The sequence below is a fragment of the Enoplosus armatus genome, chromosome 9 (assembly GCF_043641665.1).
Source record: "Enoplosus armatus isolate fEnoArm2 chromosome 9, fEnoArm2.hap1, whole genome shotgun sequence".
In the NCBI taxonomy this organism is placed as follows: domain Eukaryota; kingdom Metazoa; phylum Chordata; class Actinopteri; order Centrarchiformes; family Enoplosidae; genus Enoplosus; species Enoplosus armatus.
The window spans coordinates 19,482,737-19,554,825 of NC_092188.1; the positions used below are offsets into that span (position 1 = coordinate 19,482,737).

The window sequence follows — 72,089 nt, forward strand, 5'->3', positions numbered from 1 at the left end:
AACACTATTAACTTGTTGATGCAGCAGCAATAATCCAATCATATATATAACAATCTGAAAAGGGCCATGATGAGTACTTTTACTTTTGATACTTCAAGTACATTTTAATGTTGATACTTTTACTTAGGTCAAATGTTGGTTACAGGACTTTCACTTGTAATGGAACACTTTGTCATTACAGCATTGCTACTTCAGTAAAGGCTCTGAATACTTCTTCCACCACTGTAGGATTATTGATGATGGTATTGCCAGAAGAGAAAGGTGCTGGTGATATTGAGTGAGTGTGTACATGTGTTTCTATACTTTAAGTGGGAGGTAACATTTGTATACATCTGCTGTATTTGTGTGTGGGAGCCCCCCACCCCTCCACACACCCACACATACTGTTCCCACACTACTGCTGCACAGTGTGCAAATGTCAATAAAATCCATAGCAGGTTAATCTCCCACCAATGGAAACATGAACACTTTATCCAAAGCCGCATATGTTTCACACCCAGGGTCGATTTACTGTATGTCAGGGGCGATATTAGCATTCATATTAGCCGCTCTGCCCATGTATGATATTCGTCATTGCCAGCCCTTTAGCACACCAACACAGTTCAGGGATGCTTATCTCATGAGCCATAAATTAGGGGATGAATTCCCTCCGAAACATCGAAGGCGAAGGATGGAGGATGGAGTCATTGTGCTTGTGTGGTGTTTTGACACTGTAATGACACATGTTTTACAATCACCCCCTTCCCCTTTTCATTCGGAGGAGTGGACCTGTCCGCTCCTGCTGGAGAGAAATGGGCCTCTCGGACATTACTACCTCCTCCCAGGGGACACATAAATGAGCGAGTGGCAATAGGGGGAGACTATAGGAAGAAGGAGAAGAAGAAGGTAGAACTGGAGTATGTCCAAACACTGGAGGAGGGAGGGAGTTATATATATATATATATATATATGTGTGTGTGTGTGTGTGTGTGTGTGTGTGTGTGTGCATGTTTGGGGGAGTTGATGGGAAGATGCAGAAAGGGAGAAGAGAAAGAGAATGAGTGTTTGTTTTTAATTGCAACCGGGGCTGCTGCACAAGCACAAAGGTGCATCATTACTTACCTGACAGAGCGCCACAATCACAGGCCCTCCCTAATAAATACTCGTTACTAAAAACCAGAATATAAATAAAGTGAAGGTCACATCTGAGGGAGGTGTGATCTAGTCCAGAGGTAGGTGTCTTACCCATCAACCCAACCTCCCTCTCTCCCTTTCTCATACTCTGCCTCTCTTTCTTGCTCTTTCTCTCTCGCGCTCATTACAGGAGAAGCCATGCAGCGCTGGTTAGGAGAACGTGTGATGAGCCTTGGGAGATATATCCACTGGGAGGGAGAAAGGTAGAGAGAGACTGAAGGGGAAGGGGAATAGATAAAAAAATGCTGACTTGTCTTCAAAGGAGGCAAAAATAATTGAAATGGGGTGTGTGTGTGTGTGTGTGTGTGTGTGTGTGTGTGTGTGTGTGCAGGAGGGGTGGGGTGGGGTGCAGGGGGGGAGATTGAGTGGCTCCATGTTCGAGTTGGTCATTAATTGAGGAGGAATGTGAAACACTGTGTGGTCCTCCGCCGACACCCTCGCTGACACACAAGGGGAGATTGATAGAGGAAACGGTGTGATAAAGATATGAGCAAAGGAACGAGGGAGAGAGGAAGTGAACGGCCAAAACATAATAAAGTGGAGGGAACATTGTTGGGCCAGCTGAAACACGGAGGAGGGAGAAAGAGAGAGGGAGTTCAAAGTGTGCCTAGACTGAGTCCTGTCCTCGCCGTGTCCTTCCTCGAGCCCCGAGTCACGCATCGCTCATCTTGTCACATTGAACTCCAGATGCTCCTACCCTGGAGAACGCTCCGGCCGTGGCCATTTTTCTTCATTCTCGCTAACAATTTGGTAATGAAATATTGATTTTTAGTTAGATTCATATTGATGCCATTAGCTTTGCATTGATAAATCACGTTTGGCTGCTTGTCTAGCGTGGCAGAGCAAGAGCCAGGGTGGAGAGATTACAATCAAAGCCACTGATGTGTTAATTTGATGGATATTTCCCCTCCACTCACCCCACACACACACACCCCTCCTTCTTCCTTTCTTTATGTTCCACTGCGTTTCATAACATTGTGTTTTTTTTTTTTTTATTACAAAGCACCCCGTGAGGATATTTATGTCCATGTCCATTTCTTCTGAAATAGCCTTTCAGCCGGCCTGCCTGTGGCAACACTGCACAGTCTTAAAGTCATTTCATCTCTTATAGACAAGACAGGGATATGAGGGACTGTTTCACACCCGTTGAGTCAAATGAGGGAAACAGGAAAGGGCATGACTATTTCTACGCTTTGACACCAAAAAAGCAGCAACAGAGATTCACAATTTATGGGAGGCCCTTTTGCATGTGATAACCGTAATCTCAGAGGGGGAAGAGATATGGATTTTATTCACTTTTTCAATATTTATTGTCAAAAATATTGGCAATATATGTGAAAGCAGGGGAAAGCGGCACTCAGGGTGCATTTTTTAAGCAGAGGCTCGTTTAAATGCCTCAAAATGTTACCGCTCTCTTAAGCGCCTCACATGCTAGGTTGGGAGGATATAACATTTGAGAAACATTAGAATCATTTTCCAGATTAGGGCGGTTTTTTAAATGAGTCTCCTGCCGCAGCTTTCGCCTTCCAACTGCAATATGTGTCTGCACACAGTCATCTTAATGAAAGGAAATGATGGCATTCACTTTAATGACGTGGAGTTCAAGGACTGCTTATTGTTCCAGAGAAAAGCCATCTTTTTTCACGGTAATATGAGTCTTTCTTTTCTTTTTCTTTTTTTTTTTTTTCACAGTGCAATTTCATTTTGAGAAACAGACACCGAAGGTTAAACGCGCTATATGGGTTGTCAAAATATAAGAGAGAATCCAGGATGTGAAACAGATATATTGATAACGTCCCCCTCGTGCAGTTATCATTGTTTTGATAATGCTTCATCTCCACTTTTTTTTATCTTTCTGGGTGATTATGCAAAACAGAATACAGTCCTAATTATCACAGACACATGAGCCACTCTGTTTCACTCTAGTTATAAAGCGATGGCACCGCAGATGATCAACACAACTTCTCCCTGTAACATCCAGCACACATTTCTCTGCAGCTTTTTAAAGAAATGAACCAATGACAATCCAATTTACAGTGTGTTTACTGTGTGTGTCACAAAACAGCTCCCCGTTTACATTTATTCTCTAATTTAGTGCTCTGCGTGGAGTGAACCTCCCACATGCTACTTCTCCAAATATTTTGGTCCAAATGTGATTTTGTTTGATAGAATGACAATAACTGGCATTAAAGGGAGGCAGATGATTCCCAGACGTCTGGGGTGCTCTGACATTTACTCGAAACACAATTAAACCCCGGAGTTATGGCTTCTTTAGGGTTCCACGCTTTGCCTTTGATCCCACAGTGCCCCTGTCTCCTGTCGTGGATTATAGGGCCAAACGGGCTATTTAGGGAAAGGCCAGTCAGGTCCAAATGGGGCTGGTGGAGGAACACAGGCTCCGCTGGCCTCGGGGAGAGCTTCGATATGGCTGCCTCAAATCTACCAGTTGAACTGGCTGCCCTCCAGTTTGGCTCCAACCCGGTTGATACTCAGTGTCATTCTTTGAAATAATGTTGAAAATAACACAATGAACCAGCCGCAATTGATCTAATGATGACCTACGAGGAGACATTTTCTGTTTTGGAACTCAACCTAAAGTTGGAGCTCTGTGTTCTCCGTTATGATAGTTGCTGTAATTCAGCCCGGGCCTGATTCCCATCACTCCAAACTTCCATCAAGTCCAAGATGCTGTCTGTGCTCCTCATTGATTTGGCTTAGAGTCCCCACCTCTCTGGAGAAATACCCCCAGCTCAGGAGGATTTACTATTGATCCCCACTTCCTGCAGGGTGATATACCTTCATCCACACACACATTTGGTCTCGAGCTCACTGACAAGGTGTGCGGCGCAGATATACAGAGAATATTATGACAAAGTGGATAGACTGCAAGAGAAAAGTTTTTCCCTGAGAGGCTACTCCGGGAGAGCTGACCCCTCATTCAACTAAGAGTGAAACACCTCAATTTAGATTCTGTACGCGCTGATCGATGAGTCTTTATGTTGCACTGCCCTTTACAGTAGTGTACTACCAAGCTCTTTATTACTTTAATGCCTTTCCAGTGATGTCATCCTGAGGTCATGCTCAGAAACAGGGGCCGTCAGTGGCGTTTTGATTGGCAGAGGCACCGTTGAGGCTCAGCCAATGGCGGCCCGGTGTGGCAGCCGGTTGTCATGAGAATGGGTAGGCAGGGGAGGGGCTTCGTTAGCGCCTCAGCCATGCAATGGAATCGATATCTACCCCCCGAGGCATCGCTGTGTTCCCGCGGCCAGCCAGCAGAGAGAGGAAGACAGCAATGCTCACACTCACTCCACAGCTCCAACACTACAGCTCACAGCCGCTAAATGAACGGGAGAGGGGGGGTGGTGGGGGGCTGAGGTGGGGGGGGGGGGGGGGGGGGGGGGGGTCTGAGGAGAGAAGACAGAGCAGTCAAACATTTCAGGGCCCGCCATTCCAGAGTAATGAAGCATAGCAAGAGAATATACCTCTGCAACATTTGATAAAGATGGGCTGACACACCAGTCCAAATAGGTTCCTCTGTACGCCGGCACATGTCTATCCATCACCGCTCTGCATTACAGACAGGAAGAAAGGAAGGGAAGGGGGGGAGGGCAGTAAAGGGGAGGGGTGCAAATAGACACCAAAAAGAGAGTAGAAATTGACTGACAGAGAGAGAACAGGTGGGGAGGCAAGGGTGGATGGAGAGAGAGGTAGGGTGAGAGGGAAGGGAGAGAGAGGGAGTCAGTGTATCCTTGGCAGCTGGTAGATCCTATCAAGGCCGATTGGTTGGTGAATGAGGCTCGGGAGGCCCGTGTCCTTGTACCCACCGGTTTGTTTTCCACTCGCTCCCTCAATCCGCTCCTGCAGCGAGAGACAATAAAGAAGCAAATGAGTAAACGTTGCACATTTTACGTCCTCATCATCCCTGCACTCTGTCTCTCCATCTGTTACTCCCTTACCAGCACCGTAAAAAAACAAAAAGAAGAGAGGAGACTAGAAAGAAGAAAAGAGAGAGAGAGAGAAAGACAGCGGTTATGTTGTGTGCCTGCAGTCGTGTGTTGATAAAAGTTTTAGTCAGGTTAACCTTTGACCTCTGCTATTAGGTCTCACTGCTGACAGGGTGAAACAATCTCCTGTTTGAGCTGTAGCCTATTTCTAATACAGGGGAACGACATGATATGTCTAATAGAATACCAAGTACTGTTTGTAACAGTGTTTTTTATGCTATGCTGTGTTCAGGCAGCCTGTGCAGACATTGTCTAAGAGTCTACCGCTATGCTAGCAGCTCTGTGAGGCTGTAGTTCCAGCTAAATACTAATGTCAACATGCTCACAAGGACAATACTAACATGCTGATGTTTAGAAGGTTAGGGTTAGGGTTAGTTTAGTGAGTTAGCATGCTAACATGTGCTAACCAGTGCTTAACACAAAGCACAGCTGAGGCTGATGTCATTCATTTTCCAGGTATTTGGTTATAAACGTAAGTATTGGACATATTAACCTGAGGGTGGCGCAAGACGAAAAGTTGCCAAAATTATCCAAATTCATCCTGTGGGATGAGTGTCTGCATCAGATTTCATGACAATCCATTCAGTATTTGTTGAGATATTTTACTTGACATGCACAACTTGTTGGCGCTAGAGGAAAACTAAGGGGATCACAAATCCAGTGGTGCACATCCTCTGGGGAACATAAAATGTTTTTCATGGGGATTCTTGTTGAGATATTTCAGTCTGAACCAAAGTGGGTTGCCAACCACAAAAAAATACAAACAATGGCAAAAAAATGCTGAACTACTGCTACATTACTGCCTACATTACTTAGATGGCCGTGACCTGTGGCCTTTACAAGTTGGCAACCAGAAAGAGTTAAAACATTTGCTAAAACACTGATAGAATGTGTTTCCGTCCGCATGAGTCAATGTTTTAACAATTCCACCGTTGTGTCACGGTGGCCTGTAATTGACACAAATAATAAACTCATATTCTCACAGTGGAGACGATCAAGTTGAGCAGTTAAAGTATGAATCCAACTAACCTGCCTAAAGAGGACATTCTGGATCTTAAAATAATATCACTGCCCTGTAATTTTTATTTTTGGCGTCAGAATGAGCCTTTGTAGAACTTTTAAGCTGAAATGTGCTGCAGCTCCTGTCACATACTTGTAGCGCTGTCTTCCATCATTGCACACTTGTAAATATAGAGTTTTGAAAGCCAGAAATCTCAACACCTGGCCGAGTAATTGTCGACTCAGTTGATATTGATCAACAGCCATAACAAGCCCCTGCTGAGGAATCATGGTTATTTTGTGCCATTGGACAGTAAAAACTTTTTCTTTTTGCTCCTTTCAGCGAATTCATTCTTTTTAGAGGAACTGTGCTACTTCGAACAGCAAGACAGATAGAGAGAAGAGAGACAAATACAACAAATAAGCCTTGCCATAACATAACACAACATGGTTGCGCGTCATCCCCAGGAGGTTGTATACGGAGGCCCGCTGCCTGCTGGCCGGCCAGGTACGCCGCTTTGCTCTCAAGTCTTGGGGTGATTAATGAAATCTTAACGGCAGGCCCGACACAAATATTCATCACCTGGCTGCCCCTATTGTAATGCATGTGGAGAAGCCAGAGCGTGACAGAGGAGAGGGGAGACGAGAGCCGGCCCAGAGACAAAACACAACATGGGGCACAGGGATTATTACCAGGCCCACGGAAACAACGTTTTTTGTTCTCCTCAACAAAATGGAGGAATGTGATTTATGGACAGCCAGCATCTGTTTGGAGCAAGGGGAGACACAGATTCATGTCTGCTATTATGGGCTGTCCATGTTAGCGGGGTGAGGATTTGAAGGGGGGGTTGTTGGTTTGGTTGGTAGGGGGGTGGTTGCAGCCGTTAAGAGCAAGACCTTCTGGGAAAGAACGCAGTGTCAATTCCTTGTCGGACTGTGAATCTGTGACATTGCAGCGTGTGGGTGAGGTGTTGTATTACATTGTATATCACAAACAGATGTAGGCCTTCGAGCCGCCCGGGGGTGGTTTTTTGGAAAGAGTCAAGTGTTTGGTGGGTGGGACTGACGGCGAGACACACACATACACACACAAAAAAAGTTTGATACACCAACTGATAATGTGTTACCGCACAGAGCACGAGGGAGGATGAAATCTATTGTATCATCATTCCTTGCAATAAATACGGCTTTGTGCGCAAGACTGATATGATCATTTTGATTTATGACATGCACACAAGACTTCCAGGAATCCCTGAGACTGTGTGCGCACGGGGTTGTGTGTGTGTGGATTTTAGTGTCTTTGAGAGGAGCGGAGGCAGAGGGGACAAAGAGACATACATAAATACAGAGAGAGGGAATGAAATAGCCAAGCAGCGGAAGTGAGACAGAGTGCAGTAGACAGTGAGGGAGATTGTGTGTCGGTGTGTGCAGTGTAGCATTGACTCCTGCATGCTCCCCGTGATAGATAGTGTCAGGTTAGGCTGCTCAGTGGCAGGTCTCACACTGTCAATGCTATGGCTGTGGGGAGAGCAGGGGGCCTGAAATGTTTTAACACCCATCGCTGATCCCTGTCAACATACACACTAACACACATGACATCAGACGACGCCGGCTGTGTATATGTGCACCTGAGTATGTGTTTTCATGTGTACACGACCCCGGCACGCTCTTGTGTGTCTGCGCGTGTGTGTAACAGTGCGCACACTTCGCATTCTTTTGGGGCATAGCATCATCTTGTCTCTCCTCTCTGAAAAAAAAAAAAAAAACTTAACATCTCCGAATCACAGCCTCAGAAAACAATTATACCAGCCCAGTTTTTTTTTGTTTTGTAAGGGTCTTTTTTTTTTTTCCTCCAGGCAGAAACAGAGAGAAAAAAGGCCCTCATTGTTCCATTGTTCACATTGTGTCATTCTTTGCCTTGGAACAGCAATTGTTTGCTGCACAGTTAGAAACACAATGGTGTTCACATAAAAATGAGCCACTTAGCTCTCACACTAAATTGCAAATTGCATAGCACTGCAGAGGAGAGTCAAGCTCTCCAAATTCGCTTATTCACATTTTCCGCTCCTTACCAGCCCTATAAAACCCGCCGCTTCTGCTGAGGTGGACAGAAACGGTGACAGCCGGAGCGTATACCCTGTATCTGTATCCTGTGTTTTGATAGAGTAAGAAAAGAGATATTCAATTATATGGAGAGAATTGTATTATCATTTGCCATAATCGTTTGGAATCGAAATCAATAGCCTGTTGCGAATAATATCTAACAACAAAAAATAGGGATTAACCATGAATACAGGCATTTGCAGCACAGTTCGTGAAGTGTTAGGGGGAGGTGTGTTCAGTTTGACATGTATGCCTCCAGTGGGAAATCCCTTCTGTTTCCGTGAGAGTCCTATATGCTCACTTTTACTGTAAATCCAACACAGCAAGTGTATGTTTCCCCCTGCTTGCATAGCAAAAGGTGGCACGTTGCACCTCTGCAGCTTTAAATCTGAAAAGTGGCCGTGAGGTGCTCCTAGAGACGAGTGACTGGAAAGTATTGTGTCATCTGTAAAGAAGGAAAAAAAAATGGTGCACAGGAGTGGGTGATTTTTCCAGGCGCTGTTAAAAAATAGTTTTGCATGGGTGCCTTTGCTCTCCTGTTAGTAAAACACGTCTCGGAGCCCTCCTGCTGCCGTGACCAAGAATGAAGTACTCTCTTGGGCCAGACAAAATCAATTCCTCACTCGGGCAAATTTCCTCCTTCCCTGCTTTTTTTTTTTCAGTGCGGCTATTTGTTTTTAATGCTGGCATAGACTTATGGCTTGGGGAAGGCAGTTATGCCAAACAGCATAAACTACACCTCCTGACAAACATTCAGAACGCCATTGAACTTTCATTCATTTCTGGTGGTGTCAGCCTCAACTTTCCAAGGCTTTGTTATGAAGAAGTAGTGTTGTGAATTCTGCAGTTCCTCAAATGCGATACACACCTTTTTTTCCCCTTTTTTTTTTTCCTAAGAACGCACATCTGTCTATGTCTCCCCAAAGTCTGCATTTATCATTGAGATCAGTTTATTTGAATGATCCCCTGGATGAATTACCTAAACCGGTACATGCACAGCATTTACAAGAGACAGAGGGTTTTTTTCCTGTGGGAAATCAAAGTCACTGACTCAGTACCCAACATCCCCATTGAATCAAGTGTCATCCTATGTTCACCGCCTAACACCTTTCCATAAGTACAACACTGACTTTTCAATCATTAATTGATGTTGCTCACTCAGTCATGATGTACATGTTGTAGAAGGTTTTTTTTACGAGAACTGATTCATAAAAGTGTCTTTTAAATACAAAAAAATCCATGTACTTCTGCTTTTCTCACTCCTCTCTGTAATTCTAGAGATTGATTCAAGAACTGCACGTGATTAGAAAATGATTTAAATTTCTTGTCATCAAGTTGTATTCCAGTCATTCCTATTCTAAATGATCGGAAATGCCAATTTATAAGCTATAGATTTGAATTATGGACTAACACATTGGCACAAGAGGAAGGCCATTGTACGCTGCACAATTCCCTTTTTGATAACATAAAAATCCCCTTGTGAGCAATCATCTTTGTGTACTTGGCTGGAGTCAGTTTCACACGGTTTCCAGCTCCTCCTCCTCTCTTTCTGCATCGACCCGGGGTGATTTCCATGAGAATCAACGTGGCGATTAATCACAGTGTTCCTCCACTCCCCGATGTCATTCAGGGCCTTTTAAAGACATCAGCGCTCTGTGATGTTTATGGGAGGAGAGAGATATGAGCTTGGCAGCCCAACCCAAAGACCCTTGTGCAATCTCCCTCTGGGACGCTCATACAGTCAACTACTACTGTCCTGGATCGTCCCAAAGACAGTCAAACTTCCTCCTCCAGCGACGAAAACAATCAAAGCCAGACCTGACCGACAGCTGTGCTCAATTTCTGATTGATCCTGTTTATGAAATGTGTTCAAGACAGTCCCACGCACATACTTTCTGTTGCGTATTTGTAACTTGTTTTTTTTCAAAATGTGGTTCATTCACTGCCAAAATAGTGAAACTTTTTTTTCTCTGAAAATAAGCGTACTGATGTGATTCTGACAGTTTGAAAGGATTATTTAGACCATTTAGTTCACCAGTAATTTTACTAATAAGACTCATCTGTGGGGGAAAGATGTGTACTGTATTTATAACCATTTTCAAAAACACAAAAGCGTTTTACACACTTCAGTCCACACACTCACCGCTGCACTCTAACATACCTTTAACCTAAGTTTAGTTGGTGCGTAGTTAGTAAGGCATTTTAAAGATTTATAATCACTTAATAAAACAGTTTTCACCCTTTACTGCATATTATAGCCCTGAGGCAACAGACAGTTTTCTGACTCTCACACCCTCCCCTTTTACATGTTGTAATATCTGATGACGTGTTTGTGATGAATCAAATGATGAGCTGTAGTGGGTAAAAACTTCAGCTCATCCTTTGATTCACCAGAAACATCATTTTGGATTTTGGGGTGGGAACAGCCTTTCAGAAAGCAGAGAGGCGTGATTTGTATAAATTATATATATATATATACACAACTTGTTGGGAATACAACCATATGCATGAATCATTAAAGAAGCATAATGATGGTTTAAAGACGTGTTTTATTTTACTATATATATTTACAGTTTATATACTCTGTTTTTCTATTTTACATACACCCACATGGCACATTGTTGCCCTGCATCAGGAAAAATAAATAAATAAATAAATATGTACATTTTTGACTGATACATTATCAGGAGACCCCAATCCTCCAAGGGTAGGGTAACCCTAACCGTAACCTAACACTGAACTTAAAGTTATAATATGCTAAAAAATATTTGATGTGGTGACAGTGTAGTTAATCATACATTATTAACTGAAAGTAACTGATGATGTTTATAGTGTGAGAAAAGTTTCTCTCCTGCTGCTGGGCAAAAAAAACAACTAATGATAAATATTGTTATTTTCTCTTTATTTAATGAAGTAACAACATGGATGCCTCCACAGGAAGTGTGGGCAGAAATGAGGACAACAAAAGCAAGTGGAGGGAAATTCCCCTACATGAACTGAGCTAAAAGGTTAAGAACCCCGAGCTCTAACAGGTCCCTGATAATGAAAGGGAAAGCACAGGCTTCAAGTGACGTCTGAGTGAAGGTGGTGGGTGGAGGGGTGAGCTCGGTTAAAAGAGTCTAGTGAAGTCAAAAGACATGTTAATAAACAGTTATGGAGAGCCCCGGGGGTGGGGGTGCGATTGGGGGTCGTGAGGATGGAAGGAAGCAAGAAGGGTGAAGGGGTTGGGGAAGGCAAGAGGAGGAGCGAGGGGGTGCTGGATGGGGTGGGGGGTCAGGATCATGGTAGTCAAACCGCTGTTTCCTCCTGGGGAGAAGAAAGGAGTTAATGACACCCTAGAGCTTCCCACCCCCACCCGCCGCTCCTCCCTCTCCTTTATGGAGGGTGAGCGACACACACAGCCCTCTCGGAGGTGAGGAGGCCAGGGAGACAGCCATGCCGTCCCACCGCCCCGCTAGCGGGAGGCTCTAACAAAAAGGAAGGAGGAGGAGGAGGAGGCGCGATAACTGTGATTATTATTACTAAATATAATATAAAACAGTCAGTGCGGGGGCACGGGGAAAGGGATCCACCCATCCGCCCACATGCTCACTATTGAAAACTCTGTTAAAGATGCGGGGACAGGTTTAAAGACAGCGCCTTTTCAATGCCAGGGGAAAAGGGAGGGGTTAATGAGGGGCTTGGTGAAGGAGCTTATGGCAGGGTGAGGGGTGAGGGAGCGGGGAGAGGAGCGAGGGGTAGTTGGGAAGGGATGCCTGGCTGCCGTGTCAGAGGAGGAGACGGCGGAAGCAGACCTGGAGACAAAGCTGAGACAAGGCAGACAGTGAGCGTGTCTTCTCCCCCCCACAAATGAGGGACAATCAGTAACAAATATGTCACTGTGTTTTGAGCTGTAATTGTAGCTTCCTCTTTTGGCCAGGAAGTATAATATTTGAAAAGGTGAGACGCATCATTTTGTCAGAATGGGACGCAGGACTGTCTGAGGACTCACACGTGATGGAGAGACTAACAAATAGCTTCCCCATGCTGTGCCATTTTGAAAATACCAGAATGTAGTCGATGTGGGATGATGTTTTTTTTCTTTTATACTGTTTTCTTGTCTGTGATTTATCATGAACTGATACATCATTTCCCCAAGTTTCGTGGAAAGTGGAACAGTGGTGACAAACCAGTGAATAAACAAATAAACTGACACAAAGCCTTTCTTTGATACACGGATAAGAGAAGGAGTTAACCTGATTTTCTAGTCTCTCTCTGTGATGAAACGACAGCAAGCAGGGGCGTCCTGGCAGCTGCAGGAGAGGTGTTGACCGGCGGAAAGTCAACTTGAGACAACACCAGTGCAAGTCAAGGTCACAGGAAATCAGGGGAAAGACAGCAGTTAAGTGCTGATGTGCTGTGGCAGCAGCCCTGAGCAAAGGGGCACTAAGTATGGGACGGTCCAGGCTGGAGTCCCAGGGCTATAAATCCCTCCTTTCCCTGTCCAAAATTCATTAATGGCCACACAAAGTGGCCAGTGAAACCAGATGGAGGGAGAAATGAGGGGGAGAATAGGTGTGTGCGTGTGTTGGTGTTGGGTGGGTGGGTGGGGGGGGGGTTAGCATCTATTCTTGGGACGCACTGGGTCCTGGGATAGGGGGATAACTGGTTCTACTCCAGTGTAGTGTGAAATTATAAAGTGTTACCTGCTTTAATTTTCCAAATACAAATTAAATCCTCAGTAAGCTGACTTTAAATCAATAGTTTCATTTAAGGGGCCGCGTGATTTAACAAAAATGAAAACTAGCTGGTCTGGTCAATGGAGCCGGGTCATAAATCACAGGGCTTTGGGAGGCAAAAAGCCGATTTGACTTGTATATGGAGCGGTCGGTGGCCAGGGGGGAGCGCAGCGGGGAAATGAACTCACGCTTTATTAGGACTCATATTGACCTGACTCTCCTCCACCAGCACCACCTCCACCACTCTCACAGCGTCATGCTGTATACACCCCCCTATTGAAAACCGAGACGTGTTCGACTGGAAAGGCTTTATTCCTAAAGTCATGTGCGACCCTGAGTGAATTTTCTGTTCATGCCTCCTCAATTCTGGCGACTTTCTGGTTCAAGAGGAAAAATAAAAAATAAGAGATAAAACAATCCAAACTTTTAAAAAAAGGGGGGGGAAAGGTAAACTTGAATCGAATCTGGAAACAACAGAAACAACAAATGTATTGTCAAAATGCAAGAACAAAAAAAAAACATGTCTCACCGGTGAGGTTTTTATTTGTACATCAGTTGTGCATGCCAACATCAAACATTTAATGTCAGCATTCTTCAGAGACACAGACGAAAGGAAGAGAGATGCAAGGCTCACATTGTCATCACACAATCAAACAGTCATCCGCTTCTCCAAACAGCTTGCAGCTCAGCTCAGCTGGCACCAGACACTCACATTACAATAAACATCTCTCCTAATGTTGTGCTTACACCACGCCATGCTTACACAGACACAATGCACACAGACATAAAAAAATAATACTCTGTTTAATAGGTCGGCCTGACAGCTGGAAAATGAAAGTCGGAAGGAGCCACACACAAAAACAACGCGCACACGCAAAGATCAACACTAGTTGAAGTCGCTCTCAAGTCGCCATCAATACTTTGCCAGAGGATTATGCAGGAAGAAGGCCATGAACGTTCGGCTTGATTGTGAATGAATGGTTCAGAGCGCCACAATAAATCCATTATCAAGTTGTTATGTCATACTTAAATTCTCCCCCCAAAGTGTTCCCATATATCTTGTCAGTGGTTCATTAGCCGTTTGGACAGGTAAAGCTTTCTGAGTCCGGCCCACAGCTGACCCCACATTCTGCCTCTGTGTTCCACTTAAAAATAATGGACATCCCCTGTCCCGCATCCATCAATCACGCGGTGAGAATCCCCGGGAAAATAGTTTCGAGGGTTAGGAATTACAGTTACAGCGGCTTTCTGACTGGGGATAGATTAGCCTGGCATTAGCAGTGTTTCATTAACCTTGCGTTAAGTGACATCCTAGCATGATTAATGGACATTATTAACAAAAGGGAAGATTGTATTTCCGAAAATGAACCTTTTGTGAAATGTCCGCTGCATTGTTAATAGGTTTGTTTATTAATCATTCATAGGAGAGGGCCTTCATTTCTGAGGTAGTGATACATGGAATGGCTATGAAGGAGACTGACAGCAGCACTGAGTGAGGTCCATACAGAACGCAACGCACACTGTTTGCATTTGAAGTATTCAACAGTGCAAGCATATGTAGTGGTGGAAGGAAAATAAGTACTGTGCAATGTCAAGGTACGTTATTGTAATATTTCTGTATTATGCTACTTTATACTTGTACCTTACTACATTTCAGAGGAATATATTTTTTGCTTGTCAGTTATAGTTACCAGTTATTTTTCAGTTTAAGTTTTTAACATAAAACAACACATGATGAGCCTATAAAATACAATGTATTAAAGATTAAACCAGTGGTTCCCACATTTTTTAGCTTGTGACCCCTTACAAAAAACAGTGTGTAGTTGGGGCCCCTTGTTACGTTTGATGTTATGTTGTGTTCCATTTCTGGTACATTTCAATTATTTTTCAAGGCTCAAAAAGTAAAAATTATCCAATATTTCACAAATGAATTTTTTTTTTTTTTTTTTTTTAATAATATTTTTTTCATCTTTACTACCCCATTAATCCTCTCAAAACAATCTGATAATGTCGTGTATAAGAATATATCACTCGCAGGGGCCATTTTGCAGCAAAACCTATATTTTACTTTTGATACTCTAAGTACATTTTGTGGCTAATACTTTTATTTAAGTAGGATTTTGAATGACAGACTTTTACTTGTAATACTTTTAATTGTTATATTGGTACTTTTACTTAAGAAAAGGAGAACCTCTGCGAGTGCTTCTTCCATCGCTGAACATATGTCCATTTTACATCAACTGTCAATCAGTGATATAACACAGGAGTGAATCAAATTGGAGCTATTATGAAGGCTTTGACATTTACTGTTCTAAAAACCAAGCGTGGGGCACACAGGAGGCGATGCATTTGACATTTTAGATGAAATAAATAGAGGAAAAGGTGGAAGTACTAGCACTGATGACCGCTGTGGCTAAGCAGACAAAGAAAAGAGCAGCACCTATAGGAACTTAAACATCATCAAAAGGAAAAAGAAAAGACCCCACAGACAGCAGAAGCATTCTGAGGATGACCACTTTAACTCTGCCTCCTTTTCTGTTGCTCATGTCACTGTCTGTCCATGACGTCGGCCAGAGAGGACGAGAGTTCACACCAGAGACGGCCTGTCCATCACCTCTCATCCTGCCGGGCTCTTCTGAGGGTTGCTGTCCTGCGCAGTGAGAGGCAGTGGGTGAGGCTGGAGGTGAGGCAAGAGGTGAGGCCAGGGAGGCGGGGGGCGAGACGAGGCGAGGGCATGAAGTGCTGCTGTCCGGGCCTCCTGTCCTGCTGTCTGGAAACTCTCCAGGCCACATGGGAGCTCACGCCGCTGTCGGTGCTGTCGGATGACCTGACAAACCGGGCTGCCGTCACATCTTCTGTGTGTGTATAGGAAGTATGAAGTGCAGGTTTGTTTGAGTGTACACCTGTGTGTTTGTGTGTGTGTCCTTGACTGTCATGAGTGTTTGTAGCGGGAAGCTGTTATCTGCGCTCCTTCTGGGGTGCCATATTGCACCCTCCCGCAGCTTATAGGCTAAAAAATATATAAAGCAGCATAAAACGATGTGAAAATGCAAGTCTCGCCGTCAGGTCTGACAGGATAAGCAGCTCAATCACCAACTTGCCAGCTGTCAAATCCCCAAGCCAGGCGCACACACTCACACACACTCACACACACACACACACACACACACACACAAGCATAATGCAAGAGGTTAGAGAGCCACTGGAGGGTTGCTTCAAATCTTTTGGACCAGCTGAAAAAATAGGCATCAGCCTCCCTTTCTTAGCAAGTGTGACTGTTTGAATGTGAAACACTGAGCTGCTGAAAAGCAAACTGAGCTCTGTCACCTTATTCTATTTCGAAATGAAATCAGAGATTCCTGTTTCATTTTCCTGTAAAAGCAGGACTAAACTCCCTTTTCCGCACCACCTCCTAGTCAGCCAGCCTGTGGTGGAGGTCTTGCCCCCCCCTCCTCTTCCTCTTCTCTGTCCCACAGCCTGCTGCTGGGCCTGGAGGATGACTGACGCTGTCATAACGTCTGGCAGTCAAACAGACCCGCTACTGACGGGTGGCGGCAAACGCAATGTGACACAGCCAGCAGTATCTGGTTTCTCCTGCACCGACTACATTTCATATGGCTCAGAGGGGCTTAGAGCGGCCACGGGGAGGGCGTCTCTCTCTATGAGTGTGTGTGTGTGTGTGTGTGTGTGTGTGTGTGTGTGTGTGTGTGGCTGTAGGAGGTAATCGAGCAGATGTCAGGAGAGAGTCTGAGAGGGGATGTGTACACTGAGGGACGACTGAAACCTGTCACATTGATTTTCAGTGGTCTCGTAGCATGGGCGTGTGTGTGTGTGTGTGTGTGTGTGTGTGTGTGGAGTGTGTAGCGTATAGGAGCATGTCCATGTTCAAAGCGGGGATGTTAAGTGTTTGTGTGGTAACAGAGCAAATGTAATCACACTGTTACACTCACTTATAGTGTTAATACCCAGCAAAAGAAGTGTTCATATATAAATTAATAAATGTACTTATATATTTGAAAACATCCATATCAGCTTGTGCTCTAAACATGTGGGAGTATAAACTGTAATATTGGCAGTTCATGAATCCAATTCCACATTTGTCACATGTTGTATTTTTGTGATGATGATAATGCAATGATTCCCAATTAACCCACCAAAACGAAGGGGACGCTCCAATCACTCACGTCTGGCAAAAAGAAATAGTTTTGTACAGATTTAAAACTGCCTCCGCAGCACCAGCGTGAGGGAAGAATGATTAAAAGAAATCAGCAACACCCATAAAAAGACAATTTTTGGTGGGATTAATGAGCTTCATGACAAATTTATTTAAAACATGATGTATGAAAGGATCTTTTTCATCTCCCCTCTCATTTGTTTTAGGAAACCAAAGATATTAACCTGCACAATATGTCCTACCTGGCTGGTTAGTGCATTTATTTTCTGTGCGAGACGTTAAAAAAACACACAAATCATCAGAATAACCATTATTCTCAGATTGTAACTCCACATGTTCTGCAGACAAAAATGAACCGGGGGGGCTCTCAGATGAAAATGTCACAGCTACATCATCCTCAGGCTCATTTTAAGTGTAGAAGAGCATGCCACGCAGTAGGGCTTGTTGAGCAACATGAGCAGAAGCACGACATTCGTTCACCTACCTCGCTCCTTCTTCTCCCTCCCTCCTCCTCCTCTTGCATGAATCCTGGAAGCAGAAGATTCCCAGCAGAGGAAACACAGACGCTCTCCAGGTTCTAGGTTAAATACAGACACCACAGCCGCCACAACGCTCATCACAACCCTCCTCCCGCCATACATAGTGTGCCATCTTTTGGCCGCTCACAGAACTGCTGCCTCTTCTCTCTTCCCTTTTTTTCCCTCTTTGCAGGAAAAAGATCATAAAATCAGTGAAATAAAGTGAAATGGTTGTCTGGGGATGGATATGTCCCTTGCAACGTGAAGTGGAACTTGAGGAAATCGACGGATCTCCTGCAGCTTTGTGGAGGACTATTGCTGCAGGGCTCTTTTTTTTTTTTCTTCCAAACCCTTACAATTTATGCAGGCTCTCCAGCCGTAAAAAACACACACATTTCTGCCTTCTGATGTCCCACGCGCCCGCTCCTGATGAGAGGATTGGATGAATGAATGAGCCGAGAGCTGAAAGTAATTATGGCGGTTAAAAACAATTAGACATAAATATTACAACTTCGTAGGAAATCACGAGGACTTGTGTGTACGCACGTGTGAATGTGTGTGTGAATGGCATGCATACACTACCACACAGCAAAAGAGAGAGATAGAGATATTCACCTTCGAAGGGTCACTCTCCTCTTCCTGGCTCATTAAAAACAGCCCCATTAGCAGTGTTCCTTCAGAGCCTGACTGCCGACAGATATGTGAGTGTGTGTGTGTGTGTGTGTGTGTGTGAACGTGTCTGTGTGTGTGTGTGTGTGTGTGTGTGTGTGTGTGTACACTGGATGGTAAAGACATGCAGCATTTTGGAGGCCTCTGGGCTGCCGAAGAATACATTAAACAGCAAAGAGCCCCTCTCCTCTTCCTGACTGACTCCTGCTGGGACTACTTAGCATTTCTGGGGTGAAAACTTCTCCAGCAAGGTTGTCAAACACTATATACAAATTACAGCGGAGCTAAATTGCTCCTGTGTATAGTTATTTAACTTTTGTGGTGGCTCATGTGTGTTTTGGAGCGTGTGTTTGTCTTGGCCTGATGAAGGCTGTATTCCCTCGATACACTGTGCGGGCAATGTCGCTGGGAGGGAGAGAGGAGATTTGTAAAATTGCAAAAGAGACGTTCAAAGCTGCAAATCCCACAAGAGTCCAAAACAACTTCACAATCGTTTGCTCATGAAAATTCGAGCAGTTTTAATGTGTTTTTGGGTCACAGATGGTGAGAGAAAGTAAAAATACTGCGTTTCATTGCACTCATTGTATCACGATCCAGGGAGGATTAAGCTGAAAAATAATTAAAAATTAAATGAAATGTTAATCACAATCAGTTCACATGCCAGTTTGTCCTTGTTGCCCCATAAAGCTAATGGCTGAGGTTTGATTGGCAAAGGCCTGATCTCAGATCAGCACTGGAAGTCAGTTCTTCATTACTTCATGACTTCATTAGCTCCGTCCTGGTGGTGTAATGAGAGGTGTTAAGGTGTGTGTCGGGCATGATTACTTTGTACTTTGTACTTTATTGCTCTATTTGTGAGAACTACTGTGGGTTTTAGACCTGTAACACTGGACATTTCAGTGGTGACCGAAGTACTTCCAAGAGTACAAATACAACAATGTAAGGATACTCCATCACAAGTAAACAACCTACATTCAAAATTCTACTTAAGTAAAAGAACAGAAGTATTATCAGCAACATTTACACAATACATCAGTGTGTAAGTATCCTTTTACAGCTGTAGCTGGTGGAGATGGAGCTACTTTTCACTATTTTAGTTGTGGTTTAGTCCAGCGTTTCCCAAACTGGGGGTCGGGCTCTTCCAGAGGGTCACAAGATACATCTGAGAGGTTGGAAAGAAGACAAAACAAAGCTTTGTTACACAAGTTTGTGTAACATGTCTGGACTTTATTCTAATCTTCTATTAGAAATATTGGGTACTTTTACCACTCTGGGCCTGGAACAATTTATTTAAATGAAACTACCTGAGATGTTTATAGGGAAAATCTCTTTTTGGTGGAACTGCTGACAATTTCTTTATAAGGTGTCACAAGCCTCATAACAATGTGGTAATCTTTAAGAGTTTGTTTCCACCACTGGGAGATTTCCATCTTTTTGTTATTTTGCTTTTTACCTTTTTTTTTAATTTAGCTTGAGAACTGATTGCCCCTTTTGTAAGAAATTAAAAATGTCTTCTCTATGTATATAATCATGTACTGAAAATGTAGTGAAATTATGTTTGTTGCCTGTGAGGACAATTATTATCTATAAATATATATATATATATATATATATATATATATATATACAATATACATTACTGGAATTTTAATTTGATTCAGATTGAAACCTTAGTTTTGGTTGAAGTTTAGAATAAGGTTATCTTAGGGTAAACCTTATAGCAGTGAGGGAGAGGCAATAGGGAATGAATTGTGTCTGGTGTCCTTAGAAGGACCATAACACCTGTGTGTGTGTGTGTGTGTGTGTGTGTGTGGATGTGTCTTGTAAGAGTGATAACAAATTGCCCGGCTGCTCACCACCACCGGTCATCCATTAAAGCTGAACCAGGATTCAAATACTCGACCCATCAGAGGTGCCAATAACGAGGAGCGCCATAGAAAATTACAGGGGAATTTAAGTATGCTGGCTAATGGCATTGGCACCGACACTTTGCCAATACACATTTAGCGGTGTGGTGGTGCGGCTGGCCCGGGGTGCCGGTGGAGACTGACACATCTCTCTTGAGTCTGTCCAGGCGGGAGATTGGCCTGTCTGTCAGCGGCCAGGTCCCTGCCATTACCCATGATCACCCCCAGCTCTTCTTACCCTTTTAACCCCCCGCCCCTGCACTAAAATACCCTCTCCTCTCCCTTTGTCCACCACATTCCTCTGTGTTTCCCTCTTTTACTGCCTCCCCTGTCCTCCATCCTTGTATTACAATGGTGTTGTAGTGGTAAACACAAAAAAGGTGTTTAAACTCTGCCCTCCAGTCGATGATCTTAATGAGACAAAACAACCAACTTAATAAAAATCAGATAAACCTGCAGAAAAGCATTAATAAACGGGCCTTTTCAAAGGTTCGTCTTTATGAAACTTTAATCGCTCTAACACCATTTAACACTGTTTCTTTTGGTTTACATGTAACATTTAAATTACTCTGGAGTATTACATTGCAGTCAGTAATGTTACTATACCGCTCTCAAACGATGCTGCTAACGTGGCAGTGTTTAGTTGCTGGTCTCTGACCCTAAAATGATGGAATGTTAACATGGGTCTTTCCTTTGTTTGTGGAATCTGTTATGTGTTAATGATAGCTAACTCTTTTAATTGGATTAGACTTATTGAATTGGTCCAAATGTAAATAAAAACATTGAGAAGAAGTTCAACTCAAATCCTTAGTTTTTCTTTCAAATTTTACTCGGTTTAATTAAGTCTGATGTGGTTCGTATGCAGGCTTTTTCTATGTTGGTTAAACTTCTTGGCTGTTTCTAATAGGCTGTACTCAAATAAAGTCAAATACATATTAGTGAGTTTGCCTAAGTCAAAAATATAATAAAGTTCATCTAACTCTTAAAAAATGGAAAATTCTGCCTTATGATGGTTTACACCCACTGCATCCCTACCCCCCCCCCCCCTCAAAAGTATATTTGCCATTAAATTACCATCACATTATAAAACATTTGTAACCGGAGAGGCTGATGTTGAACCACCTTCGTCACATGCTTGCTATAGGATCGGGTGACCTCCTGATAGAAACACATGGGGAAAGCTCGCTGCCCTTGAACAAGGTTGGAGACCATCACTAATTACCAGAGGGGAGGGCGGAGGGCTGGTAGGAGACTGTCATTTGACAGTAACACAATGCTCATTTTTCACGAAATAATCTCCTCCATGTACAGATCTAAGCAGAAAGAAATGATAATAAAATGCCAGCATTTTTTCAGGCCCTGTTATCCTCTGTGATTTGGCTTTGCTCGGGGAAAACTATAGCGGAGTGAGGTCCAAGCCGCCAAAGGAGAAGAAGAGATGAAGGGTATCGGACAGCATTTGTTTCAACAAGAAGGGCTGAGGGTGATAGAGCAGGCGTTGAGCCAGAAAAGAGATGACCCCCCCTTTTTCTTAATCTGCTGCGATGCTCATGTCAATTGGTAAAGAGGGTGTGACCGATAGAATAGATTCCCAACTTAAAGGCTTTATACCACCCCCCGCCCTCCCCTTCTTTAATTCTCCTTGCTTGTTGTCTTCTCGCAAAGGAGACAGAAAAAAGTCAAGTGTAAAATAAGGGCGACTGAAAGATTTCTGCCAAAAGTGTAACGTGAAATTTAAGCTGCAAGAAGCAGCCAGCAGCATTAGCTGGTTAAGTATCAGCAGCAGAGAAGAGGTAATGAATGTAGAAGGGGAGACATATGAAATGTCATTAATGTTAATTCTAATCACTTTTTGGCTATTAAGCACAAATTAGTGAAGGCGATGTTAAATGTCATGGTCTGTCCTGGGATTCATATAAGAGAGGGTGGGGGCCACAGAATAGGTTCTCATTTACATACTTAAGATCCAACTTAATTCTCACAAGGGGTGATGGAAAATGAAGCCGAGCTGTAAAAGCGATGACGATGACACGCAGGCTCGGGAAAAACACAAACGTTTTCTGGCGGCTGATTCTTCATTGTTCGCGCTCAAGGTTATTTTCTTGAGCTTGTCGTCGAACGTCATTCCCTTGAATAATTCCGCTCAGGCTTTTCCTCCCTCTGGCTTTAAGGTTTGCGCTATTTAAGACCAATCATGTCAATGTGGAAAAGAATTAATCCTGCTTAAAAATATATTACATGACTAGAATGTATGTTAACATCCCCCTGATTCTGTCTCTGGATATAGACTTTAGTTTGGCAGAGCAGGAGATAGTTGAAGTAAATAATCATGCGGGCTAGATATCAAGAGGAGTTCATTGTCAAGTTCACTTATGTACTTACAAGGGCTTGTTTTCATGTAGGTACTCTGTATCTGTCAAGCACTCCAATCCTGGGAAAAAAATCAAGGCAGTGAACAATGCAGCATTTTAAAAGCAAGTCGAGCTAAAGCCCCACAAAAACCATGTCATGTAATTCATTGCGATAGATAGATTAACCTCAGTGCACCGCAGAGGCCTCTGCATTCTTGTCCACATTGTTCTAATGGCAGCACGGTCTTTGGGAATATCCTGTTTTTTGCTGCTCTCTCTTTCTTTCCTCTGTGGCTACAGTTGACTGTGGGAGAGTAAATAACATTTGATATGCATAAACAGCCCCTTCCTATTCATTACTGTCAGAGCGTTGGAGTGCAGGAGGCGGAGGTCAGCATGTGAAGGTCCTCCTCAGGCAGGAGAAACGCCTGTGGTAGCTGTCACTCCTCTACCCCCCCCCCCCCCCACACACACACACACACACACACACACTCCCTACCACCATAACAACTCAACCCCCAGCCCTCCCTCCATCACCTCCTCTTCCTCCCCCTCCCTCACTCTCCTATTAGCACAGGCTCCGGGTCATAACCTTTCCGTGGCATTTTGCGATTCCACAACCCTTTGATTAGTGCAATATTTACATATTTCACAGTGGAGAGGGCGTTCTTGTGTCGCAGACACTTGAAGTGTTGTAAATGTGTTTGGCCTTTTGCCTGGGAAATGCGGAGGAGTCGGACTCTCTGGTGGTAACTGTAGTCAAGGCTGCCGCGTTGATATACGCTGTAGTGTGTTTTAAGTATATTTACCCCTCCACCGCCCACACTGCCGCAGCCATTGCACATATACAAGTGCCATTTGGTCTGTGATGTGGCCCTTGTCCTCCTGAGGAAGGCCGTTTAGCAGCCATTAGAGAGGGATGGTGCTCCCTGGTGGCAGATATAGATCATGCCCTCTGACTTGGACGGTACACAGCAGAGCTGAGGAGGGTTACAGGCGAAGAAAAAGAAAGGAAGCAACTCCGGAGGGATGACTGCAGTTCACTCTTACCTGCAGGAGCAGAACAAGAGATTCCAGAGAGACATGGATGAAATGTAAGGCTCAGAGACACAGTATGCTCAGGTTGAGCCACACTACTGTAACAAGGGTTAGAAATCAGCCCTTTAGTAGTTATTATGGATGGATTTTTTTCTCTCAAATTGTTTTGATGGCAGATGTTTTTACATTTTTGTTTAGAAAAATCAAGCAATTCTGGTGAAAATTTGCGCAGTCCATGTGTACCTTTCAGCCCCTAGATGTAGCGTTGTGCATTGCTGGCTGTCATTCTTGATACGACCACAGGATGGCATCAAAGAAAGAAATTTTCAAATCCTCCACACGCAAGTTTTAAACAACTGGATCATCATCAGCCACAGTTGTACTTTGCGTTTCATGCTAATATGCTAAACTAAGATGGTGAACATGGTAAACATTATTCCTGCTAAACATTAGCATGTTAACTTTGTCATTGTAAGCATATTAGCATGCTGATGTAAGCATTTAGCTCAAAGCACCACTGTAGCCTCAAAGAGGTGCTAGAGGTGCTAGCACCTTAGTCTTGTTCTAAATCTCACCCCGTCCAAAAGAATCACTGACCCACATGAAAGAATGTGCTTCATGGCTTACAAGGGAGTGTCTTATGGTCAGGCTATGCTTGAAACAAACTTGTTCATACAAAATGTTGTCCAAGGCAGAATGTGTATAACTGTTACGAACGGCCATTCGAATGCAGGATGATAAGCTGTCATAGAAAGGGGGGCAAAATTCAATAATTGTTCAAATACTGATATCAGTGCACATTTTTGTACTTTCTCTCCTTGAAGTTATTCTTGGTGTTGCACTTGTTTGAATAACACAAAAAGTGATGAAAGTATGTGTGTGAAAAATGAAAGAAGAGAGCTGAAGAGTTTAAATCCTGCCTACCTTCTTACCTCAGTGCTGCGTGAAATGGGCTTGCTTGTCAGATTTGGTTTCGTAAAGTTACAACAATTGTCAGACAGACACACAGGTGTAGAGGGAGGAGGGTTTCCTACGCTGTTCGACAATCCGAAAGGCATTTATTTTGAAGCATACTGATGCCTTTACTGTTCTGTGGAAGTCTGAATGTTGTTTTAGGCTTTCTCACCTTGTTCAGAATCTGATTCTGAGTGAAACACCTTTTCAAAGTCATTCAAATGGACACATAATAGCTGCTACAATGAGTGTCAATCCAAAAACCCTGTCTCAAATACCTGTATCGGTTGAACCCAAGTTGCAACCACATAAAGATAAGCTATAAACATGCATTCAAAAAGGTAAAGAAATAAGACCTTACACATTTTCAGCGCAATGGGAAAAAGTAATCTAGAGACACTCCCTGTAAAAGCAAAGACTTCCAAAGTGAACAACAACAGTTTTATTTTACTACATAAAGATGTGGAATGTGGAAAAACAGTATACTGTGTTCTCCACCACACCTATCCATCAAATCTGAATCAGCCTGACATTCGACGTATTTTCCGCCTCAGTCAGTCATTCAGTCAGTCAGTCAGTCAGCCAGCTTCTCTCTGCTGTGTGACAGAAAGAAGAGATGTCAGCGAACAGGTTTTTCAGGGAGCTCAGGGCCGTCACGTCTGCCTTCGCAGTGACTGATGAGGTTGGGAAGAGTGACGGGCAGCTGCAGTCTTTTCTCAGCCCGCGGGCCTGCCTGGCATTAACGTTGTGTGCCATGTTCTCAGAGGGAACCCGTCATTCAGCCGTCGCTCAAACCGACAGACAGATGGTGCACATAGACACCGAACATGAAAGAGACTGGCAAAGTAGCAACGAATCCCTAGGTGGTCCCTTGCAGTTGAAGGGTGAGGGTTTCTCATCACTGTTGCTTGGCAGCTCGACGTCAACCGCACGGCCACACATGGACATCAAGGTGCCAACGGGCCCGGACGCACATCAAAGTCGCTATCCATCAAATGTGTCACATGCTACGAAAGGGAACAGCTTGCAGTATGACTTAGGTCTGATCTGTTTTCACCTCGTATTCATGAATCATGACCACTTGCACTTTCTCCTGCAGGTAATGGAGATTGCGTGGGGAGCCAAATCAGAGGCACTAGGTTTTAGAAAATAGACTCTATTAGAAAGAGCAGACTGTATTTAAGAAGCAGGTTAGAATGGTAGAGTTTTATCAAGTGGCAGACAATTTGGGGTAAATGTGCCTGGGATGGACAGTAACATTCAGCCAGTTGTTTTTTTTGGAGTTTAGTTGCAGATTTGATCACATTTGTGGCATAAAATAGGAAGAGAAAAGCATTTCTCCTACGAGGGTAAGTATGCTGTGAGGGTGGGAATACTTCTGAAGGAACACCATACACCCATTATACACACTTATTACAGATAAGGGAAATATATAATATATAAAGCAGCACCCTAAGACAGTTATCAGACCCGCCTATTTATCCATCCATCTAAGCTGATGCCTTTCCTAACATGTTATTTTTAAAGGCAGTGAAACATCCTAGACACTGGATACATTAGTCACACCACTAACTTGTATGCATGTGGAGTGTGGGGGTTCGAACACTACGCCAACAATTCCTCAAGTATAGCCAAAATGTTTCAGCGGCTATAATCGATACTTAATAATGATAATAATGTTATCAAATGACAATGTGAAAGATGGACCTAGGGATGAACCTATAGAATATTTTCACGTGAATCTGCAGCTCTCGGCTTAACACAGCTTTATAGCAAGTTTCAGCTCATTGTTTAGCTTTCCGGCTCATAACTTTACTGTTTGGGTTCACTCTCACCATTCTCATAACGTAATTTCAGTGAAAAGACTCACCGTACGCTACTTACAAACATCAGACGGACACAGTTAGAGACGAGCTGGTGAACATAGTGAAGCATTTAGCAGCTAAAGAGCCACATATTTCCCTTTGGAGCTGGTCCAAAGACCAAAACCAGAGCTAAAAGAGAGTGAATATTGGACTTACATTCACCAGGTGGCCAGAAACACGACTCCAAGTGAATGCTAATGTTGCTTCATAACTGCTGGATGTGTAAATATGCAGCCGTTTGCTATCAAGTTCACCATGTAAATGAGGCGGCTTATTGAAAAACGTTCTACCGCTATTTCACCTGATCTGACTGTGTTCACTTAGAGGAAACCCAGACACATGGGGACAACATGTGAACTCCACACATAAAGGCCCAGTTTAGTTTCAAACACGTGACCGCCCTGTTACAATGTGACAATGCAAACCATATGGCAACATTACAGTAAAATGAGTAAAAGAACAGTTTTAACCGTTAATATGAAACCTAAATTGAAACAAAATCAAATGTTATTGTACAGGTTTTTTTTGGGTGCTGTAGCTGATTGTGACATGACTGACTGGCCCTATTCAGTATTTAGGAATTATATACCAGTAGAGCTTGTGTGCACAGTGCTGACAGTAACATCTGATGACAGTTAGTGACCATGGCAAGAATAAGTCGTGCAAGGGACACAAAAGAATACAAAATATGCTCAGTTTTTAATCCTGTCAATATTCAGAGACAGTACACTGCATGGTTCTTTGTAAATTTCACACCGGCAGTGTGAGAAAAAGGGGAAAAGAAAATGTGCGAATCCGTGAAGCTTTTTCATCTAAACTTGGACGCGTTCAGTCACAGTGGCTGAGGTAAATTTAAAAACAAACAAGCAAAACCAGATGAAACAGCGCCAACAGGTGCCATTTTGTGTGTCTTTATTGTGGACATGACATTACATCTTTTTGAAATGATGTACAAAAGTGTAACAGAACTGAGAATGGCTCAGACGAGGTAGAGCTTTCACATCGGCTTGCTGGCATGAAAATACACAGTATAAAAACAAAAACAACCCAGAAAAATCAAATTAAACAAACGCTCCTGTCTGCCTCTGTCCTCTTATCCTGTTTGAAGTGATAATAAATACAGATATCAACCAAATACATTTTGAATAATAATGTCTAAGGTAAATTAATCATGAAGTTCATAACAAACAAAAAATAAAAAGGAATACGGACACAAATAATACAACTTAAGAGGCATGATAAAAACCCAACCAAAGAGAAAAGAACAACACCTGCCAGCCCCTCTGGGAGGGCAGCCATGACTAGCTACTGAACAAATCCTACAGTTTAGCAAAGAGAAAGACTAAAAACACACTCTTACATCTTCATGAAAAAATATGCACTGCTGCACCTAGCATTACCAAACTTTCCATGAGGAAACGTAGCTAAAAAGCTGTGGCACACAGCCATCACGGAACAAATAATTTGTCATTAAAATCTATGGAATCCTCCTAACAAAAAAGCCTCTAAACCAGAAATGACACTGAAGCGTGTTAGCCGGCACCATTAAAAAGACATTCTCAAAGAAACCTTAGCTAGAACTTGGACAAAATGAGAACGGTTAAAGCAGTAACCTAGTCTAAGTGCACTAGTAATGCCATTTGGTTTCTACCGCTGTATATAAGGGTTTGGTAAGAGTGGATTACAGATATACAGTTTATAATACATACACTCACTCCTGCTTCATAGTTTTTCTAAGTCACACTTCGGAGTACAAATTCATAACTGAGGAGTTAATCTTAAAGGGAATTCTGTACAACATTGGTATTAGTACTACACTACCTTGAAGGCTAGAGTATCCGTTTCAAGTATTTTCACTACCCACACCTTCAATATACACGTTTGTGTATTATTAGGCATATTTAAGCACACAATGTTGTATGCATAACTCAACAACCCACTGGTATAGCAACCATTTCAATATCATGTAAAAACTACTGAGGTCTCAAAATAGATGGGAAGTACAGTACTCTGTATGCTCCATAATCTTTAACCGGTTTGAATTTTAGATCTTTATGCGTACAAAAATGTCTCTGCAAATCCGCAGTTCTACTCTTGCACTGTAAGTCGGAGCTGCTTTGAACTGCCTTGCTTTTTCTTCTTCTTTTCCCCCAGATGAGGCTTTTTCAATCACCAAGGCCATTGAGGAGAGAGAAAACCAAGCCCGGGACACGAAGCAAACACCTCCTCCTAGCAAAGGACAGTCTCCGCTTCACAACGGCCAATAGACTTCAAACAGGCCTTCGTTGCAAAAGGAGGTAGGCTAGTATACAAAGCATCTAGAGGGAGGCTGGAGTACACAGAAGTTGATCAACCTCTTGTACAGTATGGAGAGGTTTGAATGGAATGCACATACACACACATAAATGCACACTCTCTCAAACGCACCTGTGTTAAGGCTGTGACGGCTCTACAATTCAGTAGGCTTCAAAACGTCTCCATCTCGTGAGTGCACACCTGAACTCTCTGGAAGCCTGACCTCCTGACCTCCTTCTTTCCTCCTTGAATGCAAATCTTCACATCACCATTCAAGAAATTAGACTGACGGCTCATTAGGCTGCTTAAATGTTGTGGTAAAGTCCGCTCTGCGTCTCTGGTTGTTTGTTCTGTGCGACGAGCATGCTAATATACAGTGTGGAATTATATGTACGTTTTATCTGTTTAAAGGAAATAGTTTGGGACATTTTTTGGGAAATTAAGTAATGTGGGAGTTGATCGATGCCACTTACTTGTCTGTCCATTAAATATGAGGCTAGCCTGACAGGCCTTCTACCAGAGAGACTGGATTAGTTTTTGGCACCAAAGCTTGGAGACCCACAGGCCAAAAGGTCAGCGTTGCCATTTAGCAATACGAAATCAAGATGCATCGTTGCTGGCTAACACTAGCAGTACCACATTCTCTTTTGCAAGTACACAAGATTTAATCGGTGCAATTTACAGCCTTCCTGTCATTCCCACTGTTCTGGAGTCAGTCTAATTCAAAGTCAGAAGAGTCGGCAACACTCCCTAATATGAAGGAGTTATGGAGGAAAACTGCCTCCACTCAGTCCCTTCCTCTTAAATGGACAATAATTGAATGGCCATAAAAATGGTACGCTCATTTATATTGGCTATTAAAAACGCACACTCTTTTTAATGAGCACTAAAGCAGATACCCCCATTAGCGCTCTCTCTCTCTCTCTCTCTCTCTCTCTCTCTCCCTCTCTCCCTCTAATCATCAGCTACACAGCCTCAGAGTGGTCACTGCATTCCTAACATTACACTCTGGAGTGGAGGGAAGTGAGTTTAACACACTTGTGCACACAGACATACAGACAGACACACACACACACACACACACACACACACACACAGATGCAAGTCTTCATCTTTATGACTTGACCCAGAGGAAATGAACTTGCACTGTGTCAGTTGACTGTTGATGAATCGCAGAGCATCTTGTCTCTCATCTCATCTCTGGTGATTGGTGTCCTGAGGAATGCACAAACTCTTACACAATAAAGCTAAAATAAAAGGGGGGGGGGGGCAACTACAGCAGCCATGCAATGCCACAGTCCTTGATTAAAACGCTAGCAGTTGCATTGAAGTTCAGTTTTTCCTGCTTCTTTTCATAAAAACGTTTCTTGTAAAGCTACGCTAGGCAACTTCATTTGTTTGGTACCTCCAAAATGGCAGCAAGGTGTAACTCTTTGAATTTTTTCGAGGGCTTCTATATTCAGAAATCCTTTAAGGTGATGTAAACTACACACAATCTGCTCATTTTTGCCAACCTTCATGCTAAAGAAGACCGCAAGTAGCTAAAAGATCGATCGTTGGTGAGTCCAGCTTTCCGGCCGAGGAGACACTTTGTATTTCACTCTCTGTTTCTTCTGCGTGGAGAAAAACGTCCCAACTGTGTCCACACCTGAACTTCTAACGGCAGAATTTCACCAGAAACTCTTCTCTCTTCTTGTTCTTTTAGTAGATAAGACACTCTGCTGCAACCCCACATTGTGATTTTTTAAATTGCCTAGCACAGCTTTAACTAACTCTTCAGTTAAAATTTAGAAAGAAAAACCTCTAAAAAAAACTACAAGAGACTTCATTGTAGAAAATTCTTCTAATGTCATTAAAGGATGATGGAGGGTGGAGAGACTCAAAAAGTCAAGCACGAGTCCTACTCCCAGTCCTCTGAGTTTTAGCAATGTTGATGGTGTTTATCGGGGTTGTGTGATTCCCTGACTAGTCTGGTCCCAAGTCCAGATCCTGGTCTATCAGATGGTCTACTGTTGTTGTTGTTGTTGTTGTTGTTGTTGTAGCGTTGGTGGGTGTTTGGCAGCCAGCGCTCGTCGCTCCTCCTGGCTCAGTAACCTTGTGTCTGGGTACTGGCTGTTGTCAAAAGGCATATGGTGGACACTCTGGACATGCGTCTTTAGGTTCCCTTTCTGAGAGGCTCGGTATGGGCAGAGCTGGCAGCAGAATGGCCTCTCCCCTGAGGAACACACACACACACACACACAATACGCACATTAGGTTGAAAGGTCTGGTGGAGGCCATGAGGACGTCATGCATAGGGTTTGGATAGGACAAGACATTTTTAGAGAATTTTGAATATACAGGGGATTTGACAAGACACGACGATGGAAACCACGGATGAGACTCGCTGCAGTGGGGACAAAAAAAGGACGAGAAACAAGCAAACACAAAGACATAACATAAACCAAGACACATGATGGCATTCAACTAGAAATGGGGAAACATTATGCAGGTCAAGAGCAGCATTCACATTTAATTTTTTACACTTAATTTCAGTTACAAAGTGAACTTTGCTTCTCTACCCAACCCAGATGGACTAACTCTTCCGTCCTCTATCCTCCCTGCCAGATAGAGCGGAGCGCCACACATCCCCTGTCTGAACAGTCCTACTTCTGTCTCTGTGTATTTCTCTCAATCACCCGGGCCACCCTATGCCCCCACACACACACTCTCAAACACACTCTGCACACACCCTCTACTCCCTCTTCTAATTAGACTGACCTACAATGGCACAGACACCTCGGCAAAAATATATAAAAAAAAAATAATAAAAGAAAAAGCAACACACACCTGAACAAAACAAATGAGATTGCCATTTAATTGCACCTAATTATCATTTTGATAAATGGAAGAGTATCAAAGCGGGAAAACAAATGACTCCCAGTGCCCCTCCCGCACCCTTCTCCCTAAAGAAGAAACAAGGAAATATAGCTGTTATCATACATCATCAGAAACACAACGCAGAGAGAGAAAGGAGGGGGGCGGGGGGGGTGAGACAGAGAGGGATAAAAACAAAAAAAGGTATAATTAATCACAGAAAAAAATCTGAAAAAAAAAAACAGCTGGAGAGACGGCTAAGGTGAGACGTGAGAGGAAAGCGAGAACCTCCACGACATCGTCCTGCGAGGAAACATCGCTGACGGAACCGGTGCACTACATTATACTAAAGGTTATCGTCACCGTAAAGCAGCGTCAACACTACATCTAATTGGACCCCTCTGCCTGCGCCTGCTCCCATCATTCATAGTGTGCGGTAAATCTGAGTCCGTGTGGGTGTGTGAGCGTGTGATTAATTAAGATGGAGGCGCAGCGTGTAGAACCCAGCTCTCTCCGAATGTCAAAGCAGAAGAGATTTACTCCTCTGTTCCCCCTTCCTCAAAGCTTGCCTCTATGACTAACTCTGAAAACTCTGAAAAGACACCGGGAATGTCTTTGCAATTCTTTAAGTTTACATGTTACATGTTTGTGTTAAAACACATTTACACCTACCAAAACCCAAATATATTGAATTCATTTTGATATAAGAAAATATAAGAAATAAAATCAAATCAAATCAATATTGGCTCTGATGGTAGGCAGTCAAGGCTATGGTCTTTTCCCACTGCACTTCTTCTTCTAGATGGAGCTCTTGTTAACCCATGCATCTTTTCCCTACATGCAGACATCTCCAGCTGAAACACATGTCAAAGTGTCAACTGTCATTTGAAATAAAAAAAACAAACTAGCTAATTGCTGCTTGCATCTGAAAAGTAGAGCCTTGCCCCTATTTCTTTGTGTTGTACTGCAGCGATGCAGCAGAATCACAGTCAACACTGAAACAAAAGGAATTGTTATAAACTGACAGTCAAATGCTTTGACTGAAGTTTGAAGTACATCGCAGCCGCAAATGTCTGCACATAGGATCACTTCTCCTCCTAACCAGCAGCAGTTCTTTAGCTGTACATTCTAAATTGTGAATCGCTTTTTCTCAGTTAAAATAAAGAACCATCAACCCTTCAAGCATAATTAAAACACGAAAGTCACCATAATTGAAGTATTTCAAGCTTTTCATTGACACAACTGTGATATATATACGGGATACACACACTCATTTCAGGTGTGATCCAGCAGCATGTGAGAATGCCAGGTGTTAATGCCAGGTGCAGAGGTTGCCACATGTGACTGTTACACATGTAAAAAAAACAAAAAACACTCACAAAAGGATGGAGGGTGTGGGGACTGACACAGACACACACACAAGCGTAGGTGAGACAACAATAATAAGAAACATGCAGAAGCGATGAGGGAGCCCAGTGGTTAGCCATCGTGCCACATACTTGTTTGGGAGCTTCAGAAGCGGTGGTGTGAGCGTCAGTACCTCTGTGGAGTCCGTTAAAATCAAACCCAACTGTGGGGGGAGAAGGAGGATTGGGGGGGGAGAGGAGGAGGAGGAGGAGGAGGAGGAGGGGAGGAGGGCATTCGGTTAAAAGCTCTACCAGATCCACACAAGCATTTTTTTTTTCCCACCACCACCCGCACACAGTTGCGTTTGCCACCAGCACCCTTGCTAATAGAGGAGAGCTGGCAGTGATGATGATGGTGATGATGGTGATGGAACCTGGTGAAGGCAAGTCAGTGATTTAATATGACGCATGTTAATAGAGGCCTCGAGGTGGCTGGCCTTTTCTGCGTGTGCACGTCCATGCTGAAGACAACCGTCGGTGACAACATTAATTACAGCCTCGGCGAGTGTTTACAGACCCTATGCATGGGTGTGTGTGTGTGTGTGTGTGTGTGTGTTTACAATACGGCTTGGGGGGAAGCTGAGCGCTGCATCACTTACCATTTGGCCTCTGTCACTTAAAATCACTGGCTGTGCCACATATCATTCACACTCTCTATAAAGAAGCTACTTATCTCACTGTCTACTGTGATCACTGCCCACCCGGGTGATGGACATGACAGGACAGGAGAGAGAAGAGGAGGAGGACGAGGAGGAGGAGGAAGGGAAAAATGAAGACGGAGGAAGGTAGAAGAGGAAAGGAGAGGAGACAGAAAGGATAAGAAAAAGAAGGGAAAGAGGTAGAGGAAAGGAGAAAATGTAAGATGAGAGGAAACAAGACAGGAAAAGGAAAGAGAAAGAGGGGAGGAGGGAAGAGGAAGGGAGGAGAGACTAGAGGTGAGGAAAGGAGAGGAAAAGACAGAGCATGAAAAGTGCAGAGAAGATGAGAGAAAACAAGAAAAGTAAAAATGAAGAGGAGAAAATGAGGAAAGAGTAAACAAGAGGGAGGAAACAAGAAAGGAAAGAGGAAGAGGAGAGAAGAAAAAGTAGGATGGCCCAAAAGAATAGATTAAGTGAAAGAGGATGAGGAGTTGAGAAAGAGTGAAATGAGGGGAAGGAAAAATGAAGAGGACAGGAGATAGGTAGCGCTGAAATAAGAGAGGAAAGGAAAGGACACTAAGGAAAAGCAGAAAGTAGAGGAGAAGGCAGGATGTCTAAATCAAGCTGTTTAGTGAATGGCATTGGGACACATGCAAATGGATTCATAAGGCTGGCGTGGACAAATGCTGTTCTGCTTCATTAGAATGCGCAATTCCATCTCTCTAATTGACATGTGATTAATAATGTATACAATTTGTCACAGGTCAGTATCTGGAGCAAATCATGTTTCAGTTTAAAAAATAGAGACAGCTGCCCAGCCCAGGGCGGGGAGGGACTCACAGACTGGCTGTCACACTCAACTGAACAAAAAGATCTGTTTTGATTTATTTTGGAGAATGCAGGAACGCAGCGGACGTATGGAGAGTCAGGACGATGAAATATCGTTCAGAATGTGAATCCCCATGCATATTTTCTCTATATCTCACGTGAGTGTTTTCTGGGGGAACAAATGGCTGCAAGGGTGATGATGTGTGCGCACAGGTGGCACAGGAATGAGTGACTGTTGAAGGAGTGGCCCAAATAATGGGAACATCTAGTAATACATGAACAACAAGTGGCTAATAAGGTTGTTCTGCAGGTTCTTCCATACAGTATATTGAATTGTGTGTTTGTGACTGATGCTCTTGCAACTGGATCATCAACCATTTTTCATCCAAAACCTCTTTTAGTTACAGCATGTGACTTTAAAACGTATTGTTTGTCTGACTTGTTTAAACTCTCTGTTCTGTCAGGGGTCCTGGAGACCCAGGGTCCTATTCAATTGCACAAAAAAACATTGTTTTATCACTTTGATTCTTCATGAATTCTCCTCATTTTTAAGGTCTGTTGTAATGTGTCATGTAATTGACCCCAAACGGAAGTAACATTACTGTGCAGGACAACTTACTGTACAGTTTTTTGTCTGTGAATGAGTTCTTGGCCAACAAAAGGAATATACGTAATATTTGTTCATGCATAGCTCATATAATATATGCTGTCACACCAAAGCTTCAAGCTCATTTTCATATTTTGTCACCTTAATCAACTGTACACGCTCAGTCTGTGGTAACTGGACCTACATAGCGTTTTTTTTAACATGGTCTGAACAAAAGAAAAGAATATTTAACAGGAAAATGGTTCATTTTGCAATTATTATTATTATTTTTACACGTAAGGAAATGGAGTCCCCAACAGTAAGGACGTAAAGCCAGTTTCAACAAAACACAAGGGTTAAAAGTTGACACATACAGATAGTATTCAAGTTTAAGTTTGGTAAGATTGTGATTTAGTTGATTTAAAAAGGTATTTTCATGAGCTGTTTTCCATTTTGTTGTCGAGCCACTGGAAGTATGTGTACGTATGCAACCTGTGTTCCTTTGGTTGTGTTTGTGTGTCACTGTCTTTTGGCTGTATTTACCTGTATGGGATCTCATATGAGTACGCAGGTGGCTGGGCTGACTGAAACTCTTCCCGCACTCGTGACAGAAATACTGTCCCTGCCGCATGAGAGACCTCAGCATCCCTGATCACACACGGGAAAGAGAAACACACAAATTAAACAAAGGACTAAAGAGCAACTCAACAAAACATCACAGGTTCCTCATATTCTAGAGGTTCTAGAGTCAACAAGTTTTTATTTAAAGGAAGCCTAAAAATAACATGGACTGTGTCCGAAATCCCTTTCTACTTACTACAGAGCACTACATTTACATTTGAGGTTATGAATTCTGAGAGTGAATTACATAAACTTTATAATGCCAAAAATGAAGTAGCGTTCATGGTATGTATACTTTCTGCAACCAACACAACAATGCAAACGTCACTTTTTACAGATGCTTAAAATGACTCATGAATCTGAGTCTGAGTGTGTATTCTTAGACCTCAGGTGAGTTGAAGCAACTTTTGAATATCATTCCATACTGCAAAATTAAAATAAAAAATAAAACATTACTTTTTCACATACAAAGGCCAAAGTGTCCATGTGAAATTTCACATATGACTTTTTCTGAGAAGAGAAGAGGAAAAGGTGGACATCAGCATCAGTTTATTTCGAGGCAGAAGACATTTTCACGTGGCAGTGTTTGCCGAGATTGAATGAAGACATAAAGGTCAGTAATGGGCAGAAAGTGAGTGGGTGTACATAAGCACAGAGCCTGGCTGGAGCGGTGGAGGTAGGTAGCATCAGTAGTGGACTGCGCAGGCATCATTAGTATGTCTAATGTGTCATTATGAGCGGCTAGCTCCAGGGGCTGGACTGCAGCTGTCACACAGCATCATCTCAGAGGCTGACAGCCAGACACACACAGCACACACACACACCGCATAAATTACAGGCAATTAAAACGCCCCGGCTGTGATGTGCCCGCTCCGCTGCCCGTGTGTCACATGTCAGGTGTGTGTGTCTGCATGTGTATGTGTTTCAAGAGTTGTATATATGTGTGTTTGGGCCAAGGGAGGAAAATGAGGCATAGGCTGTGTCACACACTAGCTACGTTTACACACACACACACACACACACACATAATGACACTACAACACTCCCATTACATGCACAAGTCAGCTTTACATGTTAGAGGCCTTAAATGGCAAAAATGGAGGAACTTGTTGATTTTTGATCAAAACTCAACTAAACTAACAAACTAAATTCTGTCATGTGACATAACACGACTAAATGAGAGTTTCTTATTGGAGGAGGTGAAAGGATTAAACCATTGTTGATAAGTCAGCCCATTTATCAGCCGATATTAGCTTAGTACGGCTAGTATGTATCTTGGTCACAAAAATATTAAATCAAAGGGATCCGTATGAAGATTGTTTGAATATGTTGTGTGTTTATGTAAAATGGAATTACTGTCGACTGATATATATCATAATCAGATGTTTTAAAATGTGCTACATGGATTTTACTTTCAGACCAATTAAAAAATAATAAAAGAAGCCCTGGCAAAAATCAGACAATTTCTAACTTTCTAACATAGTTAATGAGAGTTCTGAAACTATAATGAGGCCAGGAAGTGTTTTTGGCAAAGCAGACAGATTGCACACCGAGATTGCTAAAAGAGTGGCCATTCAGGTTAGAGAAACCTGTTGTTCCATGACGAGGAACACTGCAATGACTGTATTTAAGACTTATACTATTATTAGACATATTTATAATTTAGGTAACTATTTAATAATAAGGACCTGTCAGTCATGTAATAATGTAAATATGGTGAGAGCAGCTGGAGCCACAGGGACAGCAGCAAGAGGAAAAGGCAGTTTAAGATGGTTGGATCCATTTGACGACATTGTGACCACTACACACACCCACGCACACACATGCACTCCTGTGACCTCTCTTGCTGACAGATAACAGTCCTGGGGGGATTGGGGAGTGCTTCCGGTGAGGGGGATGCTTACTGCACAAACCCACCAGCAGACACATCCACCCCCCAAGCATTGAGGCTGGTATATACCTGGGCAGTGCCCAATAGTTGTGTGTATGTTTGTGTGTGTGTGTGTGTGTGCGTGACAAGTGAGGGGGGGTGGGTGGGGGGGGGGGGGTGTTGGAGGGACACAGCAGGACAAGGAGGACAGGGAGGCGGAGGAGGTGACAGAGAGTGTCTCTGGCAGCCCGACTGCTGGCCTCTGGATACTCTACTTCTACTCTGGGCCGCCAGCCCTTCTCACTGATGCACTAATGAAAGACAAGACAGAGCTGGACGGAAAACACAAGCAGACACACACACTCGTACACATATTACAGAGAGAAACGGGAGAAAGACTCAGTTGCTCAAAAAAGGTCACTTTATAGCATGTGACTCAAAGGGCTAAGGCGGATCGTGACGATATGCGCCTGGACGGGTGACAGCGATGTCATGCGTCTGCTCTGGGGCTGTTGTCTTTGACCCCTGGCTCCGCACAGCCCCACTTGACCTTAGAGACACAACTGAAAATGGGCAAATAATGCGGATGTTCGGTAATGACCATTTCCAAAGCAGCTGGTGGGGTAATTATTCTGTCTCATCTCTCTCTCTTTGCCTCTTATGTTCTCTCTCTTTCTCTCTGTGTTTTGCCTCCCTCCGTTTGCATCTGTGCGAGTCTCTCGTCAGGCAGAGCTGTGACCTAAACAGTTTGTGACAGCTTTCTGGGAGAGTGGAGCTGGAGACTAGGCATGCCTCGCAGACCTGAGAGTAGCAAAGGTTCTCTCACGTCTTTCACAGTGAAAAAAAATACACACACACACACACACACACACACACACTCCTTTCGCATCTAAAAACCCAAGCACATATGGACACACGTGCACAGACAACACACGCTGCCCCAGATACGGCTTTTTAGCCTATCTCACATGTGAGCACACAAGCCCATTTAATGGAAGTCCTCTTCATTATTCAAAACCTTGTCAGAATCGTGCAGGATATGTCTGTCAATCACTTTCTGCCAAATGGCAAGTTAGTGTGAGAGAGAGAGTCAGTGTGTGTATACCTGATTGAATATGATTAATATGTTAAGTGTGCATCTGTGTGACTATGGGTGTTTTTTCCTGGTTTAGCTTCTCAAGTTTAGCCAGTTCTACTCATAAAAAGCTCAAAACATGATGCTAAGTCAACTCGTCTGACATTTGGCATTTTCTCCACAGCAAACGTCCTCCGGGCATTTTGTATGTGAGCTGATGATGAGGGTTTTCCACAAGACTTTCTCCAAGAGAGCCTCTTCTGAATGACGGTATTACAAAGACTTAAACAAATCACAATCACAATTTGCATCGTGTTACTACAAAGGTTAACAAGTACATCAGTCAAAAAGAAGAAACAAAAATTGCTCCTTACCAGTGGGATCCAGCAGGGTGTTGGCCGCACCCCAGCGGTGGTAGAGGGCTGCCAGTTCATGGGGGCTATAGTTTTTGAGGAAGCTGAGGATGTCAGTTGGCATCTCCGGTGTCTCTGCGATTGGCTCCTGCTTCACATCTCCACGAGCCTCTGAAGGCAAAGAAGAAGAGGAAGGGGAGGAATTCTGCAGAGAGCCTCTGTGTGCCTGGGAGGCTCCGTAGTTGTGTCCTGCTGTGGAGCTATGGGTGATGGTGCTGGCCCTCGTAGTGTTGGCCCGGCACTGGCTGAGGGAGTTGGGAAGCGGCTGATGAGGGGAACCCCTAGCTCGGCTGTACTCTGCTAGGCCATGTTTGCTGGACAGCATGAAGCCCAGGCCCTCTTGAGGCATCAAGTAGCGGTCAGCAATCCTGGATGCTGTAGCAGAGCTGGGGCTTGGGGCTGAGGAACGTGAGAGGCCACCAGTGCTCTTCTCCAAGGAGCTGGAGGAAGACAATGAGCCTCCCCGAGGGTAAATATCCACTTTGGGTCTGAAGCGAGACTGATGACTCTGGTCCTCCGTGTGTCTGACGCTGCTGCTGGTGCTGCTGCTTGGCCGGACGGGGACTCTCACAGCTTGGGTGCCTGAGGTGGATGAGGAGCCCCTGGAGAATGAGGAGGAGGGGGTAGAAGAGGAGGAGGATGGTGTGGCTGCATGGCTGGTTGGCCTGCTTTTCTTTAGAACCTCGCTGGAGTTGGTAGGGGGCCGTGTACGCTGGGCACGCATCAGTGGAGGAAGTGGTGGACACTCCTTACCCTCCAGGACTGGTGGGGGACCAGTGCGTCTCCTGGGGGATAATAAGTTGTCCCTGGAGCCCTTGGAGCCATTTTTCAGGGCCCATTTAGGAGCAAGATTGGAGCTACTACTGTTGATGCGATGAGCCACAGTCTGGTGCATCCAGAGCACCTCGGGGTAGCGGGTGGAGTGGGAGCAGAAGGAGCACTTGTGGCTAGGGAGGCTCTTCCTGTCCAGGTTGAGGGAAGATATGCCCCTGGAGCCCTCAGCCCTCACACATAGGTCCACAGGGGTCATGTTGGGATCGAGCGGGGAGGATCGAGCCGAAATGTAAGCAGGAGGGGATGCAGAGTTGTTCAAACCCTGAAGAAGAGCTTTCTTCAGCTTAGGATAACCACTGGGGGTGCCTCTGTCTGAGCTGGAGCTTGGGCTGGGAATGGGGCTGGGCCTATTTCCAGGTGCAGCTGGGTGCTGGACACGAACATGAGTCAAATAGGTCTTCAACTCCGTGGTGACAAAGTCACAAAGGCTGCAGATGTAAGGCTTCTCATCTGTAGAGACAATGAATGACAACACTAACGTCAATGACTACAAGTCTTCTCTACTACCAGCTATACGTCAGAGCTCGTTACGTCCCTGTGCAGTTCACTGTGCGAGATTCATATTGTTCCCTCCAGATGTAGTTTTGGTGAACAGCCACCAGGCTGCAGTATTGTCCAGTATTCCCATATCATCTTGTACATATAGGTGTATCCCAAAATAAAACTATTACTTCTGCTATTACAAGGATAATAAACAAAAGCAAAACAATCCTATCATCATTAGATATTGTTTCAAGGATTTGATATTTGTTCAAGGACACACAGTGACCCTGAAATAGATAATACTTTTGTGAGGGTTATGATATTCAGATGTGGAAATTGTGTGAGGTGTTGATTAATCTCGATGGTAACTGCTGGGGTGTATTGTGATCCATATAGTATGAAACGATTACATCACATCAAACATGATCATACAGTTAAATAAACACCTTTTTGACACATAAAACAACAAAGCTTATAAAGTTATTATTAAAATCACTACAAAGCTTATAAAGCTGGTTTATTTACTGTAAAGCTCCTGTATTAGAATTGAATTGGATGTGTTTACTGTATTGATTCAATATTGTTGATTCCTGAAGTGCAGCTCTATAAATTGCCCACAAGATGGCGTTTGTGACCTGTCTTTCTTTGCAAGTGAATTTCACTGTTGGCACTGGAAAACTTACTATGTCCCAGAGTGTTCAATTTCAGCAACAAGAGTATAAATAAAAATAGGAATTATGGTAGTAGAAGTAGTTGTATTCATGATGGATGTAAAAGGTTATTAAACAGACAAAGTTGGAATACAGAGGTTTTATACATAAAATCATAAAATGTGAAAATGAACGGGTCATAGATTATCATCTCACACACATATACATGTACAGATCAACTGATCAGATTCTGTAAGTAGCACATTGTGGTACTCTCCACTAACCCTCTTTTTCACAATAACACCAGTAACCTGCCATCTGTTTTTCATTTGGCTCCCTGTTGGCAACATTGGCCAACACTCACAGCTCAGACTCTGCCAAGGTGAAGCCCCCGGGCTGGGCAACTTAGTAGGGAGGGTGGTAAGACTGATGTGTCCTGTTCATCAGGCTGATATTGGTCAAGTATTTATCAGTTATTGACCAATCAGAGTCATAGGAATTGACGTAAGTAACTGACTGTCAATAGCTTTGCACCAAAAATACGCTTATTGCCTTTCCAAAGTAGGTATCAGCCCGATACTGAATCAGACTCACACTTGTCAGTCTTGCATATTCACACATGCACACAAACATAAAAACACACACTAACTAACACAAGCCCCGCCCAGCAGGAGTGAAAGTGAGTAAGGCAATTAATATGCCATTGTGCTGCTGACAGTCTGTCACTGCAGCAACTCTTGTCTTGTAAAGGGTGGAGTAAACAACATACAGTGTGTATCCTGGAAACAAACACAGTGACTACCTAAACTATCCATGAAGCCATGTCACTGAAACCTACAAATGTAACCTCAATTTCACACTTGTATTGTGCTGTTCAAAGGAATGTACAGATGTCAGCTCTCACCAGTAGTGAAACTGAACTAAAAAGGGTATAGTGCAAAGCTTCAATAACCACAGCTGTGTGAATGTGTTTTTATTCCTTACTATACTTGCACAACAATCACCACCGAGGAAAATGTCTTCAATCTATAACTAATTATAACTGATTTGTCTAAAAGCCTATCATGTTGGTATGTGCATGGACGCTGTCACTTCTCATTTGCATTCCCTAAAGTGTAGCTAAATGGCTGTAAGGGACATCAGAGTGTGTGTGACTAGAGTGTCCTCTGAGTGTCTCTCTCCCCATTGCCTGCATCCCTCTCCATCGGGAGGTGACTCTATAAATAACCAATCCCTCAGACATCAGGCAGCCAGGCTGGCTCAATGGTAAGAGGAGTGGATGAGAGACAGTGGAAGTGTCACAAGAGGTAACCTTAGAGATTAGGGAGAAGTCAGAGGAAAGGTATAGAGAAAAAGGATGGATAGATGAACAGAAGCTTTTACATCTTGACAAGAATATTCTTTTGGTAAATGCTGAATACATTTTTATATAAGTTGGCTTTGTCACAAAATTAATACATTTAATCAAATAAGAGCAAAAAACTGCAACAACAGATTCTATCATATTTTACCATGTCTCTTGATATTGCAGGTTTTGGATCCGATATATTAAACACATTTGTATAAACTGAATATATTGATATAAAAATAATAACAAAATGAAGGAAAGATAAAAAATATCTTGTATCCCAAATGCAATTCCTGATACCAGACACCAGGATGCCAATGGTTCGGGAGAGAGTGAGTACTATACCATACATTTATTGCTATAAAGGAACCACACCTTTAACTGCTAGAGTACAGGGCTGTTTTGGGGTTTCATAACTAATGATGGGTTGTTATACAAAAAACAACTTCAGTGAAGAGTAAAAGGAAACATGCAGACAGATTTCTATGGCAAAGACATAATAAGGAGAGCAAAAAAACATATTCACACACAGATAAGGAGGGTGAGGGGAGTTTCCTGAGACAGGAAGACCTGAAATAGCACACAGCTCGATCAGGCCTGAAGAAATGTTGCTGCTATTTTTGACTGTCTGTACTAACAGGGAGGAATGGAAGCAATCACCACATTTCACAGCTATCCACTATCCTAACCTGTACAAACACTGTTTTCAGTGAGTTTGAAAGTCAAAAGACAAAAGCCAGAGAGCTCTAAAGCCCTGCATACACAGGAATCCTTCCTTTAGCATATTTCAGCCGTGATTGTGGGTGTTTTGCCCTTGCATGGCCAGGTTTTCTTTTTTTGCTCTGCAGTGTTTATTGGTTGTGGAGGTGAAAAAATGACAGGCATTCCAAAAATGCCTTCTCCTCTACTGACATGCCACTGAAAGGCGAAGTTTCACGTAACTGTTAGCTTTATTGCTCTGTGATACAAAGTAATTGCACTGTTGTAAACAGATTTTTCAGTGGCAGTTAAAGTTTATTGACCATATTTGATAGTATTTTTGTGTAGCACTCTCTGAAGTCAGATGTAATTTTCACATATTGCCACACGGTGGCTCAAGTTCCTACTCCATAGAGACCGATGAGCTGAGGAGCTTTACCTACACAAAGCACATTTCATCAACAGATGTTTACTACAGAGTGACAGAGTCAGAGGCCTCGAGTGGGAGGCTGCAGTTATTTCTGCCACTAAAAATCCCACAGAGCTAGTGAACTTATGTGTACACCATTTATTTACTTAGAGCAATGACATTTTCCTTTTGTTTTCTTCAGTTCTTCAGTGTCCTTACATTGTTCCTTGGATTATAGATGATCATTTCAAATTGAAGTACAAGTGAAAAAACAGGATAAAACCTTTTAAAAAAAGACTGAAGTTTTTGACTAACCTGCAATCTCTCCAGAGTTTGCGGTACCCATCTCTGAGGCCTGGTCTCCCATGGTGGATGCAGGTGGAGAGTCTCCATACCCTGGGGTGCTAGGCCGGCTAGGGGAGCCTGACTCCGGATCACTGGTGGAGCCCCATCGGTCATCTCTCGTAGTTCTTTCCTTGTCTCCCACAGATGCCCTACCTCCATCCTTCCTGTGGACGCGCTGGTGGACGATCATCTGGTGACGACTGCGAAACACCTTCCCGCACTCAAAGCACTCGTTGGACTTGGAGGAAGCTTGTGACTGAGACTGTCGCCGTCGGTCCTGGCGAGATGAAGGTCGGTACTCGGAGTCGCTGAGGCTCTCTGGTGTCCGGTCACCTGAGGAAGCATGGCTACCCAAACCAGAGCTGCTGCGTCGTCCTGTGCTGCGCTTCTCTTGACCTTGCAGTACATAACGGCTGCTCTCCTTCTCAAAAACCACAGCAGCTCCAGCGAGGGCATCCTCGCCCATACTTCCTCCCTTGTAACTCGGCTCCACTGGCTCCACAACCCTTCCTTTAGTAGCCAATTGCCAGGCCTGGTAGCTGCAAACTGGATCTAGCTCTGGAATTCTTTGACCTAGCATCTTCTTCTCACTCTCCTCGTCTTCGTCTAAGGTCTTTTCCTCCACAGACTGGAGGTTTAAGTAGTCAAGGTAACGTCTCTTAGCAGATGGTGAGTCCTCATCATCACTGAGTCTACATTGGTTCTGGGATTTCCTGCCATAGCCGAGATTGTGGACTTTTTCATGGGCCCTCAGGCTCTCTCTGCTGTGGAACAGGTTCCCACATTTGGAACACATTTGATAGATGGATGTAATAGAGCCAGTGACAATATCAGGATCCTGGGCTACGTCATTGATGGTGGCCGGATGCTCAGCTGAATCTGCTTTTGATCGTGACCTGGATTTGGTGTTGTGTGTTTTCATGTGCGATTTGAGAAACCAAGCTTCGCGGAACCGTCGTCCACAAATACGACAGCAGTGGTCCAGGATCCCTGCATGTTTCTTCATGTGCGACTTCAGAAACCAGGCCTGGGTAAAGACTTGGCCACAGGTCTCACAGGGGAAGGTTCCATCACTGTGGGGTTGGAGGACATCAGGTTCGGCCACAGCCTCTTCCTTAACAGTGGTCTCCTCTTCTGTGTCTGCTGTTATGTGGACCTTTTCAATATGGCTGAGGAGCTGGTCTTCTCGATGGGCCTCATAACCACACAGACGGCAACAGTAAGGCCTCTGATCGGTAACAGACTTCTCTCTTTTCATGCTCCTCCCAGGCACTTTCCTCCGACTCTCCTCACTACTGTCCCCATTGATCATCCGGTTACAGGCTGAGCTGCTCTTAGTGGGACTCGTACCTCCGTCGAGACCCTCTGAAACACTCATCTCCTCCTCCTCGGCCCCACCCTCTTCATCCTCATTGGAGTGGTGGCTAGAGAGCGTGCCCAATTTGTGGCTGCGAATGTGAACTTTGAGGTTGCCCTTCTGAGAAGCCCTGTGGTCACAGTAGGGGCATTTGTAAGGGCGCACACCCGTGTGGCGTCTCATATGCTGGGACAAAGAGCTGAGGAATGGGAAGCTGCGTCCACATATGTTACAGTCATAAGCCCCAGGGATTTTATCATCCTCTCCCTCAACCTCGTTTTCAGGGTTGACCTTGTCTCCAACCAGCTTCTCCTTCTGACCTCCCGCCTGCGTCTCCATCATCTCCACACTGTCTCTAACATTCATTGTACAAACTGAACTACCCTGTCTACCTGGCCTTTCATAAGCTCAATAAAACTTGAAACTACTGCTATCTGCAGTTGCACATCGAGGGATGTCTAGCGTGCTTTTGTTGGTCAGTTAGAATGCTATCTGCCTTCAGTCATCCAGAGATCAAGCTGCTTACACAGCAGCTCATTTAGCACTCTCCAGTTACTGGGCGCAACACCATCTATCCATCTTCACTTAGCACTGTCAGTGAATCAGTGGCTCAAACTATCTGTGTGCCACTGGCACCATAGAAACCAATGTATGTAGCTTTATCATTCATTTAGACACATGTAGTAAAATGTCTTTTTCAGGCTAAATAAGTACCAGAATATAAATTATAACTTAGATTTAACAGTCTCTTTCTCAGAACAAAGTGAAGGTTTTCACTCAATTCCAGATCATCATTGTGTCAGAGGAGAGAAGTTTTGAGAGGTCTTTTCATCAGGGTAGCTGATCCTCAACACTTCTTTTCTTCATTTGATTGGCTTCTCTTCATTCTTCTCAGTTTTTAAGCACATTAGACGCTTCCAGGTCATATAACAGTGAGCTCTCTATTGCACATCCTGAGTGTACTGTATATATTTCACCTGAGAATGAAAGAGAGAGAGAGTTTGAGGGAGACAGAGTGGGGAGGAGGGCGAGAAAAGAAACAAAGAACATGTAAGTAAAGCAAAAGTGTTTCAAAGGCTCTTTCCATTTGCAAACACAGATAAGCTGGATACATTATGTAGGTGGACTGTACGTGTCATAAGAAAGATCCACATGTCTGTGTAGTAATGTAGCTATGAATTAAAAAGTAAAAAATCTCATGTTGGTGATCATCATAAGGCAAACCACCAACTGAAATAAAAGAAAATCCATGACATCTTTAGGAACACGTGTGCTGTTTACTCCACCCTTTACAAGACTACAAACACTAACGCACAAAAAAAGTTTTAAAAATGTAAAGTGAAAATGTTTTTTTTTATTCACTTTACACAAGATCAATGAGTTTGATCAATTATGGCACAAGTAGCTACAGTTATATTTAGCCCTTTTTATTGACAGACTGTTTACCCCTTCTTAATTTTGCATCAGTATAAATTGAGTGTAGGTGGGTTACTATCATGTATGTAAGTCCACTATGCACGTGCATGTGTGTATGAGTTGTGATTGTGGATGAGTCGTGCAGGGCTTGGGGGCTGTGACGCCACACTGGCTGAGTCGACACTTTGCACAATCAGGGTGGGGGGTGGGGGGGTGCTGTGTTCACATCAGCAAGATCAGCAGTGCCACCATATTCCCTCCCCATACTGGCCTCACACACCCGCCTCAACTGACACTATCACATGACAGGGATCTTAAGTACACAACAGGAAGTGGCTCTTCAGACAGTTTGCTTTGCTCTATTTCTCAAACTGGAGTTGAATGGGGTCGGGGAGAGAGAGACAAACAGAAAGAGAAAGACAGAGGATGATAAGAAGACAAAGACTTTCAAACAGTGTTGACTCATTTCATACTGCATATATTTCCTTCAGTCGGTGGAATACTTTCATAATTTGCATATTAGTTGCATTGTTAGTTTGCTCAACTACCTTAAAATCCTGCTGTAATTTATATGGATATATTCAACAATTGTATGTTATACATGTCAGATGTTTTCACCACATTTCTTTATTATGACCTATTATTATTTCTTGCTGCAAAGTCCAAATCTTCACACAAGAATCCCTCGAGTTTAATCACATCTTTATTCTTTTCTCCCTGTCAGCTCATTGATAACACGAGACCCCTTTCTGTTCCAGCTTTGTTGATCAAACTGACACAATTTTTACTGGAGTATTAATTTGAGCAGATGGTAGAGCCTGAAAGTGTGCACTATATGAAATGTGACTGACAGCATTATTACAGGCTATTATATAAAGTGCCAGAGCCCATAAGCTGAGTTACTGCCAGGCTCTAATTATAAGTGGATAATTGATCATAATCATAAGAGGATAAGGTGGTAGAGGAGGGAAGTTAGCACAAGAACAATCATATGTCTTAAACTCTCACGCTGAAAATGACTATCCTGCGCCAGAGCCACCTATCTATCTAGAATGATTTATGCTATTGAAATCAGTGTGGCCTAAATGGTTCACCATGCTTCCTCCTGAAGTGCTTGGTAAGCTAAGGCTTCCAGCTAACAAGTACACTACTCCAGCCAGAAGCGCAGCTGTGACTGACATTGTTTTAAAATAAAATGTATTTTCAGATCCAGACATTTTACAGTCTACAATTTTACGATTTGAAAATTTTTAGCCTTTTTTCAATTTCCAGCCATGCTGGCGGTGTGGCTCTATGGATGACAATGACGTTCTCTCTTGTCAGTTAGTTCCCTACTTTGGTCCAGACTGAAATATCCCAACAACAACTTGATGGATTGCCATAGATTTTCTACATATGTTCATGTTCCTAACAACAACATGACACCACATTGAATCTTTGTGTCATATACAGTATTAATTACATTCGTGTAGGTACAGTGTTTGATAGGACTAATTTATGTGCAGAAGTTATATGAGATATGCACTGTTTATGAAGTATAAAAACCTCAAATCTGACCAAGTGAATCCCTTGAAGACCAAATATCTGGTTTTACTGGAAAGTATAAAGATAAAGGAAAAGGGTTGTAAACTTGACACACCACTAAAATGAGGAACAACGAAGCTTGAGGGAATCACATCTAGCAAAATAAGAAAACAAAGCTGTCCAACCCCATCCCCTATCCGTCCACTGTTTTCCCCTCCATCTGTTCCATCTGCTCTCTGTCTCCACATCCTCATTAATACTTAGTTGTTTCTTCCAGTTCTGGCGCTAAAAACAGAGGATAATAATCTTATTTCCTATTAAATGCTCTTGCTGATTGGGGGTCAGGAGGGCTTGGGCGGGTTGAGGCTATTCAACAGTAAGCCTGTCATCCACCAGACAGTCGCATGTGCAAATTGAAATGTAATGAGATTAGCCACCAGAAGGGAAACAATGCAGGGCTCCTCGCCATACAGGCAAAGGGACAAAAATTGACAAATTGGCTTAAGGAGGGAGAAACTGTCCAGGAGAGTCGGACGAGATTACCAATCATCGAAGTCATCAAAAAAGACAAGAGGCATCAAAGCTCTGCTAAAGGCCAATGTGGCACAATAAATGGATACTGTGTCTTCCTGAAGCTAGCAAGAACAGTTCACTTTGTAAATCTTGACTGCCATTGACATCCTCCAGCTAATTAACCTACACAAACACAAGGATAATAAGACTGTGTTTTATTTCTAGTTTAGTGTGTTTAAATGTGGTATTTTGATGGAAACCCTTACAAGTTTTCTTTTTTTTCTAGCAGGAAAATAATCACCTTTAAATATTTATGGCTAGTTGGGAACGTCATTGGTCTGATTTTAGACATGCCATTAATGGACACTTAAGCTGCCCCAACATGAGTCACCATGGGAGTGAGCAGAGGCCTACACTCAGCTGATAATGACTGCTGTGTCAAAGTGCAAAAATGTTCTTTTTCTTTTCTCCCTACTTCCTTGCATGCTCAACCTCCGTGGTTCTGCTCTTCTGAACGCTGAACCGTAACAGCTGAGGTCCGGCAAGAGAAGGAAATCCACTCTTTATTTTCCCATCCACACATAACCTCTTCAGAGCGGCCTGGCTATTTCTGTTCCTGAGACTCCCGAGGTTCACATCTGGAGTGAAACTTGAAACAGTGTCAAGTAGTGCATGCAAGGCAGCAGAGAGCCTGCTCACAGCTGTAAGGTTTTCTGTTTGGTATTTGTTTTCACACATTAGCGCAGTTTTAAAATCAATACTACCATGATACCATGAAAAACACAAGACGATATCAAGCAGTACAATAATTAGGCCTGCTCTGTTAACACTTTAGATGTTTATTCACTCTCTTAGTGAAACAACTCAATACCTGTCAATAAATTCAGTTCCAATCCAGAATCCAGTTCTAAACTCTGTGGTCTGTTTGCTTTTTTCTGTGCCAGTCATTATTGCAATCTGCTCAGTTGCTCCCTCTGGAGGCCACAAATTCAGATTGCAGAACACATTTGGTGCAATAATATGAAAACAAATATTCATGTTTGGTTACAACATAGAACTACTGCAGTCTACTATTTAAAGAGCCCTGCATTTTCACAAAGAGTCATGCAAAGGTTCAGCAGAACGCTGCTAAGCTGTTTTGCTCCTCTGTGATAGAAAACACTGTCATCCAGCCTGGAAGCACTTCCATCATAGCAATCATCTCCGAGGCAGCCACGACACAAATCTCCTGCACCCAAGGGTGCGGAGATTGGCTTTCATAACACATTGACTCACTCGCGCTGTCACCTTATCACTGATAATGACTGTAGGTCGTTCTCGTGTGGGACATCCTTCAGCCGTGATGGGATCTGGTTCCCTCCTACACGGCAGCACAGAGACGAGCATTTGAGGTTAAGAAGAAAAAAAACACAGCGGGGGGGTGGGGTGGGGGGGGTAAAGAGTGGACCTCTTGTTTAAATGCACACAAACACACACGCGCAGTCACGCATACATGCAGGGGAACTGAGGAATCAAGAAGCAAAACAGAGGGGGCTTTTAATGTTGTCCACACACATCTTTTGAAAGTCTATATGTGCACACTGTGGGCTTTTAACACTGTTTCATACAGGCAGCATTGAGAGCTTAACGACCCGTACAGAGAGCTGCTCACACACACACACACACACACACACACACACACACACACACACACACATACACTGCTTCACAGAGCATAACATACAGAGAGCACTTTACAAAAAACCTTGCTATCCTCTGTACAGTTGCTCATAAAGTGGAGACATTCAGTGCTCAGAGTGGGACAGAGGGGATGGTATGGAGTCTTAAACAGACACACATACATACACACACACACACACAAACATACAGTGCAGAGCCAGTGTATTCTCAGACCAATCAATAATCCATTATGAACAAACTGCTCTTCACCTCACACCCTGCTCTAAACCGGCAGACAAAGAGGTCTGCTGCAAGCTCCAAGATGAAGAGGGAGAGGGCTAAAGCACAGCTGGATGCACACACCCACACACACACACACACACACACACACACCCAAAGGCTGTTTGCAAAACACACACGTTGGAGTTTTAGGACATTTTAGGGTGACAAATGTGTCAGCTGTGAAACAAAAAAGAAGCTTTTCGCAAACTTTGTGGTTGACAGACAAGGTTCTGCTTCAACTGCTGTTAAGTACTGTAGATTCACTTACATCCCATACATCAAAAACTGCAGCTGAACGTAGAAAACACACATATAAAAGTTCTTTTGTTCTTATTTAAAAAGTAAGTGAAATACTTAAACCTAGAATGGATTTTCAAAGAGTTTAGCAGTGTACATTATTCCTGCATTGTTATGTATGTATGCATGTATATGCTCACTCAAGGATTTACTTACATCATTCACATACTTGCACATAAGCACATCTGGCCATGTATGCATTTGTGTGTGAATGCGAGATGGGACAATCCTTTAGAGACTAAATGCAGATGGTTGTGGTGCAGCTGTGTGTTTGAGTCAGTTTTCTGGTCCAGTTTCACACTGGATGCTCCCTGGTTTAGGACTGTTCTGACTCGAGATTGTGCCAAAAAGTGACTTTTTGACTTGATTGGCAGCCTGTTAAGTTTGACTCAAGTTTGGCTCTGACTGACTTTGGTCTAGTTTGGCATATTGGTGCTCAATTGAGTCATTTTTGTCACACATCACAGGCCAAACAGCATAGATATCCCAATCTTGGGAAAATTTGTCATAGTTAGACTGAGGTTTTGTAGGCTCTAGTTTGATTGATGTGACTGCTGTCTAGTTTGACTAGTACCATTTAGGTTTGATCCACAACTAATTTGGATGCAGTTTGGGCTGAGTTACGTTATAGTTTTGGTCTAGTTTCCATCTAGTCTCGGTCTGCCTCTGGACTGTCAGAGCAGGTCATACTCATATGCAGGAAGAGCAGTGGGGGGCTTTGTGGCATTGTTGGGGTCTCCAATTCCCATCCTATCCCTAGTTCTATCCCTGCCCCCCCATCTCTTAAACCCAGCCAGAACAATAGAGGGGGTCCACGCTGTCTGTCCCTTCTCAACACCCCCCCCCACCCCCCTTCTGATAAATAGGCTGAGTGGGGATCCTGCCTGCCTACTCTATTTGCGTGAGAAGGGCCTTTGGATAGAAAAGAGTCCACTGTGTGTGTGTGTGTGTGTGTGTGTGTGTGTGTGTAGGAAGTGGCAGGTGTTTGGGTCAATACTGTCATGTCACATTTTGGTGACCGGTCCATGCTAGTGGGATTACTGGACGGGTCAGGAGGAAAAGGGGACGGGTCTCAGCCCTATAGAGTACACTACAGAGTACATTACACACCAACAAAACGCTTTTTCAGTACGATTGGTATGCACCTGTAAGTTGCTCCACTGTTGAACTGTGCATTTATCTGTTGGTAGCAAGTAAGGATTTTAGAAAAATGGCATGCATTTCCCTTTTGCATTGTTTACTCTTTAAAATAGCACTAAGCCGATCAACATGGAGTGATACCTGCTGCTATAATTTAGTTCTGTTTAAAGCCAATAAGAGCCGCCCGCTCTCGCGGGCCCGACCATCTCCAGCTTCCTCTGGGACTCAGTGTGAGTGTGTGTTTATGTGTGTGTGTGTGTTTGTGTGTGTGTGTGTGTGTGCGTGCATGCCCTCCCCCCCTTCTAAAACTCTGCCTGTTTTTCTCACACCACTCGTTAACCCCTGGGTGCTCCTGCCCATAGAGACCCCCCCCCCCTTCTCCTGCACCACAGCAACATTCCTCACACACACACATAAACACAACTAAACTACGCATACATGATCTAAACTACCTCAGAGACTTCACAAACAATGCATATGCTTACTGTATAAACTCTTCCTGCGCAGAGTTTTAATCATTCATCCCCAAACCCCTAAACCCAATTTTACCCATAATCTTAAATCCACATCTTAATCATAAACTACTGACATAGATGTAAGGATGATCAAAGTATGCTCATGTGACAGGATCTTGCTCATTTTCCTGACAAGGATAGACATGTTTGTTCTGCACACAAACACCAACAAGTCATTTAGAAAGTTACGACCATCACTCAATGATCAAAGATGAGATGTTTAATTGTTTTCTGTTCAGGTCCATGCAAATGGCTGCAAAACCAGTTCCCTTCTACGCGTTCCCTCACATTTAAATGAAAGGCATGTAGAGGCAGTACGGGCCAGATGGAAGGATGGAGCAGAAGCAGACAAGCAGCAGAGGTAAAACGAGTGCTGCTGCAACTTGTTGGTGTCATAGCCGGCAAAAGCAAAAGAGGCACTCGTGGTAATAGCGTTCGATTTGAATCTAAATTGAAACTCACTCCATGCCCAACTGTCCACTCACGCTCGCGACTCTCCCCGCCTTCTCCATCCTCTTCCCCTGCGCTCCTCCATCCGTCCGCTGCCCTGAACAACCTCTGCGACTGAACCTAAATCAGTCTCTCTGAAGTGTAATTAGACCGGTGACCTCAAAGCTGACCACCAGTGTTTCACACTGTCACACTTTCTGATGTAACCGTTTTATTTTGCCGCTCGCTGCAGTAAGAGGGTCCAGCAGTTAGTGAGTTTACACACACACACACACACACAACATGAAGGAATGGATTTGGTCCAGTGTTGCAGTGTTACCTGCCACCTGCCAAAGTGTTTTATAGCAAGACAAGAGCATACATTTCAAACTAGTCATACTGTTGTGTAAATGTGCATCTTTGGTCTGACAGCAGCAGCACGATGCACCGCATTAATAAAACAACAGCCAAGAGACTCATGAAATTAACATTAATAAGCTACAGCTGATACAATCTACCGCAGACAGTTGTCATTTCACACAGCAAGACTGACATGAGAACGTCGCGTCCTATTCTTACTGCACCTGCTGGCTACCAGAAGGAAAAAAGACAACTTCAAGCTTTGAATGCAGATACCAAAATAATGAATCAATCCGAAATTCAGCTTCAGAGCCGTTCCTCACTAGCATTATCTCGAGTGCAAGTCACATGCTATTCAACACAGTATTCAAAATGTGTAAGCATGGAGCTGGACTGGAGAAGCAAAAAGGATTTTGGTGTCTGTCATCTCATTCCTAACAGCTAAACTGACCATCAGTGCACGCTTTCAGGAATAAAAGTCCACGCTGAGATGTTGCATCTGCACTCTGGTAGCTTTTTTTTCTTGTGCATGAATACAGTCTGTCTGTTTGAATGTTCTTTGACTACTCATTTACTTGCTTGCTTGCTTTTGTTACTTGCTGCGTGCCTTGTTTTCCAACCTGTCTTTACCTTGAGGCAAAATCTGAAGAACATATCCTGTAAGAGTTGTCAAGAGGAGATATGAGGACATAACAGGGCAACAGATCTGCTTTTGACTCTTCCTTAGTGCCTGCACACACACACACGCACAAGCTGGCAGGCAGGATGGGAGGGTTTCCACAGAAATCTCCTGATGGCTCTACTACAGAGAGAATGTGTGGGCTCCAACAGGCCGTTGTTGTTGTTGCGAGGTGGTTCACACACTGCTCTAAAGTACAAACACACACGGCAAAAAAAAAAAAGGAGAAACAAAACACATACATATTATAAAGAAGCACAACTCCAAACAAAGTAACCTGTGGGTAAAATCCAATTTCATCCCCTGGAAAAAAAATGTATTGTGCACACTGCACAGCACACTGTATTGAGTATTGAACCTCTCTGTGTGTGCATATGTGTGAATGTGTGTGATACCACAGAAAATAAAAAGCAGTGCTATATAAATTCACTATAAATAACCTTTGGTTACCACATAGACACTGTCAACCCTTATAGGGTTACCATAGAAACATTAAAGGAAAATCATTGGGATACCTAACGAGATAAAACTACCATAGAACATGATCACTACAAAGCTACTATCGGGTTATAAACCTAACTGAACTAAATCAACACTGACATTAATTCTGGTAATATTATAGTTATAATAGTGCTGGGCAATGAGGTAGAAATCAACATGACACTATGAATTTGACATTTTTTTCCCCAATATTGATATTTACCATGATATGGTATAAATATGCATTACATCAGACAAAACTCTAAATGCATGTAAAACAAGGACTTCAATAACTAGCCTGTTTCTGTTATTTATAACAAATTGCTTTGATTATTCAATTTGTAGACACCCTAACCTCACTACTGAGCACTGCGATTGTATACACATTTTTGGGGAAATTATTGATTTTCTTGCTGAGGGTTAGATGAGAAGATTGATACCACTCCCATGTCTGTATGGTAAATATGAAGCTAATGCCAGCAGCTAGTTAGCTTAGCTTAGCATAAAGACTGGAAATAGGGGGTAACAGCTAGCCGGGCTCACTCCAAAGATAACAAAATCCACCAAAAATAAAACTTCTAAAGTTCACTGACAAAAAAATTACATCTTGTTTGTTTAATCTGTTAAAAATAAAGTGTATCAAAGACAAAGTTATTGTGCCCAGCCAAGAGATAGTCCAGCACATAACCTGTAATATCCTGTAAAACTGCAACGTGTTGTTTTTACACATTGGATTTGTACAGGAAACATATTAGATATAACATGTAAATATAACATTTAAATGGTTTGGTAGTTTAATTTAGTAACCTTTAAACAGAGCCAGACTAGCTGTTTCCCCCTGTTTCCAGCCTTTATGCTAAGCTAACAGGCTGCTGGTGATAGCTTAATATTTACCATACAGATAAGAGAATGGTATCGACCTTTTCATCTCATTCTCAGCAAGACAGCGGAGTGTATTTCCCAAAATATCAAACAAATCCATTGAAAGAGATACAAGAAAAACATTTTTATCATCCACTGTAATAAGGTGCCTTTAATTCACTATCATATCCTACAAACATACTTTGAGTCCCCATAGGATTATTATAGGAAATATGAAAGCAATACAACCAATGGGGTCACCATAAACTCATTATTGACCATCATAAGTCCCTAAGGGAATATTGTAGGAGTGTTTTTGTTGTTTTTTTGTTGTTTGGTGTGTGTGAGCTAGTGTGTGCTGAAACATCTGCCCAGGACTTCACAGCCAAAAATAATAAAAAAAGAAGAAGCACCACACAGGAACTGGGGCTGCTAGATGAGAATAACAAACGTTCTTCGTCTTTTATGCAGGACACAGAGTTTTTCTAGAGAGTGCATGGAAGCTACATGACACATTTCTTTCACAACAGGCCGTACCACGAGTGAGAGCTTATGTGGCTGCATGGCCGTGATGGATGGCTGTATAAAAACGAGCTGGAGATCCCATCTGGGTCACGTCTTATCAGGCTGACTGATTCACATTGATGAAATCACGCCAGCTTGTTAACCCACCCAGTGGGGGGAAAAAAACTCTAAACTAATATTGAGGAAAACAAGGCAGCATCTGAAGAGAGAGGGAGAGGGATGCATGTCGGGGTGAGTAGAAAAGGCAGAGCAAATAATGAGAGGGAGGGCAGCAGAGGGGAGATAAGTGGTAAATAGTGATGTAAAGTCACGGCAGGAGATGGATTGGGATAATAAGAGCTGACTGAGAGGGAGAGAGAGAGAAGGAGATGTGAGAGATCGAGGCAGTCAGAGAGCAAGAAAGAGAGAGAAATGTAGGCCGTGGGCTGCACACTGCAGAAAATGTCCATCTTTTAGGAATTTGGACCATTGATCACCTCTGCCTGATGAGAAGATGAAAAACAAATGTGTCTCTCTGGTTATTAGCTCTGCCTGGTGTTTTCTCGCGTCCTTTAAGGAGGAATGATTCTCAACACTCCTTACCAGACGACGCGGCTTGTTGTGACAGATATTCTTTGCAGTGTAACCACAGCACAAGAAATTGGCCAGAATCCACTCTCTCAGCATTCACCCAATAGTCCTACAGAGACAATCTGCTAGTACAGTAAGGCTCTAACCCTCTCACCCCCCAATCAACAGTACAAGTGTAGGTGTGTGTGCAACAGTATGCACAGCGTGTGTGTGTGTGTGGTGGGTGGCTACGTGTGGGAAACAGTGAGTTCTCAAGAAAGTTAGTTACTTTTTCCTCTGTTTTGACAGATGTTTCAGTTTAAAAACATTAAAAGTCAAAGAAATCTCCCACTAAAGAGTTGGCAATTTCAATCTCTGTGCTCAAGTACCAGTAAAAAAAATATCACCCTCATTTTACCAGTGGCTCTGATAGCTGAAAACAGCTGGCTACAGAGGTTTGACTGGAAACGCCAATTTCATGAAAGCAGCTACTAAAAATGACATCGTCTGCGGTGTGAAATGTTCCCTTGCAAAATATGACGAACACACCTACATAGATGACATATATAAAGTTCAAAATAGGAACATTTTAGTTGACTAAGTGAATCACATTCAAGACATACGATTGAAAAGCATGTGCTGAATGCAGCAAAATAAGGGAGAAAAAAAGGACTCCATTATGTAGCTGAATCAGCCATTCCTCTGGTTCCATTTTCCCATCTGGTGCAGGTGGGCTCAAGAAAACCAGATCACAGCATCCTGTTGGTAAACAAGTAGCATTCCTCAACCCGCCTGCTTGCAATAAACTCACCAGCACAACTTGATCTGCACCAGTTGCTGTGTTTAGACAGTAGTGGATTTACCAGATCAACATCTGGAAGCATGCTGCACCTACGCTGGCATGAATGTCAGGCTGACAGCCTTTCTGGTAATGGGCCACATAATGTCAGCGGGATATTAATGGTAACAAATTGCTGTCAAGTGAAAACTACGTTTTTATTTTAAATGAAATAAATAGGCTTGGAAACAGTGTACAGTCTGTGTCTCACATGTGTATGCATGGCAGACCATTATTTTGGTTTTACTTCCTGAAAACACTTTTGGAGACACTACAGTAGACTTTAATCCAGTTTAATAGCAGTTACAAAGGAACATATTATGTTGTGTACATCAGCTTTAGTTTGGTATACTATACTCAAAGACGTTGTTGTTTTTAATGTTGTTGTCATTTCATAGGCTTTTTCCTTATGCTGTGGTGTTACTTCTCCTATTTGTTATATTATAAAGATTGAAGCTCTGATTTTGTAACGCTGAAAGACTCTTAAGACAGACATGCCTTCTGAAGAAGGAAAATGTTGTACTTTGTGTTTATCACCTGGCAAGAAATCAACATGCCGTGGTTAAGTTGGCTTTATAACTGTAGTCTACAGAAATGCTTTACTATGTATTGCAGTAGCTATCTTACAGTTGGGGGTCCTTTATTTTTGGAACATTTGAGGACTGCAGTGTGTTTTGTCCATCAATAAAGCTTTTATGAAGCTGAAGAATCGGGGGTAATGTATATTGTCCTTATTATACTGTGTACAGTGCAGTACCAGGCCTCTGTGCTAGTCAACACCAATAATTGATTACTAATGGTCATTCTGGGCCTGACCCTGATATTAAGGACAGGCTGTAGAGTAAAATGCTGGCTGGCAGCTGCAAGCCTTGTCTCACTCTTCAGCACATCAACTGGCTGGAGATATGAGGCTGAATTTGAATGCAGTTTGTATATACGACGCAACCATGGCTGTAGTCTTTCAAAAATATACTCTTAACACAGGAAATAGTGTTGAGCGATATGTTTACACTAATAAATCGGGCCAACTTAGGAAATATGGGATATTAAGCTTGTCATAATATTAGCAGTACCATATCTAAGAGGCTTCTGCATTTTGACAAGAATGGAAGTCTAATTAGTTGTACATTTTAGAGATTTGTGGTAAGAGTATCATTCATTTTCAAAATTGTGCAAAACATCACAGAATATCAGCTCCTACTCTGCACTCCACTTCATGTTGACCCGTTAATTCAGAGGAGCAACTGAGGGTAATACAGGAGTAAGCAAATGTTGCATCAAGCACTCCTGTTTGCACAGCTCTCCCTGGAGAGATCAGACGCTTCCAGCGGGAGTTACCTGCATCAGCCAGGCAGCAAAACAGCCATTAAGCCAGCCAACCGGCCAATCGGCCACCGCCAGAAAAATCGGCAGGCCTGTTACACAAGAAATAAGCGACAGAGGATTACGCACACTGTCATTCTCTCCACATCGCACCAGTGGACAGCTTTACACAACACACTGTGCTGAGCCCAGACTCAAAGAGAGCAGGATGGTTACTAAAAATGGAGACAACTCCCTCCTAGAGACACACACACACACACACACAGAGAGTCTTCTGGCTCACTTGCATGTATTTGTATGAATCTAAGATAAGCAAATCAAATAGTGGCGTGTGTGTGGAGGAAAACACAACGCTGTAGCTTACAGGCAGATGGTGACAGTAATCGATAGTGTGATTACAATAAATATGGTTTGAGATGTGCAGACAGTGTTGTGAAAGGATCAGAAGAAGTTCCACTGTAAATACTGTATCAACAGCGGCAATTATGAGCATATACAGTAAACAGAAGAGATTGATTGTTAGAACAGGGTGATAGTGGTCCTTCATTGCAGATCAGACAGGGGCCACGCTGAATATGATGACTCTTATTTCATTACGTATTTATTGTAGAATCTTAAAAAGTTGAACTGATTCTAATGTTGGTCCCACACTAATATTAGTACGACTCATTTAATATAGTAGCGTTGTATGAAACGCTGATTCAGGGGCTTTTCCACACTGACTATTTGGAATTCCTCGAAAGGTTTGAAGATGAATGAAAATGATTAAAAATACTGAAATTTGGCACGAAATCTCTGCTGCTTCAATTGAAGAGTTGGCAGTACCAGCCTGAAAAAATACCTAATACATACAAGTATAGCACACACCTCTAAGTCAGATCTATCTGGGACAATGATGCCTGCGGAGCCTGCTGGCCAGGTATTTAAACCTAAGCAGACCAACTGCTTGTGGGACTCCCGTCTCAAACCTAGTTGTGAAAATCAATATGCATTTACAAGGAGTCACATCTACAACCTTAGATAACCAGATTAGGAAACGGTGCAACCATAGCAACTGTAGTTTGGGTGTAATGTACATCTCAGATGAGGATGGACTCAACATGGTTTAATAACACATTTAAAATGCAGATGTTGTTTTTTGAAGTTCCCATTGTCAGCTCTTTATCTGGATGAGGAGTCCTGGCCATGGCGAGGCTGCACCCCCACCTGCTTCTCTGTTTGAGACTAAGCATTAGATTATGACTCCATAAATGGGTCAGATTGTGATTTATTGGAGTTTCTTCTGGGAGGACTGGCTTTTGTGGCCATTCTTAAGGCTATTAATTGGGTGATTTTGTGAAGTTGGGCAGGTATAATCTGATAGGATTAGCGGCCATGCTCTTTAAATAGAGTTCTACGGCCAGGGATTAGATGATCACAGCCAGTCGACCTCAAGAGCAACAGATTTTCATCTCTGTGGTTTCAGTTCAAGGGAAAACCGTGGAAGCGGCCGCTAGGATGACATAGCAGGTCATGATGCTGTATAAAGATGTTCGTGCCTGTGTGCATAACTCAAAACATCATGGAATATTGAAATGAAAGTCTAAAGACAAGATTAAGATAAGGCTAACATGGGATGTCTACTCTGCAGGTCTCACTCATTTGTTTCTATTTCTGAGCTGATAATGCTGGAAAACCTCCAGTCTTGGGATGGTGTGTTTGGGGCTGGAGGGGGGGGGGCACTACCAGGGGCCCCTACCTTCCTCCCCTCATCTATCCTCCTCACATCTGGATACAATGTGGGAACGGGGCACTGAGGCCAGGGGGATAGCTGAAGGGAGGGTGTGAGTGTGCTGGGGGATTCTTTACAAAACATCAAGAGCCAATGGAAAAAGGTGGTGGTGTTGCTGCTTCTGCTGGTAGATGTGGGGCGTGGGGTTGTGTGTGTTGTGGTGGTGGTGTGCTGGTGGGGAGGGGAGGTACTAAAAAGCTCCCTGTCTTTGGTCTCTTCTTCCCTGTGTAGTCGACTGCAAGGCCCCAAGCAATAGACAGACAGAGAGGCAGCTGGGATCTGAGGTATAGGTAGCAAACAGCAGCCCAGGAAACAATGTGGGAGCACAAATCCAGTTGAGGTAGAAAAACCTGCTGTTTCTGCTCTTAACAGGGCAAATACGCCGGATATAAGTCATCACTCCAGATTTAGACTGCAATATACACTTTTAAATATAATTTTAGAGTGCGAAACACAGGAGTCAAAGCGTGGATACATATAGCCACTGTGCACAAAAAGAGGAGATTCAAAAGAGCACTCCACCAATTTAGTATTGCACTTCTATAACATTGTTGGACTCGCAATGGGCAGAAAATCAATGCAGCAGAGATATTGATAGTGGCAATTTGGCCTAGAATTCTTTCTTATCATATCACAATTTCTCAGCAGTATTTAACAATAATTCATTGAGATATAATACATTAAATGAATGCCCCCTGGACCCGGGTAAGCGGTGTAAAATGGATGGATGGATTAACCAATGAAAAGTGGATCATTAATTTAAGTTCAATTAAGTTTTTGCTCAAATTGACACTTTCCCATTATGAGACAATGAGCTTCCTTGCTACTGTAGCTATCAGTAATGATGGCACTGACTGAAAAAAGGATTGAACAGTGTCCTGCAGCCCAATCCACTGTCACAACAATCCCACTTTTAGTCCCTGCAAGCGGATACAAAAACATTTTATGACTAGCTTACTTTTTTAGGAAACTAAATTATTGACATTAAAGGAGCAGAGGTTTGGGAAGCTCACTTCTTTCTAACACCCCCAGACTTTTTTTCACTTTTCAACTTGTACTCTTCAGCCCCAACCGATGTCAAGTTACATCACTTGAGGTCTCTCTCTCAGGCCACAAAAGGCTCTATACTGTTTTTTTTCACATATACAGTAGTGCCCCTGTAAACAGACTTTGAAAATCGCAGTGCTTTCCCTTTAATATTATGTAATACATCCATCCTGTCAAACAGAAAGCCATTTAGGTGAAAAGTAAATATCTCGAAAATAATCTCTACAATCTGATTTGCAGACATGAACAAAGCACGGGCTACGACCAGAAAGAGCATAATGTCATGTATATCACTCAGTCATAACAACACTCAAGTGATTGAGAGGCGAGCATGCTATTTTTATCTGCACCAGGCCTTCTTTGTCATTTTTCATATACATATGATAGGGAGATAGAACAACAGAGGAATGAAAAATGAGGAAGAGTATGCTTTTACTTATTTTCCTCTTTCCTTCCTTGCTGAATAGAAACCCTCAGAATAGATGATGGACGCACATGGCCTGCAACTTGCGCTTGCATCCGGCTTGCATTCTTCTTGCATGCGTGCTTGGAGTTGAACTGTATCTCTGACCCACATGTGGATTTTGGGGTGAGCTCATTAGCCCCTGGGCGACCCTCCTCCTCTTCACCTCTGTCCTCAGTGACCCTAACGCCTGCTTGACCCTGCCAAAGCTCCTCTGCTACTCCCTATACCCTGTTTCCTAACGCATGCTCCCTTCACTACAAAGTCACACCTGAAGCACAAAAAGGAAGAAAGTTAGATAGTCACAATACAAGTATTGCCCAAATTTGGATATTCTAGCTCATTTGGCTGACAACAAAGCTTTTACATTGCACAAATATGGTCACTTACTATTATCCTTTCTTTTGACAAACTGCCCTCTATATTTCCATATGAGTGGGTCTGCCCTACCAGAGCAGGAGTTCTTTTCTTCTCCCACAGCGAAGGGACAAAACAATAGTGACATGCAGGCAAGCCGATAACAGCGCTGTACAAACATCCTCCTTATTTAAAAAGCAATTTAATCACTTTCATGTATTGTTCTTTGGGAGTAGGAATGATTGTTGTATTTTAAAGTGGTCCCATCATGTCTTCCTCCTCTGTAATGATCAGAAAAGCAAACATTTTTGACAGGTTGAAGTCCAAACTTCCATCCATCTGTACCCACCTTCTCTTCCATACACACAAGTGCACACACACACACACACACACACACACACTCACTAAAACGCATCGTGGCAAGGTTAGGCTGACATCAGCGGCTAACGATCAGTTCCTCTGTGGGCTGAATGATTAGCTGCAGTAGCCTGGAGACATTTCCAGCTTGTTTCCCTGAGTTGGTCGGACATGCAACATCACTGGCCTTCAATCTGCACTAACTACATCCACTCTCTTCCATTCTCTCTGACTCTGTAGAGAAAAAAAGAGGAAAGACTTTGATGGACTAATAGGTGATGCTGACAATGTGGTGAATGCGGGGCAGTTGAGACGGATAAAGTCTAGTGGATAAGCAGAGAACAGACATATAAGTTTGTTGTAATTTAAGTTGTTTTCATACTCAAATGGAGAAAAACGGTAGTTCCTTGAGGGAGTGTGTGTGTGTGTGAGTATGGGGTGGAGTAGGTAGCAGTTACATATTTGCATAAAAGTGAAACTAAAGTTAGAATGAAAGGTTGCAAATATTTGCAGTCCTCAATGCTCATACAGTCTTCCCAGAAATCACCTATCAATCTCAATCTTGAATTATGAAGTCTGAGCTCCCATGGGTCCCACACTCCTTTCTTTGTCTGCACAGGCATCTAAACAAACTACTTCGTCTCTTTATTCTAAAACAGCTGCAAACAAAGCAGGACTTCCTGTGCATCAGAGGATTTTTTTTTTCTTAGGAAAGAACCATAATAAGAATTTGTATAATCTAAGACCTATTTGATTTATCTCATTCCCATTTAGACTGTGTTTATCAACTGGAACAGAATGGTGAATGCTAAAAAAAAAAGGAGCCTCTCTGCTTAGGAAACAGCTCACCCAACCCCCACCCACCCCTTAATGCCCTCTGGGCTGCTGTGAGTTTGGATTAAGTTTGGGTGCTATGTCCCCTCCCTTCCGAGCTCCGGCCGTCACCCCCTTGCAAAACATACATGCGGAGTTTGTGCGTCAAGTATGAAGAAGGCCATTGGGAAGGCCACGGTCTTGCAGAGAGATAAATAGACGAGGCAGACAAAGGCGGAAAGAATGCAGAGGCAAGAAAAGCAGGTTTTACGAATGATTAGTCGACTGCAAGATGTGATGTATTGTGTAAGACATATCAAAATATGCTTGACCTGATCTATATTACAACTCTTTAGTGCAGAGGGAGTCAATGCTAAAAAGGTGTTTATGCAACAGAATTAATAGTATGCTTTTTAAATTCCCATTTTAATGCGATCTAATCAAGCCATGAGTGCACGTGTGTGTGTGGTGTGCAGGATGTGTGTGTGTAAAACAGCGGATCAATAATGGTAGTCTACTACAGTGACATCTGGGCTGGACAAAGAGTGCTGTTCCTTCCCCCGGCATCTCTCCCCTTCTCTCTCTCTCTCTCTCTCTCTCTCTCTCTCTCTCAATCCCTGATCACAGCCACGTGCTTCTCTGGGCTATTTCTCCCAGCTAAGCTTATTTCTCTTCTTTAATCCCGCAGCAATCACAGCAACAATGCCAAGCGCCGGTTCATAGACGAGGCCGGAAATCTATTAACTATGATCACCATGTCAGCTCAAACCTGATGAGCGCTGCTAATGAATCCGGCACGCTCAGCCCGGTGCTGTGTGCGCGTGTGCGCATGTGTGTGTATGTGTGTGCGCTCGTGGCCGTTATTTCACGGGATCATCAATAAGCGCTTCCATTTGAACGAAAATTCTACTTTCTGTAAAACATCCGTTTCTGTTCAGCTGATGAAGTCTAGGCACCGGCCAGGAGCTGTGGAGCTGCTTGCATCGCTGCAGGCCCGGGCTGCTGCAAGTGTCCTCAGTTAATACAAACAGAGCTGCACTGATAAATGGGGTCGATATCCAACCCTGATTATCAGATTATCAGCCACTCAGTGTGGTCCACCTCTGATTTAAGCGATGGTTGCAGCCTTTGCACAGCTGATGAAATTAGTATTTATTAGTGCAATTTCTAGTAGTGGTGGTGGTGGTAGTCTGAACAGGCTAATTTTCAGTGGGGTTATTTGAGTGTTTCAACAGCAAATATATGCGTGAGGTGAAGGCCAAGAAAACTTCAGCACAAACACACTGCTTTCCTATTATTTAATCATTTAGAATAGCTTCATACCAACACTTTGGCACTGGTTACAAATAAAATATATTTTTTACTAGAATTCCAATCAGATGGATATGTAACTGTACTTGCACTAACTACAGCTATCCTTGAATTGAAATACATTGTCCCGACTTGAACTCTCTCAAATAGCTGCACAATACAGCAACTGCAATCATCTTCTGTCATCATTAAAATATCTAGGAGCTCATCACTGGGAGTGGTCTCTACATTGAATGACTTGAAATGTTGCCCATCAACACGGGCAATTATTATACCTGAAAAGCAGGTATAGCCTTTGTTTTCACAGTGTGGACTTTCAGCTGTTGTTACTTTCAGTAGGACCTGTATAAATAACACTCATCTTTTTATTAGTAACCCTGATAAAGGCACGGTGTGCTGATGCATCAGCATAAAGTTATATTAAATACAGCTAACAAAATATGTCAAGTTTTCTCTTCCATTTCCTTCACTTGACTTGCATCCATTTCTCAATATCTCCTCCTTTATGCTCTAATAAAATAATTGTTTATACGTTTGTCTTTTAGAGGATTTCAACAGCCGCGTTTCATTATGCATTATGCATAGGCATGGAGCTTGGCTTTTTGTATTTGATAAGAGTCTACTTAGAGCTCCAAGGGGTTTTCCACCACAGCAACAATAAACTATGGGTGAAAACAAACCAAATCTTCGATGATAGCAATCTCACCACAAAATATCAACTATCGGCAGCTTTAATGAGAAACTCTGAGAAACACCTTAATGAGAAAATCAGTATACGCAACAGTTGAACCCTACGCAACACCAATACCACATCCCGACACCCCACCCCACCCCTGTCCAACCACCATGGACAAAGGCTAAAATGTCACTGACTCTAACCCCTCTCCTATCTTAATCCCCCAATTACTACATCATTTTCTTTGGGTCTGATTTCGGCAGCTATCAGGCTTCACACTTTACTACCTGGACAGTGCTGCTTGGCTTAGCAGAGACTCTATTGATCCGTATGCGTGGGGAGAGTGCAGGTGTGACCAAAATAAATGGATTAACTACCCACCTGTACCCAAAGAAGTTTCAAGAATGGTTTTAGTACTGCAGAACTGACATATACTGTAAATGTGTAGGATGACAGACGCAGGAAATGTAAATTCCCTCTGATTATCCGAGGCAGTAAGTAATATGTTTCCCATGGAGGGCTCATTTATAATTTAATCCAGGAGCTTGGTGTTTCTAGGCTAACACAGAGAGATTGCCCTTTCAGAGTGGAAACCCCCACCATGCAGCAGGGAATCAATGCCTCCGCCACAGAACAGACACTAGACCTCATATTAAAATGATGCGAGTGTCCGGACCACCAGCGTGAGAGGAGCATTTCTTTACTTTTTTCATTTTCATTTTTTGTTTCACACACCACCAAAATGGGTTTGCACTTGTTGTCTTTCTCCATATTCCAACCTCAGTATGCCATAGAAAGTTATTTAAGCCAGTTATTTAACAACAAGGAAGAGTCGAGAGAAAGAAAAAACAGCAGAAGACTTCTGACTCGGCAGGAAAACATGTCCGTCCTGTTACTTGATGTCTTTACTTTTTTTTTTCACATTCATTGTAGTCCAAAGCCACAAGACATCAACGTGAGCAGTTTGGAGAGAGATGAAAAGTGGAGCAAAAGCTGGGTAGCAATTATACATTGATTCAATCTATGACATAAGTATGCGCATGCACAGCCCAACGAGCTTGCTCTGAAACTCTTCCAGGCGTGAATTCCACAAGGTGCTGGAAACCACCCACAGAGACCTTGGTCCATGCTAACACTTGTCAGTATTGCATTTAAAAAAAATCTCTACTAGGAGATCCAAACACGGAAGCCACTTTCATTTTCCTGAACAGTACAGATATACTAACAGGGAATACTGTTACTCTACAAGGCACTCATCAGTTCTTTAAAAAAACAACAAAGGTTTGTCCCATATCTAACTCAGTGATATTACCTAAAAAAATCTTCTATGACAGAGTCTTCATAGTGTTGAACCCCCTCTCAATTGCTGAAGGTAAATGACTATGTCCACGGTGAAAAGGCACAAGGCAGTAATGAGTAATGAAAACAGCCGAGTTAGTGCTGCCATTCAGTAAAGGGCCTGCTGCTGTGGAATGTGAGGCGCCATTCATTCACATGGGTTAAAAATGCATTTCTGCCACCACAAAGCCCTGCCTTGTCCTCATTGTTTCTCGCCACACCAATAAAATACTTCCACATTCTGAAGGGAGAAGACAAAAAATTAAATTGCTAATTTTACTCCCACAGATACAGGGGAAAAACAAGAGGGGAGGAGGGGGGGTTGAACTTCCCAAAACAAGTCAAGTCTTTGGAAGAGATAAAGCGTCATGGCAGAGTTGAAAGTTTGATCATGATAAGCACGGCGATGGAAAAGTAAGCACACAAGCTGCTTACAAAAGACAAACAGTCCTATTGACAGAAGACGAATGTATGCAGCATTTATTCAGCGTATGAAAAGAGGCACAATGGTGGAAGGCAATCAAATACGAAAAAGCGTCACTCGAGTCATGTGTGAGCTCTCGAGGGATCCGCTTGTGAATGTGAGGCATCTGCGACAGGCTTTCCCCAAAATCTAATTTTGCTGTAGAAGCCTGATTCAATATGAATCACATTTGTGTTAGTCAACTGATGTTCCTCTTCTGCCTCTCTCTTTACAATGCTCAACAAGTGATCTCAGACATGACAGTGTTTAGACACTTGCATGACATAACCATCTAAGAAAAACACTCCCACATATAAGTCTCCAGGTGGATTTAAGCCTTCAGGTTTGTGGCTTTCCCTTGAAAAGCAAAAAAAAACAAAACAAGTATGACCTAAAGTCTGCCAGCAAACAGAAATCAATTACATGTTGAGAAAAGCATTTATTTACATTTTCCCTCAAGCTTCACTGACTAAATGTGTCAAATCTCTTCCTGGTACTATTCATGGGTTGGAGGTGGCGCTCTTAAGGACTATTTATTATCTAACAGCCAATTTGGAGGAAGTTGGGTCATTTATTGTTGCTGTGCGTTCCTGTAGGGTGTCGTTCCTGCTGATACAACCACAGAATGAGAGCTGCAGGCTGTAAAAAGAAATGTTTAACATAATACCATGTATAATAATTACATGTCAATAATTTGACATGGGGGAGACAATGTAATCCTGTCTGCAAAACAACGCTCTGTCTCTCTTCCTCCCTCCCTCCCTCCTCTCTCTCTATCTCTTTCTCTTTCTGTGTGAGTGTGTGTGTGACCTTAGACAGGAGAAAATGCTGTATCTTTAAACAACTAGAGAGAAAAACAGTACACTGCAGAAAGTCAATATCAAGGGGGGGGGGGGGGGGCGTCACGTACAGAAAACTCACAGTTGATGATCCTATACTGAAGGAACACCATACAGAGTGCAATCCTTATATCACCAAGTGTGAACATAGACGTTCATAGAAGTTGAAAAAGACCATACAGAAAAAACTCACTCAAGCACTACACACAAGTGACAACAGGAATATCATAGTGGTGTGTGTGTGTGTGTGTGTGTGTGTGTGTGTGTGTGTGTGTGTCAGCCCTACATAGGCCACTATTACAAGTCAAAATTCCAGCGCCGCCAGATAAGACAACGCCTAGGTTTTTTTTCTTTATTATTTGTATTCCTTGAACTATAAACAACATGGATTTTGACACGTGCACGCACACGCACGCGCAATCCTTTTCTCTCTCTCTTTCTGTCTCTGTCTCTCTACTGCAAACTATGCTTTTACATAACTATTTCCTCTGATAACTACTCCAGCCAGCCCCTAAGGGAGGATCACTATGACAATCACATAATAACCTACACCTATAATATACCTATAACAGGTATCTTTATTGTTTAATCGTTTTATTGTGACCTTATCTTTACCTTTATGGATATTTTTCTTCCCATTATCACCTATGGCATAGCTATAATTTCCATTTATGGACTCCTGCTACTGGTTAGTAAGTTTATAGCTCTCTTATACTACTTTATAGCACTGTTATATCGCCTGTAATATCACTTTAAAATTCCTTGAGGAACTTAATTCAGCCTATCATTTGAATAGCACCCCTTTCTCGCAAAGGTTCCACTCTCTTATCAAACATTCCTCAAAATGACCCTTATCTCCGCTGTGGCACATGTACTTTTGCTGCCCGTTTCTTAATCAGTCCTCTCTACACACTCTTAAAGGAAATGACTAGGTTAAAACCAAAGAGTCTGTAACAGCCAAAGATTGCACCAGCAGCCGCAGCCAGCAGCCAGCAGCCAGCAGCAGCCCGACGAACGCACCCTCAAAATAACAGACAATAATTATTATATACAGTCACTTCCTTACCAGTTAAAACACCGCTGAGCTCAAACACTCACAGAATGGATTAAAAAAAAAAAAAAACGAAGACCGGTGCAGCTCTCCAAAAAGCAAATATAAAGAGTCCAGATCCGGCAGAGATAAGAGGAGGCACACTGTGTCTTCCAGAGCAGCGACTGACAACAGCGACCCGCGGTTCAACTCTGCAAAAACCCTGTACAATTATTATTATCTCTGGCGAATTCCTATCTCCTTGTGTTGTAGAACAGTACAGGTTCCTCTCTCTCTCTCTCTCTCTCTCTCTCTCTCTCTCTCTCTCGTCTCCTGTCGTTTCACGGGTGCTGCCTTCAGGTGCTGTCGGAAATGTGGCGACTCAGATGTAAAACTGGCAAACGTAGGGATTCCGCAGTAAAGTCAGCGAAGTGGTATATAGTTAGCTCATTGGTGCCGTTTCCACAGTATCTGTGCTCATACATGCAGTCTAATTTATATCAAATAAACCTGGCCCATGTGTCTTAAATTCTTAAATTAGGGTGATGAGAGATGGTGGCGTTGTGATGATGATCATTGAATTGTTTTTCTGGCAAAAATGACAAACGTGTGAGGACTTTCTGCTTTTCCTTGCCATATGATAGTATATAGCTTTTGGTTTCAGACTGTTCGTAGGACAAAACAAGACATCTGAAGACACTTGTTTTGGACTCTGAGACTAACTGATCCATTGATTAATAGAAAAAAATATTGGCCAGATTACTCAAGAATATTGTTAGTTATCAATATCCATTATTCATCAGGTTTACAGGTAAATCAATGTGCTCCACATGACGAATAATATGTTTATTCAGATTAAAATATAATCTTTTGTTTGCATTTGTTGCTGTTTCTATAATGACATTGTCTGGGACCAATGTCCTCTTCATTTCCCATAATTCACTCATCTTCATTTCCCATAATTCACTCAGGAAGTGAACTAGGCTCACATAGATGATCTTGTGATGAAACACGCGTGATCACCCCACACCCCCCATGTCACAGTGGAGAGTACAGCTTCCTTTCGCTGTCTAAAATTAAGAAAAGGGAATTTCTGATCAAACTCCCGCGATTCCTTTTCGGAAATGGCGGAGTTTAAGGGGGAACTTGAACGCACCATGACTGGAAAGAAGCAGCTCTGTGCGTGAAACACCGAAGACAAGATCGAGGGCGAAAAAGGAGAAGCAGAAAAGTTTGTCCCAGCGGTGTAGTCCCTGTCACTGAACCTCAGTCCTCCCACATTGCACTGTCTTTGTCTCATGTATGTCTCCATCGCTTCCTATCAGCGGGAGTATGTCCCTGTGTGTGTGTGTGTGTGTGTGTGTGTGTGTTTGGTCTAAAGTGTCCAGAGAAGTGAACAGGCGACACTGAACAATTGTCCCCTGCTCACCAGCAGTCCCACCACCATACATGCGCAATCGGTGTCGTGCGTAAAAAGACATGTTGGAGCACAGGCAGACGGCACTGCGCTCTCTCTTGCATACTTTTTTGCCCACATGCCCTCATTTTGGTACAGTCACCTGTAAGTACACGCCGGGCAATAGAGTTAAAGAGAAACCAGAAAACGTCAATAATTCGAAGTGTCTTGCATTGAGCCCCCCCCCCCCCCCCCCCAACCCCCCCGCAGCCGCAGCTCAGTCCCATTGTGTCCCTTTACCATAACAGCAGGCTCACATCCTGTAGGTGCATCATCATTTGGGGGAGAGAAAAAAAAGTTACATGCACAGACCCCCCATCACCCACACATGAAACACCCCACCCCTCCTCCCTTGCCACATGTTTCCGCCGCCCCCCCCCCCCCCAAACACACACACACACGCACGCACATGCACGCACACATTCACACACAGCCTACGCACACACCGCATGCAGATGAGTTGTGAGAGAGCTTGAATCGGTGCAGTCGAGATTGAAAGAAGAAGAAGAGCCGCGACGCAGCAGAGGTCTCCCAGCGGTTTCAGATCCTCATATTGACGACAAGAAGAACCGTTCCGGCCGCTGGCACCTGTGCCTTGCTCAGTGGCAGTTGTGCCAAGTCTATTATGTAGGACACGACTTCCTAATATGGATAGCACCCCCCCCCCCCCTTACCCCTCCCTAACCTAACGTCCACCTCCACCCTGTGTCTGTCTGTCTCCGTGTGACTACAACAATCTTTCTAAAAAAAAAATCTCCTGGATGTTTTCTGCGCTGAGCTGTCTTTTTTTGTTTTTTTTTACATTGTACTTGCACTTTGATTGTCGCCACAAATCTGTGTTTGATGCTGCGGTGATAGAGTATGTTGTCCAAAAATAAATTACTCAAGGAATAGATGAGTGTGTATGGTGAGCGGGTGGAAAGTTTGCTTAACCTCAGGGATGTTGGTGGAGAATATGTGTCCGGCCATGCTCAGTTTATTCCTCCGTTTCTTTTTCTTTGAATAACTGACTTCAGAGTAGCTTTTTAGAAGCTTGACATCAAGTGTGATGACTCGCATAGATCACCAGTATCATTGAACTGCCGCAAGTTAGAGCCTACAGTGTCTATGGGAAGTGGAGATCATGAATTCTTTTTAACACACTTCTGGCTCTGTTACCTCGAGATGATCACCGACGGGTGGTCATACAAGATTTTTTCTTCTTTTTTTTTTAATCAACCACTACACCCCTGCCTGCATGTAACCTATTTATAAATCAGGATCAGACAATCGCCTTCCACCTACAGCCCATTCATAGCACGCGAGGTGGTCCTGTACACTCTGTGTGCGAGTTAAAGAGAGAAAAATCAGAGATGTGCGTACCTGCTTTATCCCAAAGAATAATCCAGGGGGACTTCAAGAAGCATAGACAATCCTAAAGGTGAAAGCATGCTCTTTGCAGTGTATGCTGAAGTGCATGATTGAGTAGGTCGAGTCCATTCTGTCCCGCGGGGTGGTGGTCAGGGACTCCTCCTCGCAATTATTTCCATATCTCCAACACGTTTGGTTTTGAAATTAAAGCTATAAACCAAAATGTAGTAATTCAACCACAG

The 72,089-nt window shown here is 43.1% G+C and overlaps 1 protein-coding gene across 1 annotated transcript; it reads right to left on the bottom strand.

Annotated features, from left to right (window-relative positions):
- Positions 1 to 30,708: 30,708 nt before the first annotated feature.
- On the bottom strand, positions 30,709 to 45,643 carry LOC139289723 (zinc finger protein 516-like). The gene is made up of 4 exons (XM_070911341.1): positions 43,800 to 45,643; positions 39,023 to 40,345; positions 35,626 to 35,730; positions 30,709 to 30,983 (listed from the first exon to the last, which is right to left on the bottom strand). Exons 1-4 carry the CDS (start codon positions 45,550 to 45,552, stop codon positions 30,775 to 30,777), a joined length of 3,390 nt encoding a protein of 1,129 aa, XP_070767442.1. The 5' UTR covers positions 45,553 to 45,643; the 3' UTR covers positions 30,709 to 30,774.
- Between the last annotated feature and the right edge of the window lie 26,446 nt (positions 45,644 to 72,089).

Coding starts and splice junctions, on each gene's coding strand:
- LOC139289723 (XM_070911341.1), bottom strand. CDS start 45,552: ATGAATGTTAGAGACAGTGTGGAGATGATGGAGACGCAGGCGGGAGGT. Junction 35,731..39,022: donor CACCCTGCTGGATCCCACTG/GTAAGGAGCAAT, acceptor GTGTGTGATCAG/GGATGCTGAGGTCTCTCATG. Junction 30,984..35,625: donor TCATATGAGATCCCATACAG/GTAAATACAGCC, acceptor TGTGTTCCTCAG/GGGAGAGGCCATTCTGCTGC.